Source organism: Miscanthus floridulus, chromosome 7, assembly GCF_019320115.1.
Source record: "Miscanthus floridulus cultivar M001 chromosome 7, ASM1932011v1, whole genome shotgun sequence".
NCBI classification, from domain to species: Eukaryota; Viridiplantae; Streptophyta; class Magnoliopsida; order Poales; family Poaceae; genus Miscanthus; species Miscanthus floridulus.
This window is the reverse complement of record NC_089586.1, coordinates 105036282-105107657: the sequence shown is the minus strand read 5'-3', so window position 1 is coordinate 105107657 and position 71376 is coordinate 105036282. Positions and strand designations below refer to the sequence as shown.

The window sequence follows — 71376 nt, the reverse complement described above, 5'->3', positions numbered from 1 at the left end:
CTACAACAAATAGCAAACAAAAATTGCCAAACTGTTGGAGTTGCTCTAAATGCATGGTTTGGTGTTGGAGTTCTTAGTGATCTTCCATTGGTGGCGGCGATTGTTAAACTGTGATCGCCAGTTTTCAAAATCGGACCACTAGAAAGTTAAGGGAAACACATATAAGAGTTTTTATGATGTTGGTGACTTGGTGAGTGACATGAGCCTTTTCATTGCAAAACACATTGAGCAAACACCCGGAAAATAGAAATAGCAATGCTCAAACCGGACCGCACCAGTTAACTTGTACTCTCATCCTAAAAAGATGCAATTCTAGAATAGTGCTTTGTTTTAGTATGTCATATTTGACTGATTTATATAAAAATATTATTTTTTATAGTCTAAAATAGGTGTTATAAATATTAATATTTTTATCTATATATTTGGTTGAAGTTTAGACACCATAATCGAGAATGCATCTAGAATCACATTCTTTTCACGACGGAGATAGCAGATTGCAAGCGCCTATTTAGGACTGCTCCACAGACTACATCGTCGAGCAATTCCATGAAAATTGAAGTTTCTAAAGCATCCTTTTATGTGCTCTCGTAACTCTAACTTTTTTCTGGAGTGGAGCTGGGTAGTCTCAGACAGCAAAAGAAAAGAAAAAAAAAGAGCAGCCATACGGCGACGGTACTAGCTAGAGCGGGCAATGTTGTTCCTGTCAGGAAGGACTGGCGTGCATGAATATGTGCCGGTGCATGCCACTGCTCTCCATGCCAGCATGTTCGTCATCGTGGCAACAAATGGCTGGTACAGTACAATCATGGAACCTCGAGAGTCGGCTGCTATTGTGCAGCCGAACTGAACGCCATTCCTCGCTGCACCTTTGTGCGGGAAGATCCACTGGCCAATAAATTCTCGAATATACAGAATATTTTAACGAGCTAGCTCGGTCTCGAACCGGTGGTTCACAGTCATGCTGCAAACGGTGTGGCGCGTTTGTGTCTGGTCTGGCTTTGCCAAAAAGAAACATGTTTCGTGCGCAAGTGGTTCACAGTCATGCTGCAAACAGCAAATACACTGGAGCGCACGCTTTGCCAAAAAGAAACATGTTTCATGTGCGCACTGTACACTGTAGTGACGGGTTCAGACCAACTCGGCAGCTGATGGGGAGCATGCCAATTGCCATGTACAGTACTGTGCTAGCAAAAAAAAAACAGGTCGTGGCAACTTTCCCAGTCTCGGTGAAACGCGCGTCTGAGGGGGGGGTGGGGGGTGCAGGTGCAGGGAATCCGCGGGCGATGGCAATGTTTCCACCGTCATCCGCACTCGCAGACAACGCAATCCCGGCGGACCCCGGCCGGCAGCGGAAAAGCCCTTCCATTCACCTAGGTCTGCCGGCCGGGCAATTGTCACGGCTGATCGATGAAGCGAAAACGAATAAAATTTTGCTAGCTAGTGACGGCTGAGAAGCGTGAACCAGCAGCCGCCGCCCGGGGCTCGAAGACGTAGAACGCGCTCACCGGCGTTGCGTAGCACGCGATTCTTTCCGTGATACTGTTTGCTAGCCATGCGATTTCGATCTCCTCTTGGTGGCATGGCCGTCGCTTGGCGGCCCGGTGGCGCCGTGGCGGCCGCCGAAACAGCAGTCCGTACCAGCAGCGGACGACCAAGGTCCACCGACCACCTGTTGCAGGTGTCTGCGTGCGACTTGGATGCTGAGCAGTGGATGTCACTGATACCGCGTGGCGTGCGTCACTCTGCTCGACTTCTCATCTGGATCTGGGAGGAAGCTGCCATCTGAATTTCTGATGGTAATAGCTTACTAAGGGGTGTTTGATCCGGTGATTAAAATTTAGGCGGTGTCACGTGAAGGTGTTGTATGGGGTGTTCGGATACTAATAAAAAAATAAATTACAGAATCCGTCAGTACTCCACGAGATAAATTTATTAAGTCTAATTAATCCGTCATTAGCACATATTTACCGTAGCACTACATTGTCAAGTCATGGCCTAATTAGGCTTACAAGATTTGTCTCGCAAATTAGTCGTAAGCTGTGCAATTAGTTTTGTAATTAGTCTATATTTAATACTCCATGCATATGTGTCTAAATATTTGATAGGACAGTGACTAAAGTTTAGGAGGAGAAACCAAACACCCCCTAATCGGTGACTTGCAGGCAGTTCTAATAATTGGTAAGCTTTACCCCCAGCACAAGAGTTTTACTTTTACCGTGAAGGCGTGAACCTAAGTCCAACCGTCAATATATAGCCGGCGCTGCTGAGTTGCCGCTATTCAACCTTCAGCACGAGTAAAAGTCGATAAGCGCAATTGACAGACAGACTAGCCCCAAAGGGTATTGGATTGTCACCAACAATTCAGCGTTTGGCTGTGGCTTGTCGTAAATCGATCGTAAATTTTTAGCCAGAATAGTATTTTTCTCATCAGTACTTCTTCACGAACCAGCAACAATACAAACCAGCCAACCGAACAGGCGAAGTTGAGCCTCGTGACACACGATTCGGATGTACGATCGGTTCATGCCAAATTGGCAATGTCAGGCAAGCAAACAGTTTTCCTACCAAGAAACGTATATCTGACGGCCTGTGCAAAACTGTTTGTAATAATTTTGCCCCTCTATCCATCATCACCTGCCATACGCACAGCTAGTACTGTATTGCAATCTTGGTACTAGTATTATGGTAGCTGAGAAAACATTGCTCTGCAAGAATGATACTGTACATGTACATATAGCAACTGACAGATGCTCACAACAAACCATATAGTATAGCAACATTAAGAGTGTACAGAGTCCGTGCACATCAGATGTACAGCAGCGACATTTCCAGCCTCTGAGCATCTCTCTATACAACGACCAAGGCCCATCTGCTAACAACTTTTAAACACTGGTACTCTGATGAGCCCAACTAAGCACAGGGGAACATACAGACCGTTCTGAAAAGCATATATATATATATATATATATATATATAGGTAAATGTCTGGTGAAGGATGACGCTGATTAGTTCTCAGCATTTATTCCAAAAATCCGGACCTTGTGCATATTCGGTAGTTTGGCGACCACAAGCACACTAACGGCAAGGGTATTGAGGAAGAGCATAGGTTGTTGGTAGTCTGTGGTGTGCAAAGCTATCAGATACCTGTCAAGGAAATGTGGAGGGAAAGGCAAACTACAGTTAGTAACAAAAATACTGGAGACAAAAAAAAACACGTAGCCGAGAGTGTCTTTCTGTGAATCATGGAAAAAAATAGTGTGATTCTGCATTACATTCGTAACGAATCAGGCATGAAAAGTAGTTAACTTTTTTTTAGGATTAGGTATAGTCTATCATGCTGTTCACTATATGCCATGTGAATCTGATTGAGTGCTTGAAAAGATTAGCGACAGGAGAATGCAGAAGTCACATGAAAGATCAGTCAATATTAATTGCTCTACAGCTCCACAGTTATAACACACTCAGGATAAAGAACAGTAAGCAATGTGTACAAGCTGATAAATATCTGTCAAAACTACTGCAGCATTGCACTACCGTGAACACCATTATGCTATGCAATGCAAATGCAGGCAAGGCATTGAATTGTACACATTATGTCGCAGACAAACTCTAATGTCCATGCTACAACTAGAAAATGTGCTCTACCACCTACATGGCAATATTCAAGGTTTATCCCACATTCCCCCACTAAGCATGCCATAGATAATAGCACTTATTCTAAGACAGCTAACTATAGCTTATTGTTAATGCTACACATGAAGTGGTTTTTCTCAGTGCAGCTTGTTGCTTTCTTGACAGTGAAAGAAAAGTGGGATGTGTTCATGCCTGTAGATCCAGTGAGTGGTCCCAGTATACTAGAAGGTCCCAGAACAACATAAGCAACTTACATAGCCTACTATAGAGTATAGAGACATTACTAGAAGCAAAAGGCAAGTTTCCACAAATTGAACAGAACTCAGAACAGAGAAGATCACAAAGTTGAAGCAGCAAATTTCTCCAGTGAACTGTGGCTATGGACAACCCAGTGAACTCTGGGTATGGGCAACCAAATTCAGAGCAGAGAGAACAACATGAAATTTCAAACAAGGCCTTCAACTTTCAAGTTTCAACATAAAGTGTGGCTGCTACACAAAGTGGACATTTGATTGCTTACACTACCATATTACCATTTAACGTTAACTTCCTAATTAATTTTAAAATGGCCTTTTTCCTCTTAGCAGCAAGCAGGGGCAATATTCATGAAATCTAAGTGCATGGTGTCATTAAATGGCATGAAAATGTCTTCAATGATCAAATACAACACTATTCCAGCTTTGCACATTGTGGAAAGTGTAAATCATGATTCCATCAGATATTCGTATTGAACTACTAAACCATTAAAGGGACAAACTGCACTAAGTTTTTTCTCATGATGACCGATAGTAATGCTAGAACAGAATCAACAAGTTCGCAGCCACCAAGCACAAAAAGGCAAGCTCATATTTTCACAGAAACTGCCCTGACTATCTGCACGAAAGCTATACTAAGAGTATTTTAGTTTCCAAAGGGCAAAGTTATATCTGTTTCTCTGACAAGATCATCAAAGAGGATTAGATTGGCGATCATGCTTTCATTTCATTCCTTGAGAACCATGATAAAAGTCATATGCATAAACAGGCAATACCTTACACTCCGCAATTTTCTCCATGATTTATATCTATGGTAGTGTTCCTAAACAAGTCAAGTAGGCTACCTAAATGAACAGATGGTTTCCTAGTTCCTATATAACCTGCCAACTAGGTCATAGAGTCACTACTATGGGGTGTCTGGCTACCCTTCTTTTGTTTTATTGTCAGGGATAACAAGGCATTCAGGGGCCATTTGGCAGCACTCCTTGGAGCAGCTTCTATGTGAGAATCACTACTCAGCCAACAGCAAAAACCCGCACAGATTCTGATGGGGACTAGACAAGACACACTTCTCCATTTAGACTAGAAGCTGGGAGCTAAAAAAACACGCTCCTCACTGCTCCCTGTTCAATCACCACCGGAATAACTCCAGAATCAATTCTCGCCTGCTCCCCACCCTGTTCCCCCAACAAAATCAACTATAATCACTCCATCAAAGAATCAAGGAGTGGAGCTCTACCAAACAAGCCCTCAACTATTAGGGAACACGGCTCCCTACATAAAGTGTCTCTTAGTATCAGATTTCATTTAATTTAGAGATAACAATATGCAAATAAGAAACTAACGTGTACAAACAAATCGCACACCAATGGAGTCAAAGATTACACAGAAAAGTTTTCATTTCCTACAAAGCAAGGATAGGGGTTATGGACCATACGTCAAACCTCAACAACACAGTTGATGGGGATAAACAGTGAGATCTCACACAATAGTGGACTCATTTGCATTTCTGAAATATAATACATTATTGATAAGTCCAGAGTCATACAGATTATGGTTTCAGTAATTAGTAATGGTCGTTGGCCTAACAGGGTGGTAAACAGTGAGATTTCCCACAACAGTGGTCTCAAATGAACTGAAATATAAGAATCATTAATAAGCCTGGGTTCATAGAGATTACAGTTTCCATTAAAAAATCCGAGCAATCGAATAATTCTAAAAGGATCGAGAAATAGCATATAACTGCAGCAACTGCAGAATACTTTTTTAGGAAAAAGAACATGTACGTAGTGGACTAATATACAGATCAGATACTATGGAGGAATATGGAATATTCCTATTAAGTCAACCATCACAAAAACAACTACATCAGGGATGGTGTACAAACCATTCAATAGTTATTAAAAAGAAAGAAAAAAAACAAACACAGATTAGGCTACGAAAACCAGAATACCTATATGCATGATCTAATACAAGTGAAAGAAACTATATCTGCCATTCAGTATTAACGGAACATAACCATATCCTATATAAATCAACATTTAGCGGTTTCAAATATCTCTCATGATATTGCGTTCTGGGTCGACAAAACATTTTGAGTGTATCTATCACATAATATTTCTCCTAAACATAGCCATAGAGAATGAAAATGGAATTGAACAGAGAAATACGATGGGCAGCACTTACAGGACTACAGGAACAACAATGAGGAACTTCCTATTACGAGTAAGCTGTTTGCCGTTGTCCATTTGTTCCCACCAAGTCAATCCGTTGTACATTCCCTGGTCATCAGCAAAAGGTGTTCCTTTCTTCCAATGGAAAAAGTGGTATGTGATCTGAAAAATAGGATTCACATTCCAGATGGCAAGTGTTATTTGGACAAAGTAGCTTAGAGAAATGTTTAACAGATAGTACAGGAAAATTCAAGAAACCAAACCCTGTATCAACAGTATCTAATATGTTCCCTTTGCTTTACTTTAAATGAAGATAGGGAACATTTAAAAACACCTATAGGCTAACAAAGTGAGAATCCCAATGAGAACAATTTGCAATATTATTATTAATACTAGTGAGGAATTCATCATCTGAGGCAAAAACATACTAAAAGTGATATGCCAGAGTACCATTTGTACATATTTGGAAGTTCCTAAACAAGGCAAACTACTAGGCAAGCTAACAAAATATGTAGCAACATCATCAATGCTGATATTTGTGTTATTTGGCCTTCAGACATTACGAATTTACAAACTATGCTTGCAAAGATATGCTTCAACCAACTTTGATCATGTATGCATGAAGTCCATTTTTACTCGACTGATGTACACAGAAAATATTGGTTATGTTCTTAACTATATGGTCACCACTCTGAACAGAACTAACTAAACTCGAATGCTGAAGTACCCTGAAATTCACATAAGCTAACAGCCAATGGTCACCTTTACGCGCAATTTGGTGAAGCAATTCTGCCAAGTGGACACACCTAAACTAACTCCTATATTGGATGTCCTATCAGTCCAATTGAGGGAGCACGAAGCAAGCTTCGCACGCAGATAGCATCACCGCATTAACGACCGCGTTGGGCGGACCGAAGCATTGCTTACAGCCTCTCGAAGAATTCAGATCCATTAAGTCACCCCGGGTCACAATTTCAGCAGCAAATGGGAACTCTGCACGCACGAGGCGGGAGGGGAGGCTTGAGGTTTGAGAGGAATTGCAAGAGGCGGTTACCGCGAAGTGGAAGAGGTTGACGACGGTCCACGCGGTGCCAGGGGTGCAGCCGAAGACGGAGAGGACGAGGAGCCAGGAGAAGAAGACGATGAGGATGTAGGTCGTCCAGACGCCCGGGTACATGAACCACTCGGTATTCTTGTTCAGATCCGCGGGCGGGAACGCCTGCACGTACAGCTTCGCCATCGCGGGGCTCCCGAGCAATCCCTAATCGCCGGCCGGCCGGCCTCGCGAACCCTTCCGCCCCCGGCGACGGGAGAACGGCAGGACACGGGCAACGGGAGCAGCAGCGAGCTGTGTGGTTTCGTGCCTGCGGTCCGCTGTGGCGGCTGCGACGGCTGCGGTGGCTCGATTTATAGGTGCGGGATCGGAGGGGGCGAGGAGGGAGGGAGCGATGGAGGTTGGAGCCGCGGCGTTCAAAGATGGGGGCGAAAAATTAACGAGGCGGTGAGAGGGACGGGTGAGATGGAGGAAGAGGACGGCGAACAGGAGCGGGCTGCGGGCGCGTGGGATGAGACTGGCGAAGGAAGGAAGAAAACACGACGTCGTCACTGACGACTGGGTCAAAGATGGAGGGAGGCGACTGATTCTGGGCTCTCATGGGCCGGGCTCAGTTTCGGCCTCTTTGAAGCGCGGGGCCGAGGCAGGCGCATTGGTAATAGAATTTTTATATTTGTATTTTAAATTCGTTTTTGAAAAAATAGTTTGTCCCAACAGAAATTACAGAATTAATACTCCCATGCTAATTCATGTGTCCAAGTGAACGGATGGAATTTCCTTGCTGCTGATTTTGACGTACTTTAAAAAAAATCCATACGAGCTTAGATCAAGATTTTAGAGAACGATTCAGTAGGGGTCCTGACGTTCCCTAAAAAAAGATTTTAGAGAACGATAGATCTACAACTTTATATTTTATAAATTCTGGTGTTGAAACCATCTTGATTACCAAAAAAATCATACACAACGTTCTTAGATCTAAACATTATACTCCATCTATTTCAAACTATAAGACATTTTAATTTTTTAAGATATACTCCCTCGGTCTTGTAGGCTCCGTTCGCGTGCCCTTGAACCCGGCTTGATACGTTTATTTTTGAGTAAATTATACCATGGGTACTTAAACTATTGGGGCATTACCATCTAGGTACTCGAACTGAAAAAACTATCACCTGGGTACTTAAACTATGGGGGCATTACCATCTGGGTACTCGAACTAAAAAACCTCCCACTTGGGTACTTAAACTATTGGGCCATATCATCTGGGTACCATCGCCGCCGCTGCAGAGTGAACAGGAGCGTGGAAAAATGAATTTTGAATCTTTTTCTTTTTCTGAAAATATATGAATAGTGCTGAAATTTGTTATTTTTGTAAAAAAATAATTAGAGCTCCAAACATTCTAAAAATTTTTGTGTAGCCTCTATATGATGTACTCTACCTAGGAAAAATATGAAACTTGGAAAATAAATAGTTTTTGTATATTTAAAAATTATCTCTTTTAATTAATAAATGAACTTCCATAAATTTTATAATTAAAATAAATAAATGTCAAAAAGAGGCGGCATAACTGTGTGCGAGCGAGCAGGCGAGCAGGCGAGCACAGGTAGGCCGCCTCTTTTTGGACATTTATTTATTTTAATTATAAAATTTATGGAAGTTCATTTATTAATTAAAAGAGGTAATTTTTAAACATACAAAAACTATTCATTTTTCAAGTTTCATATTTTTCCTACGTAGAGTACATCATATAGAGGCTACACAAAAATTTTTAGAATGTTTGGAGCTCTAATTATTTTTTTTACAAAAATAACAAATTCCAGCACTATTCATCTATTTTCAGAAAAAGAAAAAGATTCAAAATTCATTTTCCCGCGCTCCTGTTCACTTTGCAGCGACGGCGACGGTACCCAGATGATATGGCCCAATAGTTTAAGTACTCAAGTGGGAGGTTTTTTAGTTCGAGTACCCAGATGGTAATGCCCCCATAGTTTAAGTACCCAGGTGATAGTTTTTTCAGTTCGAGTACCTAGATGGTAATGCCCCAATAGTTTAAGTACCCAGGGTGCAATTTACTCTTTATTTTTTCATCCGGAACAATGTTTTCCTCTCACAAATTTCTCCAGAATTCCTCTAAACCATCCAAATTCCTCCAGAACCATACCATCCGAACGAGACCGTAAAGACTGTCGTCGTAAGGTTTGAAAAAAATCTCACAAAGACCGTCGTTTTATAGAATGTATAGGTATCAGCTTTTAGCAGAAGCCGGGACCCACTCAATCGGCGTGTTCGCTGGTTGGTTTCTGGACTGGATTGAGCTGATTTGTTGTGAGAGAAAAACACTGTTGACTAGTTAAATAAGCTTAGCTGAAACGGTGAATAAAAAAATTAAAATGAAGACTCTCCGAGATGGTACGTGCAGCTGTTTTTAGGTAAAAAAAAGGAAAAAAACTGACCGCATGCACAAACAGAGCCACTGATGCCCTCTCCTTCACACGTTTCCTCTGCCGCATCGCATGCGCTGCCAGTTCTCCCACACCTGCTATGTTACGCATAGGAGCAACAGTGATACTTCTAGCCTGCCTCACCCTGTTAGTTGATGTTAAAATTTGACTTATGTTGATACTTATGCTAAAATATTATAAAAGAAAAATAATGTTTTATGATTGAAAAATAGTTCTAAATAACCTCAAAGGAACAGGGTGTGTCCGGTCCTCCAACTATGAGTATTGTTTTTCTAAAGTGTATATATATATAGTGTATATATCTGAATGCATCTCCAAGAGTTTTTCTAAAGTTCACTCTCTAAATTATCATTTGAGAGTCATTTACATAAAAATCACTATTTATATCTTTTGACACTCCAGCAAAATTTCTAAATCTTATGTGCACTCCATCTTGTTTTCAATATTTGGCTAGCGAGAAATTCAGAATAGAAGATGGATATATTTGGATTAATCAATTAAAGAAGTTGTTGGAGTTTTTTTTAATCAAAATCTCTATCCCTATCAATTAGAAAAAATATAGAGAGTCTCATGGAGTTGTTTTAAGTATAGTAAAAGCTACGTGTGTAGAAAAAATAAAATATCTTTATCATTTGAAAAGGAGGGATCATTAGCTATTTCGAGCCGAAGGCCACAGGCACCGGAGAAGGAGATGCTTGTGTAGTTGTGTCGGGTTCATTAACTCGGGGTCTCTCATGGACCGGCTTTCCAGCAAAAAACTCGGCCCAGCAGATGACATTGCGAACGATGTACAAACTCCTGGGCCGACCCAAACAGCGCTCGCTTCTGACTCTGGCCCGCCTCTCCGACCGGAAGGCCTGGCAGGCCTGGCCAAAGAGGAACAACGCTCGCTTCCGACTCCGGCCCGCCTCTTCGACCAGAAGGCCTGACCAAACACCACTTCCAAACTCTGAACTACGTCTCCAACCGGGGACGCACCGAACCTCTGCTTACAGCGCTTCTCCGACTGGCGCAGTCGGAGCCAACTGGGACCAACCGACAGGGGACGTCCGCTCGGTGAGGACCAGGAAACGGACGGAGCAAGTAAGGCAGGGCACTCAAGTCAACCGCAAAACAGAGGACCATACCCTGTACACCTACAGGACAGTACCGACAGGATATGTCAGAAGAGTGTCCTGCAACCTTCCAGCCATGTCAGAACCCAAGCAGTGTTGTGGGCGTCGACATTTGCCCTACAGTGTTGTGGGCGCCCGCAAAATTGTCATACCGGACGAGCACAGAAAAACCCCTAGCATGCCTCTGGGCATCAACAGTATGACAGGCACCGATGTTTGCCATACCAGAAGAAGACGACGCAACCTCACACATGCATCTGACATTAACAGTGTTATGGATGCCTACAATCATCTTGTACCCGACGACATGGACAACAAGACTTAGCATACGTACACACTCTCTCACACACACACTTATAAAGCCATCCCCTTCATTTATAAAAGGGGATGCGCTCTCTCCCAACAGATAGATCCCAGAGTCCACTCACACACAACAAGGGAACCACTAGGTTTAAACCTCGAGCACACGCTCAAACACTTAGAACATAACGGGGCTCCCATCACTCTCGGCCCTTCAGACCAGAGTCTGACCGGACCTCTTGTACCCCCATCTTTCTTCCTTCCGTTTGTAACCCCACAGCAAACTTCGAGCACCTGGTCTCAGGAATAAAGTCACCGACCGACTCAAACTAGACGTAGGGCACGTTGCATGAACCAATATAAACCATGTGTCATTGAGTGCTAGGCCACATCCGATCACAACGTATGGCAAAACTACAAATATTTATATGTTGGTCACTTTCTGCACCGACAGTTGGCGTCGTCCGTGGGGAGGACGCTGTACGTTCACACTTTTGGTCATCGGATGGCCCACTTTTCTGCCACCTTCGCCATGGCAGGCTCAAGCGATACGACTCGCTTCGACTCACTAGATTTTTCCACAATCCCACCTGTTGGGATGTGGGTTTCACGCATCTTCGAGCCGTCCTAGGCCTTCCTCTTCAGAAGCCTGGACTTCGTCTTTCGACCAGCTCGGCGTACTACACCTCCACGAGGAGGCACCCATCCCGGTGCCCGTCGAAGGGGTGCCCTCCATCGGCTCTAGGACACACGATGCCTTCAACGATGAGGCACCTACGCTTCATTCCAAGCAAACACTCTGCTCAGACTCCGCTGTGAGTAATGTACATGTTGTTATTTACTCGCTATTTACTATCTTTGGCCGATTCTCTAGAGGGACCTCGTTGTCCCTGCCACGATCGTCATGCAACCGGTTCCCCTACGGCCTCACGTCCCTCGTGGACACGTGTGCCTGGGGGCTCCGAAGGATGCTGGCACCGTCCCCTCTCACATCTAAATTCGTGGGGATGGCGAGCCACGCTCCCACCTGTTTCCATGACCACATGGATGATGATGTTGAGAGCGACGGCTCTAGCATCGGCGACGTGGCACCTAGCCACCGTTCGTCCTGAGAGTGTGCTATGGCGGACGCTCCGGGACAGCCGCCGGTGCTAGCGGAGTCCCTACAGACTCACACCCCTCTGGAGCCTCGCGCGAATGCCCTCGCATGTGCCTAGGTGCACGGTGAGGAGCTACTACAACCTGGCTCCTACTCCACACCGTCCGCCGATACATGAACAGCTCAGTCCGAACCAAGATGCTCACAGTGTCATCAGCAATCGACATCAGGCTCAGGGTGATGATGACATCCATCGGGCGGCGGTGAGGGCAGGCGACACAGGTCCTGCCCGGACCATCGAGGGGAGCGGTGAAACATGCCCCAGGCATGATCGCCGGCCAGACAACTGGAGTCCCAGCCTGGATGGCCTGGGACCACAGGCCTTTGGTCGACGCATCTAGAGAGCGTCGTTCCCACAGCGCTTCTGACCGCCCACCAACATCACCAAGTACACCAAGGAGATGAACCCCGATATATGGCTCGAAGATCTTTGACTCACCTATTGAGCCGAAGGGCGAGCTGAAAGGGTGGATGATGACCATTTCATCATTCAATATCTCCCCATCTACATGGGAGAACATGTTTGGGCATGGCTTGAATTCCTCCCGCACGACAGCATCCACGACTGGGCAGACCTCAAGAGGATCTTTGTCAAAAATTTCTAGGGGACATATGTCCGCCCTGGTAACTCCTAGGACCTCAAGAGTTGCCAGCAGGAGCCCAGCGAGTCCTTGTGGGATTACATCTGCAGGTTCTCTCAACGATGCAACTCCCTCCTTGATGTCGTCGACGTGGACGTCATCAGCGCATTCCTCTCCGAGACAACCTACAAGTCCCTGATCCACAAGCTTTGCTGCCTAAAGCCTAGTACCACACGTGACCTGCTCGACGTCGCCACGAACCACGCCTCCAGCGAGGAGGCGGTCGGAGCGGTCTTCAACGGAGGCTGGGACAAGGGCAAGGCCAAGCATGAGGACCAAGATGAGGGCCCCTCCATGTAGAGGGTTAAGAAGAACAAAAAGGATCGGCGCCGACTGGCCAACACCATGTTGGTCACCACAGCTGATCGCGCAGGCAAGCAGCCCTAGCAGGGCCTGCCTGACCACTTCAACAAGCTCATGGATAGCCCGTGCACCAACCATGCCTACCCTGTCAAACACCTCTATAAGGACTGCGAGCTCCTCAAACGTTTCCTACAATAGGTCGACGGGCCAAAAGAAGGAGACGACAAAGAGGTGGCAGCCAAGAAAGGAGGCACGACAGGCAAGGACGGGGACAGCTTCCCCGACCTTGAGGAATGCATCATGATCTTTGGGAGATCCGATGCCATCTGCTCCAAGCGCTAGCACAAGGTACGCTACAGAGAGGCATGCGCCGCCGAGACGACCGTCCCCTCCTTCCTTAGTTGGTCGGAATCTCCAATCACCTTCGATCAGAGGGATCATCCCTCCCACATCGCTAGACCAGGACGCTACCCGCTCGTCGTTGACCCCATCGTCCACAAGAAGTGCCTCACCAAGGTGCTGATGGACGGAGGCAGCGGCCTCAACATCCTCTATGTCGACACCCTCGACGCCATGCACATCCCTCGGTCGGAACTCCGCCCAGCGGGCTCTCCCTTCCACGGCGTAATCCCAGGAGCGCAGGCGTACCCGCTCGGGCAGATCGACCTGCCTGTCACGTTTGGTAACCAAGCCAACTTCTGCTCGGAGGTCCTCACCTTAGAAGTGGTGGACTTCCTAGGGTCCTACCATGCCATCTTGGGGTGGCCATGCTACGCAAAATTCATGACGATCCCCAACTACACCTACCTCAAGCTAAAGATGCCGGGTCTGAATGGTGTCATCACCGTGGGTAGCACCTTCTCACATGCCTTCACGTGCGACCATGAGCATTTTGAGCTCGCCACCATGGTCATCAACTCGTCCGAGCTCCCGTGGCTCGGGGAGTCATCAACCCCAGCAGTCCTGGACTGCAACAAACCAACCTCCTCGATGACCTTCCACCCACTCAAGGAAACCAAGGCAGTGGGAATCAACCCCACTAACCCTACCAAGATGGTGCGGATCGGGATCCAGCTCCTGGCCAAATAGGAATGCGAGCTCATCGACTTCCTACGCGCCAATCGCGATGTCTTCGCATGGAAGCCTTCTGACATGCCGGGCATACCGCAGAAGGTCGCCGAGCACGTGCTGTGCCTTATCCCAGGCTCGAACCCCACCAAGCAGCACATGCGTCGCTTTGACGATGAGAGGTGTAGGGCCATATGCGAAGAGATCGCCAAACTCCTGATAGCTAGATTCATCAGAGAGGTATTCCACTCCGACTGGCTTGCCAATCCTGTTCTTATTAAAAAGAAGACCGGAAAATGGAGAGTGTGCGTTGATTATACTGGCCTCAACAAAGCGTGTCCAAAGGATCACTTTCCTTTGCCATGCATAGACCAGATAGTTGACTCCACCTCGAGATGCAAGATCATCTCCTTTCTGGATGCCTACTCAGGCTATCAACAGATTGCGATGAAAGAGTCTGATCAACTCGCAACCTCGTTCATCACCCCGTATGGTTCGTACTGTTACGTAACCATGCCTTTCGGTGTGAAGAACATTGGCGCCACCTACCAAAGGTGCATGCAGCAATGCTTCGCCGACCAAATCGACTCGCTCGATCAGCCTGATCAAGCCGAGCGGCCAAAACCAACAATCGTCGTATATGTTGATGACATAGTGGTCAAAATGGCTCAAGCTTGCGACCTGATCGCAAACTTGGCCGCAACGTTCATGAACCTCCGAAGGTTCAACATCAGATTGAATCCCGAGAAATATGTTTTCGGGGTTTCGAAGGGGAAGTTGTTTGGATACATTATGTCTGAACACGGCATCGAGGCCAACCCCGAAAAAATCACAGCCATCTCCAACATGGGCCCTATACGCAACGTCAAGGGCGTATAAAGGCTCACCGGCTGTCTGGGTGCCCTGAGCTGATTCATCTCCTGGCCTAGCAAACGGGAGATGCCACTCTATAAGCTCCTCAAAAAGATGGACGCCTTCGTCTGGACTGAGGAAGCTTAGTAGGCTCTAGAGAGCCTCAAAGCATCACTGATGTCGGCCCCAATCCTCATCGCTCCCGAATGAGGAGAACCCCACCTCCTCTACGTCGTAGCAAGCAACCATGTGGTGAGTGATGCCCTGATCGTCGAAAGGGAGGAGCCGGGACACCACCTTAAGATCCAGCGACCCGTATACTTCATCGAGGAGGTACTCACCGACCCCAAGGTCTAGTACCCCTGGTGCAAAAGCTCCTATACACTATGCTGATGGTGACCTAGAAGCTCATGCACTACTTCACCGACCACGAAGTCGCGGTCGTCACTTCATACCCACTCGGGGACATCATCCGCAACCGCGACACCACGGGACGGATCTCTAAGTGGGCACTTGAACTCATGGGCCACGACATCAGGTATATCCCCCATACTGCTATTAAATCTTAGGCTCTCATAGATTTTATCGTCGAATGGACGGAGGTCCAGCTACCGACCCCGGACGTCACCCACGAGTACTAGACAATGTACTTCTACAGGTCCGTAATGGCATCCAACTCAGGGGCTAGAGTGGTTCTAATCTCCCTAGATGGGAGCAGGCTCCGCTATGCCATCCGCCACCATTTCTTGGCCTCAAACAACGCCGCTGAGTATGAGGCCCTCATCAATGGGTTGAGCATCGCCATCGAGCTCGGCGCTACATGACTCTACGTCCACGGTGACTTAGAGTTGGTCATTGACCAAGTCATGAAGGAGTCCTCCTGCAAAACCCCCCTCATGGCAACATACTGCTAGGAGGTGTGTAAGCTTGAGGACAAATTCCAGGGGATCAAGCTGCATCATGTCCTCCGAAAGGACAACGATGCCACCGATTTTCTCGTAAAATTGGCCGATAGGAGGGATCCGTCTCTGAGTGGCATCTTTATCAATGATCTCCATGAGCCGTCCGCTCGCATCCTAGAAGGTCCAAGCCAGACACACGCCAACGTCAACCCAGTGCAAGGGGCTCTGACCCTGATGCCAAGTCGGCGCTCAGGGGCTCCGACCCCAATGCCTCCATGACGACGTCGCCTGCCGATGTCGCCGTGTTGGCACTCGATCAAACCGACTGGCGAGTGCCGCTACTCACCTACCTCCTTGAGGAGGTTCTCCCACCCGAAAGGACTGAAGCCCGATGGATCGCTGGACGCGCCAAGACCTTTGTCGCACTTGGTGAAGAACTCTACAAACAGAGTCCATCGGGGGTGCTCATGAAGTGCATCCCTACCAATCAGGGGAAGCAGCTCCTCCTCGAGGTCCATGCCGAGATCTGTGGACATCACGCGGCCCCGAGGTTGCTGGTCGGAAAAGCCTTTCGCCAAGGTTTTCACTGGCCCACCGCACTACAAGATGTAGAGGAGGTCATCCGTAGGTGTGAGGGATGCTAATTTTATGCTCGGCAAACTCATTTACCGGCACAGGAGCTTCAAACCATCCCCATCACCTGGTCATTTGCGGTCTGGGGCCTCGACATGGTAGGACCCCTCAAAAAGGGCTCGAGCGGCTTCACTCACCTGCTCGTAGCAATCGACAAGTTCACCAAATGGATAGAGACCAATCCCATCACCAACATCCGCTCGTAAGAGGCGATTAAATTCTTCCTCGACATCATCTACCGGTTCGGTGTTCCCAACTATATCATCACTGACCACGGAACTAACTTCACCAAGAAGAAGTTCCTGGACTTCAGTGATGGATACGACATCAGGATTGACTAGGCCTCGGTAGGACATCCACGTACTAATGGTCAGGTCGAGCATGCCAATGGCATGGTCCTTCAAGGACTTAAGCCGCGCATCTTCGACCAACTCAACAAGTACGTCGAACGATGGGTTGTAGAGGTCCCAGCGATCCTCTAGAGCCTAAGAATGACCCCGAACCGATCCACAGGGTTCACACCCTTCTTCCTGTCCTACGGAGCTGAAGTAGTGCTGCCCTCTGACCTCGACCATGGCGTCCCAAGAGTGAAGGCTTTCGACCACGACTGAGCCACGGAGGATCGGCAAGATGCAGTCGACCTGCTCAAGGAGGCCTGCGAAATGACCGTCATCCCCTCCGCTCGCTACCAGCAAACTCTCTGTAGGTGCCATGAAAGGAAGATCAAGGGGAGGATCCTCGAAGTCGGTGATCTCGTACTCCGGAGGACCCAATCAACGAAGGAGAAACACAAACTCTCTCCACCATGGGAAGGTCCCTATATGGTGACCGAGGTAATCCGACCGAGCGCCTACTGACTGAAGGACGACAACGGCAACGTTCTCACCAACACTTGGAACATTGAACAACTACGTTGTTTTTTTTCCTAAATTCGGTCTTACCACTTTTATTCAACACTTGCTCCTGTAAAGCACCCCAGCCTGAACACTTTCAGCCCGGGTCACTCGGGGGCTACATGAGGATACAGTACTAAATATTACCTCTCTTTTTTACTATCACATGGTAAAAACTTTACGCCCAAACAAAGGGGCATTGCCCGACATTCCACACCTTTGATTACCCTATGTGACTTTATTTTTTCTCCCGACCGAGCACACCCCGCAATGACCTATGGTTACGAGCAGCCGAGCCTCAAGGGCCATGCCTAGGTTCTTAAAGTTACAGCCTATGGAATGAACGGGTAGGTGCAAAAAAGAAAGGATAAAAACAAAACTATGCTAGGATAAAAAAACAAGGAACGCCGCATGTGGGCCATACCGACTCCGTCACGAACGACGAGCACGGATCCTGGTCGGACATTTCCGATTGAAGCTCCTCCAACCCCGTCAGTCGAGTCATCAAGATAACATTACCAACCCCCACTATTTCTTTATATAATCATTCATTCATCTATACACGCATTCATTCCATACATCCGAAGCATCGTATGTGCAGTTAAATGCATCACAATGCTCCATGTTGCGTCACGAAGCGGCAGTTGCCTCATTCAACATGAGCAACGACCGACCGGGGTTCGAAGGCCGGCCCACGAAGGGCTCGAGGCTGCCTCACGTCAAACAGAGCCAGGGGAGAAAACACAGATGATCCTGAGCGACCCTCGCCCAGTCTGCCCCGAAGCAGACAGGGTCATCTCAACCTTGTCGTTCGATCTTAACCATAGCCAAACCCACAAAATCTCCATTGAGGAGAGGCCAGCGGGCCACCCGGGTTGGTCTCTGGAACGACTCAGGCATCTGTCGGGTTGTAGGTTAAGGAGCAGTGGAATGCCATATGAGGGTTATACCGACCCTGTCCCGAACGACGGACCCAGATTTCACTCGAACGTACCCGTTAGCGAGCTCATCAAGCGCGTCACTTGAGCCATCGAGGCAAGCGACGTTAGCTTAGCCCCTCCGGTTGCGAGAAACCATGGACGGGGTAACGCACAAAACTCAATCGACCCCTACCAAATTCCAACGGGGCTTAGGGGCTCAAGACGCTAAACTGCCTCAGCACCACCGACGCTAGGATCCGCGACTCCGTCTCGCCCGATCCCTAAACTACCTCGGCACGACCGACGCTAGGATCTATGAGTCCACCTTGCCCGATCCCTAAACTGCATTGGCTGCGACCGACGCTAGAATCCGTGACTCTGTCTTGCCCAATCCCTAAACTACCTCAGCACAACCGACGCCAGGATCCGCGACTCCGTCTCGCCCGATCCCTAAACTGCCTTAGCTGTGCCCAACGCTAGGATCCGCGCTCCGTCTTGCCCGATCTAAAACTGCCTCGGCATGACCGACGTCAGGATCCGCGACTCCATCTCACCTGATCCCTAAACTGTCTCGGCTGCGCTCGACGCCAGGATCCGCGAACTCTGTCTCGCTCGATCCCTAAACTGCCTCGGCACATCCGACACCAGGATCTGCGACTCTGTCTTGCCCGATCCCTAAACTGCCTCAGCTGCATCCGACGCCAGGATCCGTGACTCCATCTCGCCCGATCCCTAAAAACTGCCTCGGCTGCGCCCGATGTCAGGATCTGCGACTCCGTCTCGCCCGATCCCTAAACTGTCTCGGCATGACCGACGTCAGGATCTGTGACTCTGTCTCGCCCGATCCCTAAACTGTCTCGGCTGCGCCCGATGCCAGGATCTACAACTCCGTCTCGCCCGATCCCTAAACTGCCTCGGCTGCGCCCAACCCCAGGATCCGCGAACTCCGTCTCGCCCGATCCCTAAAACTGCTTGCTGACAAAACCCCCATGTGATTCTGCATGAATCGCCCGGGGGCTCGGGAGCTACACCCGCGGTTGCGCTCGCGCGCAGCCGCTGACGAAACAAAACTTCCCCTGCTAGCAACACGAAAAAAACCCCAGATGATTCTACCCGAATCGTCCGGGGGCTCGGAGGCTACACCCGCGGGTGCGCTCGCGCGCACCCGTCGTAAAGACAAAAATCCTCTAAATATTTCTACTTGAATCGTCCGAGGGCTCGGGGGCTCCTGTCGGGTTTATAAACCCAGGGTCCCTCATGGACCGGCTTCGCAGCAAAAAGCTCGGCCCAAACAGCGCTCGCTTATGACTCCGGCCTGCCTCTTCGACCGGAAGACCTGGCCAAAGAGGAACAGCGCTTGCTTCCGACTCTGGCCTGTCTCTCCAACCGAAAGGCCTGACCAAACGCCGCTTCAGAACTCCGAACTGCGTCTCCAACCGGGGACGCACCGAACCCCTACTTACAGCTCTTCTCCGACTGGCGCAGTCGGAGCCAATTGGGACTAACTGACCAGGGACGCCCGCTCGATGAGGACCAGAAAACGGACGGAGCAAGTAAGGCAGGGCACTCAAGTCAACCACAAAACCGAGGACCATATCCTGTACACCTACAGGACAGTACCGACACGACATGTCAGAAGAGTGCCCTGCAACCTTCCAGGCATGTCAGAACCCAAGCAGTGTTGTGGGCGTCGACATTTGCCCTACAGTGTTGTGGGCGCCCGCAAAACTGTCATACCGGACGAGCACGGTAAAACCCCTTGCATGCCTCTGGGCATCAACAGTATGGTAGGCACCGACGTCTGCCATACCAGTAGAAGACGACACAATCTCCCACGTGCATCTGATATTAACAGTGTTATGAGCGTCTACAATCATCTTGTACCCGACGACGTAGGCAACAAGACTTAGTATACGTACACTATCTCATACACACTTGTAAGGTCATTCCCTTCATTTATAAAATAGGATGCACTCTCTTCCAACAGATAGATCTCAGAGTTCACTCACACAAAACAGCGGAACCACTAAGTTCAAACCTCGAGCACACGCTCAAACACTTAGCACATAGCGGAGTTTCCGTCACTCTCGGCATTTCAGACCAGAGTCCGACCGGACCTCTTGTACCCCTATCTTTATCTCATCCGTTTGTAACCCCACAGCAAACTTCGAGCACATGGACTCAATAATAAAGTCACTGATCGACTCAAACTGGACGTAGGGCACGTTGCCTGAACCAGTATAAACCATATGTTATTGAGTGCTAGACCACATCCAATTAAAACGTACGACAAAACTATAAATATTTATATGTTAGTCACTTTCTACACCGACGAATTACGTTTAACCGTCACGCCAGTCGGCAGTCGCCGAGGGGCTGCTCCGCGCTCTTCTTCTGCCAGCCAAAGTTGTCAACCGCAGCCGGTTGATAGAGTCAAGAAGGGCCAGCCGCCAGCGACACTAAAAATATGTAGGGCTCGTTCCATAACGGTGGGACGGACTATGGACTATGCAGTGGAGACTAGTCGAGGTCAATTTCTGGACCGGTTCCTGGACTCTGACTGCGACCAGGACTATTCAGGCAAATTTGCACGATCGGAATGGACGGACGTGCTTGAAGACAGTTCCAGAGATGCGACTGTTTACGGCTCATTCTACCGTCTCCTTATTTTCGGCCATTTGGATCGTTTCAAAGTTGAGTCATGAAGCATGCGCAACCTGACGAAGCATCTCAGTTCGTAAAATACAGTACAGTACAGAGACTGTTTGTCTTTTGCTTCCGACTGCTATATTTCAGGCTGCAAATCCAGGCGTTCAGCTTTTACGTTTGCACCAAATAATGTGTTGATATATTTTTTTTTGACACAATGCGTTGATATTTCAGTACAATGCAAATAAAACATTAGTCTAAACCACCGATGCATTCAAGAGTTTTCGTTCAAGTGATACCAACCGTTTAACCATGATAAGGTGTACTGAAATGCTACAATCAACTTTGGCTCCTGTTTTTCACAATCAATAATCTATATATTTATTATATATATTCTATTATTTAAAGGAGAAAATTTCTTCCTCTAAATTTTCATCCCGCCGCCACGCTGTCTCACGTGGATGTGTGACTTCACCTCGCGCGTAGTCACATCGAACACGGGTTCGACCTATCTTAGAGCTTGTTCGCTGGTTGGTTTCTGGGCTGATAAGTCCGGCTGGTGCTGGTTTGTTGTGAAAGGAAAACACTGTTGGCTGACTGATAAGTCCTGGCCGAAACCAACAAGCGAACAGATTGTTATTGTGTTTATTAGATGTATACCTCGTTAACAGAACGACAAGTAAACCTCATGACTAGTCCAACAACAAGTAAACCTCATTCCCACCAATTCTATCCCACAAGTGGAGGTGGGTTTTGAGCCAGATAGCCATCGCTAGTTGTGGTGGTCGCCGCCGCTGGAGCTGACCCCGCCTCGCAAGCATCGAGGATGTTGCTTGTCCGAGTTGCCCTCGCATGCGCACCCGATTCCCGCACCTACACTCCACGTACCGTCTGACCCCACGCGGCGTCTGCAGCCCACCGAACCCCTCGCGCCCCCTCCAGCAACTGCAGCAGATGGGTCACATTGCAACACCCGATCTACTTTTGAAACATCCAGATACAACAATTGCAACATACATCTAAAGACAGATGAAACACTTGAAACATGCATCTGAAACACTTGCAAAAAAACACCTAAAACGCTTGAAAACCATTAGCAAACATACGCAACATTCAGATAAAACACTTGCAACATATGTGTGATGTAACATCTAGATAAACACACTTGAAACATACATCTAAAAACACAAATGAAACATTGGGAACATACGTTTACAACACACGTGTACAACCATTACAACATATATGCAACATCCCGATCTACTTTTACAACATCCAAAACACATGCAACATGCCTCTCAAACGTCTAAAACACTTGAAACATACGCTTGCAACATGCGGTTTCAGCGCAACATCTCCTTTCTGTTTTGGAGAATGAAGGCTTGGCGGCGTGTGCAGTTCACTGGTGTAGACCTTTCCAGTAGCGCAGAGATTGCCACTCTGATGGAGAAGGCTATGATCGGTTCGGTGAAGAAGGCCGCGACGGGTTTCCACACTGTGCGAGTGGAGCGTGAGCTGCGCGCTGGGTGAGCTCCACAACAAGTTGTGCGTAGACGAGTTCCATCCCGGCTGTCACGAGTTGCATGCGGGTGAGTTCCGCCCAGGTGAAAGCTCTAGTTTGGTTTTGGTGAATTGATAAAACCCTAAGTGCTAACCTAGTTTATCAAGTGATCATGAGATAGGTAGCACACTCCAAGTGGTGAAGCAAATGAAGATCATAGCATGACAATGATGATGCCATGATGATGATCAAGTGCTTGGACTTGGAAAAGAAGAAAGAGAAAAACAAAAAGCTCAAGGCAAAGGTATAAACCATATGAGCTATTTTGTTTTGGTGATCAAGACACTTAGAGAGTGTGATCACATTTAGGTTTGATAGCCGTACTATTAAGAGGGGTGAAACTCGTATCGGAATGCGGTTATCAAAGTGCCACTAGATGATCTAACTCATTGCATATGCATTTAGGATCTAGTGGAATGCTAACACCTTTGAAAATGTTTGTGAAAATATGCTAACACATGTGCACAAGGTGATACACTTGGTGGTTGGCACATTTGAACAAGGGTGAAGAAGTTAGAAGTGAAAAGGAGTTAGACTCGCAGATCACAAGGTGACCGGACGCTGGTCCCAGTGGAACCGGTGTGTCCAGTCAGTTGTACCAGCAGAGATGCTGGCGTCGATCAAACGACCGGACACTGGGTCCTGAACGACCGGACGCTGGCGAGGTGTGTCCGGTCCTATTGTCGGGCAGCACACAGAGGCTAGGGTCTCTGACCGGACACTGGCAGGGTCCGGTCGTGCATGACCGGACACGTCCGGTGGGCAAAAGGCATTTCTGGAACCTTACTGGAAATGACCGAACGCTGGCGGCTCAGCGTCCGGTCAGTATTGTGCGCAGTGTCCGGTCAACTCAAGTGACCGTTGTGATTGGGACACGTGGTTGTCGTCGGGCGTCCGGACGCTAAGGTCCAGCATCTGGTCAACATGACCGGAGCGTCCGGCCGGCCCACGTTGTGCCCAGTGAAGGGGTACAACAGCTCTATTTCGTGGGGGCTTCTATTTAAGCCCCATGGCCGGTTGAAGCTCACACCTTTTGGCCATTTTCATTGACATATCAACCTTGTGAGCTTAGCCAAAGCCCTCCCACTCATCTCCATCATTGATTCATCATCTTTGTGAGATTAGGAGAGAATCCAAGTACATTGCTTGAGTGTTTGCATCTAGAGGCACTTGGTGTTCGTGTTTTGCTGTGGATTTCGCTTGTTACTCTTGGTGGTTGCCTCCACCTAGATGGCTTGGAGCAGCGAGGATTGTCGAGCGGAGAGTGGTGATTGTCTCCGGCTCCGATCGTGGTGATTGTGAGGGGTTCTTGACCTTTCCCCGGTGGAGAGCCAAAAGGTACTCTAGTGGATTGTTCGTGGCTTGTGTGATCCTCATCTTGTGTTGGTTGTGTGGCACCCTATTGAGGGTTTGGCGTGTGAAGCCAATTAGCGCGTGAACCTCCAAGTGAGTGAATCGCCACAACGAGGACTAGCTTGCCGGCAAGCAAGTGAACCTCGGTAAAAATCATTGTGTTCATCATTTGATTCCGAGGTGATTGGTCTTCATAGTTATTCATCTTTGTGATTGATTGGTTCCTTCATCTACACGGCGGTATAACCTTCTTGATCACTCTCTTTACATTACCGCAAACTAGTTGTCAAGCACTTTAGTGTAGCTAGTTGTGAGAGCTTGCTTGCTTGGTTGGTGTGGCTCTTTAGTTAGCCTTTGAGAGCACACTAACATAGGATAGTGTCATAGCTATTGTGTGAATAGATAGTATCTAAACTAGAATTGTGGTAGGTTGTTTGCATTTTGAGTAGGTTAGTGCAACACTTGCTTCGCCTCATAATTGTCTAACTATTTTGTTAAGTGTTGTTGTAGAAATTTTTATTAGGCTGTTCACCCCCCTCTAGCCATTAGGACCTTTCACCAGGCCATGGCGAACTGGGCAGGCGGAGCGCGAGATGTGCGTGGGCGAGCTCCGCTCGGGCTGCCATGAGCTGCACGCGGGCGAGCTTCACCCCAAGCCACGGTGAGCTGGGCATGTGGAGCACGAGATGTGCGCGGGCAGCCTTCGCCTCGACTGGCCGCCGCAAGCTGCACAGGGAAACATGAGCTGTGTGCGGTCTGAGCTCCACTGCAGTGATTTTTTTTCTCAAAAACTGCGGTGACTGAAAAGTTAGGCGAGCGGATAGGATGGGGTCATTTGGGCTGGCGTCGCGGCACACAAATGGGAGCATCCGGGTCGACGGACGCCATGTTCCAAGCATTACCTTATATATTAGGGAACCTTGTTAGTGTGTTCAGGGTCCAATTATATAGGCTCGTGAGATAATGATTAAGATGCTCTTTTGTAAATACAAGCCTCACCAGGAAAAATTTATGAAAAGTTTCCCTCCCACCTCCCCTACAAAAAAGGGGAGAGGAGGAGATGGAGAAGGACCTAGCCCTTGATTCATTTGTACTCTCTTAATTGATCTCCGCTCACATATCTCATTTGTTCGGTCCAAGACCAACATTTTGAATTTCTGCTACATTGTAAAACGCTTAAGCAAGCTTAGGAATGCTTAATGGCTTAACCTTTAGGCGGTGGGTCACCGCTATCACTTAATGTTTTTTAAACCTTGGCGTCGCTTCTTTTCTTCAAATTTCTCAGTTGTCAGATTTGTTAGATCAACAATCTAGTTGTTAACAGTAGAGTCTGAAGTAGATTGCTGGAATTTTGTAGCTGTCATATGAAAGGTCCTAATGGCTAAAGGGGGGTGAATAGCCTATAAAAATTTTTACAACAACACTTAGCAAACCGGTTAGACAAATATGAGGTGAAGCGAGTGTTGCGTTAGCCTACTAAAAATGCAAGCCACCTACCACAATTTTAGTTTATATAGTCTCTATCCACACAATGGCTATGTCACTACACTAAGTTAGTGTGATCTCAAAGGCTAACTAAAGAGCCACACTAATCAAACTAACAAGCTCTCACGACTAGCTACACTAAAGAGCTTGACAACTAGTTTGCGGTAATATAAAGAGAGAGAGAGTAAGATGGTTATACCGTCGAGTCGAGGAATGAATCAATCAATCACAAGAATAAAGACCAATCACCTCGGAATCAAATGATGACACAATGATTTTTTACCAAGGTTCACTTGCTTGTCGGCAAGCTAGTTCTCGTTGTGACGATTCACTCACTTAGATGTTCACGCGCTAATTGGCATCACATGTCAAACCCTTAATAGGGTGTCGCACAACCAATACAAGATGCGGATCACACAAGCCACGAGCAATTTACTAGAGTACATTTTGGCTCTCCGCCAGGGAAAGATCAAGAACCCCTCACAATCACCACGATCGGAGCCAGAGACAATCACCAACCTCCGCTCGACGATCCTCACTGCTCCAAGCCATCTAGGTGGCGGCAACTACCAAGAGTAACAAGGGATCCCGCAGCGAAACACGAGCACCAAGTGCCTCTAGATGCAAACACTCAAGCAATGCACTTGGATTTACTCCCAATCTCACAAAGATGATGAATCAATAATGGAGATGAGTAGGAGGGCTTTAGCTAAGCTCACAAGGTTGCTATGTCAATGCAAATGGCCAAGAGGGTGAGCTTGAGCCGACCATGGGGCTTAAATAGAGAGTCCCCACGAATAGAGTTGTTGGCTCCTCTGTTCGCTAAAAAATCGGGGCGACCGAACACACCCTGCACGCGTCCGGTCAATGGATGTCCTCCATGTCATCCCTCGCTTCAAATGCTAAGCGTCCGATCCCAACGGTTAAGTCACGACCGGACGCAGCACAATGCCAAGACCGGACGCACCTCTGCCGAGTCCGGTCGTTTCCAGAGAGCTCCTAGAGCTGCTCAACTGCGATCGGACGTGTCCGGTCGATCACGATCGGACGCAGCATTAGCGTCCGGTCACTTCCAATAAGGTTCCAGTCGGTCACCCCTGACCGGACTCACCCAGCGTCCGGTCAACATAGATTAAACCCCCGAGCACCACCACATCAGCAGGACCGGACGCTGAACAGTGTTCAGCCAGAGTCCGGTCGCCTGCGTCCGGTCTTAGGTCGAGAGTACCACCTTCTTTTATAATTGACCGGACGCTGCTCCCCAGAGTCTGGTCACCACGTGACCAGCGTCCAGTGCACTCTGTGAAACCCTATCTTTTCTGTACAGGGCGCCGGTGGCACCGTCGGACTGTCCGTACTCAGTTTTGAACCCTTGCTCTCAAGTGCTAAACACAATGTGTATCACCTTTGTGCATGTGTGTTAGCATATTTTCACAAACATTTTCAAGGGTGTTAACACTCCACTAGATCCTAAATGCATATGCAATGAGTTAGAGCATCTAGTGGCACTTTGATAACCGTATTTTGATACGAGTTTCACCCCTCTTAATAGTACGGCTATCGAACCTAAATGTGATCACACTTGCTAAGTGTCTTGATCACCGAAACGAAATGTCTCCTACCACTTATACATTTGCCTTGATCATTTTGTTTTTCTCTTTCTTCTTTTCAAGTCAAGCACTTGATCATCACCATGGCATCACTATCATCATGTCATGATCTTCATTTGCTTCACCACTTGGAATGTGCTACCTATCTTATGATCACTTTGATAAACTATGTTAGCACTTAGGGTTTCATTAATTCACCAAAACCAAACTAGAGCTTTCATCACGTCTTCCGTTTCCTCAGTCAGATCTACTGCAGGTTTAGGCTGGAGCGTTGGAACAACAGCGGACTTGTTGTTACTTGACTATGAAGAAGCGGCTGTAGGGTCAGGATAGAGCATTGGAACAACAAAGCTTTTCGCCACCATCTTGTTCTCATGAATATGTAGTAAGAAGGGTTTGTTGTTGATGTTTTTCAAAGACGTTTAAGCTTGCATCATCTGAAAACGCCCTCAGGACCACCTTTGCTGAAGTCCAGCTCATCAACCTGCTTGGTTTGTTAAGCCTAAGGTGCAACCACTGATAGAATGCAGCCTTTCCCTGATAACTGAGTAAGGTGGGGTGGTCAATTCAGGAGGAATTCGGATGAATTTGGAGGAATTTGTGAGAGAAAAACACTGTTCCGGATGAAAAAAAAACGGATCAAGTCAGGTTTAAAGGCACGCAAACAGGCCCTGGTCAGTTGGCTTATCCCATTTATTGAATAGGTCCTTCACAGCTGGAGAAAGGATTTCTACCACGTGGTCTAGTTCTGATTCCTTCAGAAGGTAAAAAAAGGCAGCACTAGCAGCTTTGTAATTCTTATTTTTTGTAATTGCTACTTTCATCAGGATCAACATCAGACGGATCCAAATCCTTCAAACGAAACGCATAAAGCCTAAGAAGGTTATTTAGTGTAAGATATTTCTTGATAGAGTAGTCACGGTTGCTGTTTCCTAGGCAAATCTTGTTAAGAGAGTCGCCTAGATTAGACCCAGCAGTAGTGAAACGATACATGTAACTCCGGGCCACTTAACTGCTGGTTCAACCAGTTAGTATCGGCACAACGCAGAACTGACATGTCCTCCAGAATTTTTTTGCACTCACTCACACCTCTTTTGAAACATCAGCTTCATTGTCGAAGCAGACTTGAGTAACTGGAGGGGGCCGAGGACTGATGTTGCACCGTAGGGGGGACTTGAGGTAGAGAAACCCCTTGCTGTGCTGAATCTCCTTGATATGCTGCACCATGAAGCATCTGGAGATGAGGGCCAAGAACTGCATGAGCTAGAGAATCCCCTTGTTGTGCCACACCATGAAGTAGCTGGAGAGTTGGGCCAAGAACTGTTTCTGGCGAATTCCCTTTGTCACCATGATGCTGGATAGGACCGCAAAATCGTGGCGAAGAGCTGACTGCTGAAGCACGGCGCAGACTGCGCGCAACTGCTGCCATCTCCACCACGGTGAGGTGCATCCACGGTCACGCGGGAGGAGGGTGGTAGGTTAGGGTCTGAGGAGGTAAGGGGAATTAGCGTCTCGACACCGGCAAGTGCTCTTGTACACGTCGCCTGCGATGGAGCGCACGAATATGTAGTTAGGAATGGGGTACGGGCGCTGCGGATGACGTCCGGGATCTATGAAGGTTTGGAAAGAATCCCACTGCCGGAGACCGATCTCGAAGTGAGATCTACGAGGAAATCGGTGAGGAAGTGGCCAGCGACGGAAAGTCTCGGGCGGAGGGCGGCCGCAGCCATAGTGATGGCGGCCGCAGCCGGGAAGAGGACGACAAGTCAGAGTGTTTTCCCCACGAAGGGAAAAGGGTTCTAGGGTTTATTAGGTAGCCTAGAGACAGAGTGGGGTTGCTTTTGTACACCGCCGATCAACTGGGAGAGATACGTCGAGCACATTTAGTGAATTGAGCCATTTTTCTTTTGGAAAAGTCCAATTTACAAAGAAAGAGTGGCGGGGAGTTGGGCTTGGGCTGATGTGATTGGAGGAAGAAGTGGCGGCCCAACCTGGAGGAAGTCTTCTCCCTCTATGCTTCTTGAATTTTGCAAGTTGATTGTAGTTCGTCACCACGTAGAGAAGCATCCTCATCTTTATGTGTATACCTAAGTACAACCAAAGTAGAGCACTTAGGTAGTATAATATTCTCATGTATATTGAAGTTAATTTCAGCTACGAGTGAGTTTACCTCTTTTTAGAGTAGTTTTGCATGGCTAAGCATAATTATCCCTTCATACACTTGCTAATGTGTAATTTAAGTAACCGATGACATGTCCTCATCAGGGAGTGGAAAGGTGACCGGTGAGAAGGTGGTGAAATTAACTCCATGGGCTTCGGTGTTACCTAAGAGCACATAAGTTTAAAGGGGGTGAGGTATACAGGGGGGTTACTTGAACATGGCTAATGCAGCCAACCAAACAAACACGTTTGCGCTCCCCTAACTACGCTAACCAGCTATGCAGGGAACCAATCACGCGCATAGTAGTATACAACTCCAGATCTAGTCGAAACAAACAACAGCAAATTGCATTGTCTAACGCAGGATAATGGTATGCTGCATATTGTCTATATATATGCTCTGCAAAGTCAGTGCGAGCAACCAATCAGGCCCATAAAGAACACAGACATGTGATAATCTTCAAATGTTATTTACTGTATCAACACAGGCGATTTTGCTAGTGACTACACACCAACTAAACAACATAAGCAACCTCACACCAGTGTCCAAATTACAAGCGAGAACATCAATGTTCCTAAACCCGTTACATGAGAATCTGTACATCCTCTAACTGAATTTTCTTCAGACACCGCAATGTGCGTTCGCTACATCCTTAACAGTTGTCACTTCTATCAACACTTGAAGGCCATCACCAAGCACTAGTCAGAGCTCCAAGCTTTATCCATTAACATTTGTTGAAATATGGTCTACAAGAATTGTTTGTGGCAATTGCTATCTTCCAGCAAGGCCAACCGGAATTGATACAGGAGGTTGTTGGTGCTCCGCAAACGATGGAATGCCATTGTTCATGACCTTAGTTAGCTGATCCGAAGATCGATTGAGGCTGTTCTGCTGCAGTAACTGAACAAGCGATAAAAATATATCCATTCTCGTCACGTTCTTGTTTGCCTATAAAACCACCAACACACAAGACTGTCATCCGAGAAGCGCACCATAAAACAAAAAAACATCCTAAAATAAGAGTTTCTTTACCTCAACAAGAAATCGAGCCATTATCTTTCCATCACGAAGTTCCATCAGTCCCTTCAAGATTGTAAGTCCAAATCCACGTATGGTGTCAGCTATCTCTAGAAAAAATCCGCGTTCCTCACAAAGCATCTGCTAAATAGCAAATATATCACTTCAAACTTCTGCAATGTGCGAAAACAGCAGTAGGTAATCACCCATGATTTGGGAACCATACCTCAACAAGCATCTGACCAGGCGGTGCAAGATCCTCGACAATTATTGGACAAACCATAGTCTGCCCTGCAACCTCATAGGCCCATGTTGCACCTCCATTGCATCCACCACTTGGATCATCTTTCAACACAACACCATTTGAGTTATCATTCAAGACAGCACAACTATCCTTGCTTATCATCTATATGAATACAAATGTCAGCACAAGGAATACTAAGGTAGAGTTTCGGTTGTACAAGGTTTGATTATATGCATTTGCCAGCGTGACGTACCTTTGGTTCATCGGCTTGCTTAATCTTTTCTGCATACTTTGTCACACTTTGTAGAAAGAGCATATGCTTGATTGTTCGATCCAACAAAGCATCAATGCTACACTGTTGTGCAGAAGAAAATATAAAAACTCAGCCAGAAACCACCAGCTTAAACACAGAGAAAGATATTGTGGTCAATTCTTACCTTTGCACTATTTGGGACTATCTCACGTAATTCCTTTACGCGCTCTTGTATCTGCTGCCGGTCCTTTGGTCTTGGCCTTGTACTTTCACCTGGCCTAGCTCTTTTCTTAACAACCTTCTCTCCTTCAGGCTTCTTTACCTGGCTGACCTTGGAATTTGCAGTGTTCAAACTGCCACAATCATCCATAGATAAATTCTGTAGTGACATTGGGGTTTCTTTTGATGATCCAATCGGAACATTTTCGGATGTACAGCTACTGGAAGGGAGTATCAATGGTGGTACTTGTGCCTTGCACACTGAAAATGAATCTTGAAGGTTGTACCTTGGCAAATGACAGCCTGAGACAAAACCAGCTAACGGTTCAGTGCTATCCATAACTGGGCCAACATTGCAGTCAAAGCCAAGCAGCTCCTCAAAGAAAGATTCTGAAAACAACCCTCTCTCTTCAACTGATAATGGATCACTACTTGCCTGTCCTGAAACAGAGTTCATGGCAGTAGCACTCAGATGTGAAGTGTTTCCTGCTAGTAGGGCAGTGTCATCCCACCCATTCATGACTGGATCAAATGCTGTACTTTCAAGAAAGCCATTATTTTTATTGACTCCTTTTATGACTGGTTTCATTGCCCCTGTGGTGGTTTCTCCCCATATTTCGTTTGGCAATTCATGGAGCTCACAAGCACGAGTAGATCCAGCAGGACCAACCTCTTGGATCACATCACTCTGAACAAATGGAGCGTCATTGTCAAACAAAGTGGATTTCTGCTCAGCATCTGTAGAAACTATTGATGAGTGCGAATCCAGGAAGCTTGATGATTTTTCACTTTGAAGGCAATATCGTAGCTTGTTAGGTGTGCATGACAGCCCGTGCTCTATTCTTTGAAGATTGGTAAAATTTGAAAAACTTGTAGCTCCACTTGCCCAACTAGAACCAGGCTGTTTAGCAGATTTGAATTGTTGAGCACTTCCTGGAATATTATTGTGCCGCAAATTGCTGTCACTTTGAAATACTTTAAGAGTACTTATTGACTTGGAGTTCACTGGCATGGCCACTATGTGAGGATTCAGACCACTGAAACTTTTATTGGATGTGTAACCATTAAAGCAATGCAGAGAGTGATTAGTTGAAGTAATTGCAAAGTTCTTCAGAGAATCTACGGATATTGTGTTCTCCAGCCTTGAGTTTTCTGGTCCAGCCTTAATACGTACAAGACCCTCTGTAGTGCTTGGAGAATCGAGTTGAAATTGTGGATTGTACATGAAAGCATCTTTCTGAGCATCTTTGGATGAAGGAGGCCATGAAAGACTTTCCATCAGAAATGTTGCACCTTTAACTTGATCCAGAAACTCTAAGCTTTCAGAAACCTGTAAATGTGAAATTTTGAGTAATTATGAGAATGTATGCACATTATGATTCCCTAGTAAAAAAAAAAATTTGTTCAGACTGCAGATATGATCGCACATTATAATTTTTTTTGAGTAATCATGAGAATGTATGCACATTATGATCGCACAGTTTCTTTATTTCCTAGTGCAGACTGCAGGCAAGACAACATTTTCTCATCATGTGCATTTTCAGAAATTTTGATTATTCATTGTGAAATCATGATTCAAAGTGCAATTTCTCGAGATCTGCTATGAATCTAAAGATAGCATCTTAAGGGAAACTAGTACAAAATTGTTCTTGTAACAACCAAAATGAAGACACCATGATCATGGGTAGTCTTTTCTGCTAGAATCATGTGAAAGTTGCTTTCAAAAACTAGAATGCTAACCTTTTGCATGGAACCGAACTGTGCCACACCAAACGCAGGCATAGGTACTACTGCAATAGTCTGTAGAAGATGTGTACTTTTCAGTAATTGGTCAATAGTTTTGTAATATTTTTAAGTAATGAACTGGTTTCTGCTGTTTATGTTTACAAGGTAAAAGAAATAGAGCAAAAACCTTTATTCCGCTTAGGAACTGATGTTGCCACCAAGTATAACCCTACAAGAAGGTAACCGTCCTCTGTTAAAACAAGGAAACTTCTTACTTTCTGCAACAAATTAGCCAAACAAAATGTAGACAAACTTGATGCATGGCGGTTTATTTTAACAACCTAAGTGTTCATTTGCTCAACAACCATGTTTGTGGTGTCAAGGCGTTTTCAACATACAAAATCTTCAAGGAAAATGGTTATCTTTTCTGCTTATCCGTAATATTTCCTTTTGTTTTTCCACATGCTTTTTAGAGTTCCCGCATGTGGGGGTATTAGTTATAATAATATAAACTAGTAAAAACTGCAGTCTGGAGAGGACCTAACCAAGGTAGAACATGAAAGGAAATATGCACCTGACATAAACCTAGGTTATCTGCATCGCTTATCTGAGACAAACTGAAGGGGATGTCACCAGAAATCCATTGGTACTCCCCACTTATTAGAGCCCTTCCTATGAGGCTGCAATAAAAAGGTGTGACATTATCAATATGCAGTTGGAACTTTGGAAGTACATCCTCAATAGAGCAGAGAACATTGAAATATCATTCAAAAAAAAATCTAGACAAAATAATTGCCCTGAATGATGCAACAGGAAAAAAAAATGTCCAAATAAAACTGGGCTTGTACTATTCAAATTATGCTTAAAAAAGCATATAAACTTGGAGGCACCAAGATATATCAACCAAGAAGACTCGCAAAAGATCAATCGAATCAAGCATGAAAAAATAATTGCCATACCCTTCTCCGACGACATGGACCTGATTGACCATCTTCTCAACCACTTTTCTTGCTTCATCTTCACAGTGGCATTCTCCTACAGTAAGCAACCTAATATGCCAAACCAAGCATCAGTAAACAACTAGTACTGCGCAGATAAACATGACAATAAACGAGAGAAAAAAAAAGGAAGAAAGTGATTGACCATGGACAACTTTTACCGATGTGCCAAAAAAGAAACAGATATACTCCGTATATACAAAAGAGGAGACAATCTTTCTGTCATTATTTTTAATGGAGTTCAGTGTCCTTGTGTAGGAAATGGGGGAAAGGAAAAGAGAAACCGTTTACAGCCCAGAGGACTTGTATTCAGCGCGCATAGCTGTAAGCGCTTCAACAAGGAGGTAGGTTTGAGGATGACAGGTAGACGTATCGATAAGGGAGGAAGATACGCGTATGCTCTCTGCTAACCAAAGCAAGAACGAGCACAGAAGCAGTGGAGTTCAGATAGCTTTCCCTTGTTCCATCCCTTGAAGGAAACTGAAAAACGGATCCGTTCTACAAAACGAAACTGCAGTGTGCAGGCTTGAGATCCCAATGCGCACTTCGCAGGCTGTGTCGTTAGTCACAAGTTTGGGCACTCGTTATTTGGACAAACATAGAGAAAAACAGAAAAAACATTAGTAGCATTATTACAACACAAAAGTATCACCAAACAACTTGTGGAACCAAAGAGCTAGCAACACACACAAATGCTGCAACAGTTCCAAACAAAACGAAACTGGCCACAGAGTATCCTTCTGTCTCCCTCGCCCCTTCTCCGTAACAACCAGTAATCCACCGACAAAAGAGGTCTAAAAGACTAAAACACAGCCGCCCCCCCCCCCCCCCCCCCCCCCCCCCTAAAAAAAAAACTGACGAAGCACTCTAGATTGCGGTACCGTGAATGTTCTGTATTCGTAGCCATGCGCTTAACAGAAGTGCAGTGCAGATCTACTGTTACTCACCGTGGGTCGCGACGGTCGGGGCGCCAGATCGCGCCGTAGGACCAGCCCCCGGCGCGGCACAGCGCTCCCAGCGCTCCCGCCATCGAGGTAAGCAGCAAGCTACACCGCCGGTCGTCTCGAAGCAAGCGGCTAGTATAGTAATCTGCGGGGAGTGCAAGGGTTTAAGCGCGGAGCGCGCGGCGCGATAAATAAGCGGGAGCGATGGGCTGGACGAGCCGAGGCGAGGTGGGACGTGGGAGACCGGTAGGGCAGGAGGCGCTCCGCATCTGGCAGCTAGTGGAGGCGTGGGGCAGAGTCACACACAGGATCCCGCGGGGCTCGGGCGCTCGATCGGAGGACTGAGGATAGGGAGCGGGCGGGTAGGTCTGGTCGTTTTCCCGTGTTTTTGGGGGAAATCGCCAGCCAGCGAATGGAGCAGGACGGTGCCACTGCCGCCGTGCCGGCCAGGGCGTTTCGGTTCGGCCGGCCACGACTGATCGAGATCGTGAGACTGCTCCTGGACTCCTGGCAAAACTGTGGTTACAAAGGAAATCGCTAGTGTTTTCCAGGCACGTGAGCAAAATACTACTAGTACAACGGACGGAGCTTAATTGGACGATGCATAACGTAGCCATGATGATTAAAATGGGGAAGTGTTTTTTTTCTCTCTCTCTGAAAAGAACAGGTCACTGATGTACTATAGGGTTATTAGTAGTAGTATGTGCTTATTTACACCCTACTGCCGGTAGTCGGCTACTTTTCCAAAAGAACATTGAGTTGATTTCGACAGTCCACCTTGTGTCTCTCTGAACTTTTTCTGCCAAGATCCAGATCGATAGTCCTATATCCATCTTTTAAATTGTATGCGGTTTATAATTCCAAATTTTCAATGGTATTTGGTTATTTAATTTACCTGTGTCTAAGCACGTAGCTGCAATTAGTCGTGACCACCGGCCGGCGTCATTTTCGTCGCCCACACTCAAAGAGATCTGCTGTGGATTATGCAAGGTATAATACGGATTAAGTTGGCATCAACCAGTGGTTAGTGCTAGCCATAGAGACCAAAATTAATGTCCAGTACTGCACCATGACGCGTACCTGAGATCAACATGTGGGAAGCAGGTTTGTATCGGCTCCATAATAATTAAGTAATGTGGTAAAGCCTGCAAAATATGAACTGACAGACAGTTAATTAGACACTAGTCAAGCTCAACAGCAAGCGAATATACAAGCATAATGTCTTGTCTCATCTATACAATGGAATGACGGATTAGATAAAAGTAACTGAAACAAGAACATGTTCTATTTTGCATGAGTGATTATTTCGCCATTTAATTTTGTCCCTCCTAGAATTTTCAGACATATATGGAGATTTACATGCTCTTGATTGTCATCGTCATGACTCATGTACCATTGTTTCAGTTTTTGATGACTAAACATGAAAGGATATAAATCACTCTATCTTAAAATAAGTGTTGCTACAGTATTCGTGTCAATCAAACTTTCTTAAGTTTGAATAAATTTATAAAAAAAATATTAGCAATATTTATATCTAGAAATAAACTTATTATGAAAATATATTCAATGATCTATCTAATAATACTAATTATATACTGTAAATATTAATATTTTCTTGTATATATTTGGTCAAAATTAAAAGTGATGGACTCCTCTAAAAACGAGAACGACACTTATTTTAAGATGGATGGAGTATATATATGCGGTTAAATAGATACTCCATCCGTCTCACAAAGTATATCGTGTCTAGCTAGGACAAGTACATGGCACTCACAATAGCATCATTTCCTACACAAAATGGCTGCATGTTGTCTATAGGACAAGACTACAAGTCTACAAGAGCACATTGCATCCACTACCTCAAAAAAATTCCCATTGTGGCAATGCAAACCCCACGTATTTGTAGGAATCTTGACTAAGATGACGACGGCTTTAGAAGAAGCTCGTAGTGAATGCGCATTCCTACAAATCGATATAGTAGGTACTGATTAACCGCTTAAACGAAGTGCGTGGTAACTGCCCTCGATCCTACAAAACATATACCCATACGCATATGTTCTTCCTTTTGTTTAAGATGAAAAGAGGGTTTTCTCCAGTTCCAAAGTGGAATTAAGCGAGTTTAAACACAGATTTAAGCTTAGTACTGTACTACATGTTAGCATCGGTTAGCAGTTAGCAACCATCGTGTTTTGCTATATACTACTGTAGTATGACCCATAACCCATCCAGCATGTCAGCAAAAACTAGACCAAGGCCTTGTTTAGATTGCAAGTTTTTTCACTCTCTCTCCATCACATCAAATCTTTGGACACATGCATGGAGTATTAAATGTAGATAAAAAAATAACTAATTACACAGTTTGATTGTAAATTACGAGACGAATCTTTTGAGCCTAGTTAGGCCATGAGTGGACAATAATTGTCAAATACAAACGAATGTGCTACAGTGCCAAATACGGATTCCTAACCCTAATCTAAACAAGGCCCAACCGAAAACCTACTACAGTACATATTACACGTGGCGATATGATTCATAAAGTTTGCCAGAAGAATAAGCGCCATGTTCGTTTGAGCTTATTTGGCTGATAAACCATGGTTGAAAGTACTGTTAGCTAATTTAATATGAGAGAAAAATATTATTCATTGACTGAAAAAATATGACTTATAAGTCAAACAAGCTCACGCGAACAGGGCCAATAATTATTGTTCTTCATCTCTCTATTCCCCGGTCTACATGAGAGCTGGACCACCAAAGTTTCTTGCTCCAAATCCGTCCAAGGATATGTTTGGCCACCTACGAGGCTACGACCGAGAGGCTACCAAGAGAATATTTCTAGGGTTCCCTTCCTTCCCCGCTGCTTTTGAGGTGATATATGCCTGCGACTTCATGATTGTCCTCCGCATACCCTAACCATTCCACCATCATCTTGCTAGTTGGTTGGTAAGGCAAGAGGGAAAGGATCAGACAGAGGACGATGCAAATCTTCTTTTCCAGCAAGCGTGCACTAGCTAGCTATAGTTGCAACAGGAACAATGGGTGGGATCTTTCTGGTGACATTAACTGATGTACTCCTTCAACTAACCTAGCGCTCCGGTACGTCTTAGAAACTTATATTTTAGATATTCAGGCGTTCGGCTGGTCATGTCCTGGCTTGTTCCTGCTTGTTTTAGCTTATTCCCTCTCACAGAATACTATTCAATCATCCAAAACCATCCAAAATCAGCCCAAAGGCTACCAGTTTCAATGTTGTAGATAAATTTAATACTTACAACTAATAAAAATTGATTATCTTTGCCCCACTTAGATATCTTTTAGGCCATGTTCACTTTGCTGAAAAGTCATGGCTGAAAGTACTGTTCGCTGATTTGTTGTGAGAGAAAATACTGTTCATTCGCTGAAATAGTACGGCTTATAAGACAAACGAACATGGTCATAGTCTTTATTTGGTTATGATAAATTTACCGTATACTTTATATGTATTTTCATCCATTGTATCGTACCCCTGTCTGTTTTAATATATATTTATTACTTGAAGTCTTAGTTTAAGTTATATTAGTTCTTGTTGCATCTATTTCGTGACATCATGGATCTACATATTAGTATTCAACTTTTAATCTTATTAGCTGTGGCAATATTTTTATCCAAGTGTTAAGTTCAGACTCTATTGCTCATATATATTTTATCTTTTATTCAAAATCCCTTTTACATTTTTATTAAAAATAAACTATAGGTTCTAGATCCCTTTTACATGTCTTCCTTGTGAAGATTAACATGGACGCACAGTTAGGGACACCTAATTAGTAATGGTAATATGATGATTATACTCTATCGAATTGATGGCCGGATACTTTTCTATTTTTGAGAATTTCTAGGATTAATCTTTTTTCTCTAGCACAAATCGTGAGGTCTAACGCCTAGTAATAGTACTGTTACTAATTAGCAAAGGTATTTTTTGCAAATATGAATTGGTGATAGAGATTTGAAGCACTAAGTAAACTGGGCTAGCTGATTAAAGCTCTAGAGGGAGGCCAATGCCTATAGCAAGACTACATACTGAAGTGTCATAATATTGCCCCCCCCCATCCCTAGCTCTCCAGGATATACTCTGCCTAGGTCAATGACACTACATACTGAAGTGTCACTTTTGTAAATCAACTCCCACATTTCTCAAGCCAAACCACTTTGTGAAAAGAAGTGAAGAAGACCTGGTAAAAAAATTGGCATGTACTACTTCCGTCCTGAAAAGGATGCAATTTTAATTCTGTTCTTAGTTAAAAGATCTAAAGTTTGATTAATTTTATAAAAGAGTATACTAATACTAATATTTGTGTCCCCTTTTTAATGAAGAATCTAATGATATTTTTAGTATCATAATTAATACTTTTTATATATAAATGTGGTCAAATTCATAATGTTTTTACTTTGTACTATGCAAGAATTGCATTCTTTTTTTGGAAGGAGGGTGTAGGTTTTAATTTTGTCCATATAATGATAAGCTACTCACTGGATTTTATATGCATATAAGTACTAGTATAAAGCAATATTGCATACATTGAGTCAAAATCATAATTAGACACAATATAACTCAATAAATCCAATCGTAGAATGGATTTAAGATCTCTAGCCGTCGTCGGCATCGTCGTTGCTATGTTTCCTTTTAACTCCATGGATGCTCAGAGTACGTTGCATAAAACTAACAGTAGAGGACTGATAGCAGAGGCTACACCTGTCTAGACTCAAATTAAAACCGGATCCAGATCACATTAGGGAAGAGGTTTTATGCCTTTAGTTCACTATTATTGAAAGTAAATAGTGCCATGTATTGTGCCATGGATTTGTATGGTCCACTCGGATACACAATCCATTTGCCTAAGCATGTAATCATTAACTAGTGCCCTATATTCTAGATATAATGTTGTTCTTTTCAAAAGAAAAAGGCGCATGGTGTTGCACTTGCCCCGTATTGGCAGTAGCCATCAAATCAAATAGTATACTGCAGATAGGATCATATAAAGAGTAATGTGAACTCGTCTTCAATGTATTTGAATATATATACTCTTTACTTAAAAATGATGCAACTTTAGATGTATTCGTAGTCAAAATAATTTTAAGTGCATCCTAAGTTATTAAGAAAATCAATATTTGTTACTCCAATAGTTACTCCCATTCCAAATTATAAGATGTTTTGGCATTTCTAGATACATTGTTTTATTATGTATCTAAATATAGTGTATATCTAAGTGTATAACAAAAACTATGTATCTAAAAAAACCAAAACGTCTTATAATCTAGAATGGAGGGAGTAGATTATAAAAATATAGATCATGTTGAACCTAATGATACATATATTTGATACTATAAATATTTGTACTTGTTTGTATAAACTTGGGTAAATCTAGGATACTTTGCCACTAGAGTTATATCATTTCGAGATAGAGGTAGTAGCATACATGATCGACGATTAACCCGTCAAAATTGAAGTCTTGCTGACGGTCTAAAACACTATATAGGCTTGTGCAGTGTAGTTTTTGCTTGTGTTTGATCGCCTACATAGGCTCGTATATAGGCTTGCACAATGCTCAAAGCGGGCCTAATGTTGCATTAGCTAGTACGTTAGATTTGATTATATTAGACTGTGCAAACTTGCACAAGTCGATTAGCACACAAGAATGAAATATTCTCACTCTTCATACCTCTACTAGAAACATAAGATCTCAACTAGAACATAGAGATGACTACATGCAACAAAATGTAAACAACCAAACACAATTTTAACAAATACAGTTTGTGCGGAGACCAAACATCGAGATATTACATACATTTATGTTGGCTTAGATTATGCTGCATAAAATCTAATGCAGGCTAAGACTAATAATATAAGTAACCAATTAGACCTATACAAATGGCCAACTCCTTCCCAAGATAAGGAATTATTTGGATCGTCAAAACTAATTGTTAGTCCAACTAAAATTAGATAATTAAAGTTTAGTCCCGTACTTTTATATGTTTTGGATTAGGGATTACAACTTATTGTGGACTGAACTGAAAGTTAGTTCAGCTTTTATTTTACACTTTACAGTTTAGATGGTGCAGGACTAAACTCAGTGATCCAATCACACTAGTAGAGAAACAACCTTTGATCCAGCTCGAAATTTGGCTTTAGTCCCGATATATTTCGCGCCCGGGACTAGAGAGACCTTTAGTCCCGGTTTGTAGGTCCAACCGGGACTAAAGGTCCCTGCCCAACGGCTACTGCGGCAGACTTTTGCTGCAGGGGACCTTTAGTCCCGGTTGGAGCTACCAACCGGGAGCAACCGGGACTAAATGTTAACTTTTACTCCCGGTTGGTCCCTCCAACCGGGAGTAAAAGTCTACTCCCGGCTGGAGGCTCCGTCTGGGACTAGAAAGAGACCTTTAGTCCCGGTTGCTGTCTACAACCAGGACTAAAGCTTGAAACTGTAACAGGCAGTCTTTTGAGCTGACACTGACAGGGTGTTGTCCCCTGCTTGCATTTGTTGCCGTGCTTTACTTGTACTAGGAAGTAGCAAGAAGAAACGAAGAGTGACGACGCATGCATGATGGCGATCGAGACGTACTTGTGTGCTTGGCCGTCGAGGGAGGAAACTTCAGAGATACCTACATACAAATATACATTATCTGTGGATTTGAATGATTAGAAAGGCACCATTAGTCCCCAACCGGGACTAAAGCTTGAAACTATAACAGGCAGTCTTTTGAGCTGACACTGACAGGGTGCACGTTAGCATGGTAGCCTAGCCTAGTTATTGTGGCTGTTGTTTGTGTTTGTGACCACAAGTCTGTTCGTTCGGCTGCTGTGCCGGTGGGGGCTCAGCTATAGCCTCAGACTGTCGTCAGACGCATTCACGGCTGCTCTATCTGCAGACACATGCAACATGCATGGGTCCGATGCAACTGAACACGACCAAATCAATTAGTCCCAGCTGGTATTACGAACCGGGACTAAAGGTATACCTTTAGTCCCGGCTGGTATTATCAGCCGGGACTAAAGGTCTTTTAGTCCCAGGCGTTTACAGGAGCCTCAATGGGCCGGCTCGACCTGAAGCCCACACATAGGAGAGAGCATATACCAGAATGGAGCGGCCTAGTACGCAATATGCTGGAATTGCTGGCCAGTCCCACCTATTAGCACCACCTCGCTTGCTCAGAAGAGTGAAAGCTAACTTAAAAGCTCAGCTCTGGAGCCATGCACCACGATCTTACTTGAACAGGATCTCTTCTATAAGATCGTACCGCTACATCCTTGACTAAACATTATAAACGTGTAGAATACGTATATTCTAGCAGCGTAGAATGCATATTCGAAAGCCAAAACGAATCATCAATTGAAAATAGAAACAAAAAAAAGAAAAAAAATTGAAAGTCCCGCTAGCAGCGTAGAATGCGAACGAATCATCAATTGAAAATAGAAAAAAAAGAAACAAAAATAGAAACAAAAGAAAAGAAAAAAAGAAAATCTTTAGTCCCGGTTGATAATACCAACCGGGGCTTAGTCCCGGACGAGAAACCGAGACTAAAGGAGGGTCCTTTAATCCCGGATTCGTGCTCCCGGTTGGAAAATCAGGACTGAAGGGGGTTGAGAACCGGAAGTAGTGCTCGTTTCTCTACCGGTGTCAGGGCCTGAGTAACGTAGCGCAAAATCAGATTTGCGCGTAGCAAAGTTTCTGACTTATGTAACCCTGTCCTGGCATAGCCAGACAAGATAAAATTGGCGCAGTACGTGATGCTACATCGAGGCATCGTTCGAGCTGGACATTCACTACAGTACCTCAGGCACGCATGATCATGCGAACCAGGCATTGAGCATCATAATATCCTGACTTCTGACTTCTGACAGGGACAAAACGAAGGAAACCATTGCACCCACTGCACTCTGTGGACACATCATACCACTAAAACTCTAGATGTTTAGTAGGTTTTTTAGAGTTAACTAGGTAGCATTACTATTTTCTTATTAGCCGTCATAAATTAAATCAATTTCTAGAGTTTTAAACTACTTTAAGTTTGATCGAACTTATATAAAAAAGAGCACCATTGTTTATAACACCAAATTAGTATCACTAGATATATATCATGAAACATGTTTTTATAAAATACTTATTTGGTGCCATAGATATTGTTCTCTTTTCTTATAAAGTTAGTCAAACTTAAGATAGTTTAATTTAGAATAATTCTAGGAATTAATTTATTTTGGAACGAAGGGAGTATACTCGTTCTTCTACAAAAAAATAGAAACATTATTTTTCTTAAGTTTAACCCAATCTATATGAAATAGTATTAATATTTATGAAGCGTAATAAATATGATTAGATTAATCATGAAATATAATTTTATAACAAGCCAGTTAAAAGATACAAACATTGATACTATTCTTCTACGGATTTATTATTTGACTCCTTGTAAAGTGAGATTTCTACTACTTTCATTCTAAGTTACAAGTCGTTTAGCATTTTCTAGGTACGTTGCTTTTTGCTATATGGCCCTGTTCGGCTTACTCTATATTCGGCTTATTCGACTTCTTTTTCAGCCGGAACGATGTTTTCAGTCAATTTCAGCCAAATTTCAGACCAACGAACGGGGCCATTATGTCTAGACATGGTAAAAACTATGTATATCTAGAAAAACCAGAACGACTTATAATTATAACTGAGGGAGTTACTTTTTTTTTAACTATAAGAGCGCAGAACGAAGTAGTACATACGGCGTATGATACTTAACACTCGACATGCGCTGAGATAACGGCATCTTCGTGTCGCCCGCGCAGCAGTACATGAACTGTCATGATATAGAAAGGTTCGAACATTCTATGACTATATTAGGGTAGGGCCATATACCAGAGCACATGATCTTCTAGGATTCCATATCATACGCTCGACAACGACCGAACTGACCCATTAAGCATACATACGCGTACAGCAAGGTGACAAAACGCGCCGCAATCTCCTCCAACCGTAACCGGCGCGTCGCCGTCAATCACAAGCAACCCACAGTAACCCACACGGCAAATTGAGCGATGTGTGTATGCTATGGGTGGCGGGTATGAGTCGCACAGCTCGGGGCTGGGCTCGCTAGGCTAGCTTAGGTATGCTCAAGCATGTCGGCTGTCGATTGCATCCAAAGACCAGCGGCCGCGAGAAGGACGGGCGGCCCGCGGCCGCGCTGACGCTGATCCGGGCCGGCGGACCGCTGGCGCTGGACAATAGCGTGTGGACTGCACTACAGTCTACAGAGAGAGAGGAGGTTCGATCGATGGCTACTTCCAGTACGCGCTCGGGCGACGACGCGGACCTGCAGGCGGAGTCAGCTCGGGCGCGCGTACATCTCGCTCGCTCGTCGTGCCCTTTGGATTGGGCTGCCGCTTCATACAGTACATGGCGTCGATCATGGTCAACGATGGCGAGAATGAGATTAACTGAAAGCGATGTTCAAGTGGTCACTAATAGATAAATGATTTTTCATTCGCTTTGATTTTGGACTTTAATCTTGGTATTTTTTGCGTCCGGGAATAAATAAAGAATTAGTCCCGGTTGGAGCTATCAACAAGGATTAAATGCCCCTGTTCTGGCACGCTTTCGCAGCAGGCCATCTTTAGTCCCGGTTGGTGTTACCAACCCGGACTAAAGGTCCTTCAACCTTTAGTCCCGGCTGGTAATACAAACCGGGACTAAAGGGTAACCTTTTAGTCTCGGTTGGTGTCACCAACCCGGATTAAAGATCTCCCACCCGGGACTAAAGGTATCCCACAGGTCAATTCAAAAGGAGAGTGTCCAAGACCCTGTCACATGTGGTGTACAGCTGAATTGGTAAGGAGTTTATGCGCGAGAAAAGAGGTCCTGGATTCGAATCTCACACATCGCAAGAGAGGTCTCCCTACATTTTCGTTTATTTTTCTCCTGATGATGGACCTTTAGTCCCGGTTATGTGACCCGGGACTAAAGGCCAGGACCTTTAGTCCCGGATTCGTAGTCCCGGTTGGAAAACTAGGACTAAAACCAGTTCCCAACCGGGACTACAACCCATTTCTCTATAAGTGGACGTGGAACAGTAGAAGTAGAACCAGTAGTGGAACAGTACAAGTGATAACTGATGATGTTGTTTCTGTCTTTGGTTAACGGACGGCTGGGGCATAGGATAGCAGAGACATCCGGTTGAAAACTAGGACTAAAGTCAGTTCTCAATCAGGACTACAACCCATTTCTCTATAAGTGGGCGTGGAACAGTAGGACTAGAACCAGTAGTGGAACAGTACAAGTGATAACTGATGATGTTGTTTCTGTCTTTGGCTGACGGCTGGGGCATAGGATAGCAGAGACATTACTGGAACAGTAAAGTGATAACTGATGATGTTGTTTCTGTCTTTGGCTGACGGCTGGGGCATAGGATAGCAGAGACATTACATGCCACGGCAAGATAGCACTTGTCAGCCCGGAGCAGCCTCGGACGTACAGTGGGCACTGGGCAGGCTAGCGAATTTTCACAGTTTGTCTGGCCGTGGGGCGTGGCACGGAATAATCCTGGACTGGTGGCGATGGGTTTGGGGCCTGTCTCTGCCAGTTGGGTTGGGGGGGCTGCTCTCGGTCTTCGAGCGCCAGTGCTAGCTGCGCAGTGGGTCCACGGCCGGACCACGGGCCACCAACGAACGCGGCCCGAGGGCGAAAAGAAAAGGCAGCAAGCAACAGGGACGTGGCGAGGCCTTTTTGGACGGGCTGGCTGCCCAGGCACTGACCTGACTGGACCACCCCCACCAAAATTGGGGGATGTTATTGGTGTCCTGATGAATAATATTCCTGGGAGTCGGAGGATGTTTGGTAGTAATAGTACATGCCTACATGCATCAAAGACGCGTGCTGTGTTGCTGCTGGGGTTATGGCCTTATGGGTATCGTTTTCACGTTAGTACAGAAGATCGCTTCCAAATGTTTTCATCCGAGCTCAAGCTGCTTGTTAAGTGCTCCATTCTATGTTCGGCTGATACATAAGTCAGCTGAAGCTGTTTTGTTGTGAGAAAAAAATACTGTAGATTCTAACTTATAAGCTGGCTGATAAGTTCAAGCGAAAATGGCCTAAGGCTACGTACGTACGTACGAGTACTCAGCGTGGCCCGCTGGCCCTCCTTCCCCCTGCCAGCGCGGCCAACCGTCGCACCATATCCGCGACCAACCGTCACCTCGATTGCCACGCCACAGACACCTCACATGGCAGCAGCCCATCACCGGCCGTCCGTCGTCGCCGCACCAGTTTGCCTCCATTGCCCGGCTGCCCCCGCTGCACCTCGTTCGCCGCGCCCGGCGCCTGTCAGCCACCAGCCACCCACGCAGGGCGCACGCTGGCCCATCCGCGCGGTGGCATGCACGGCCGGCCAACACGTACCCGCGCCCATCATGCTGCATTCCTGCTCTCGATCGGTCCTCCCCAGCCCCAGCCCGACCAACCCACTCGTGTGCGTGAACCAGCCGTAGCCGAAGAACGACGGACGATCTGTGCATTGCGTGCGGTGCAGATGCCGGGACCGGGAGCACCCAGCCCGCCCGCTCTTTTACCGGCTGTTGGTGGTGCGTTCCGACACGGTGGGTTGGCCGGCGGCTGTTCACTTCCCTCTCCCCTCGTCCACTGTCCGCCTCCTTTTTACGTACAGGTACGTGTTAGTTTGGCTGGACCGCTGGTGCGTGAGCGAGCCGGCATCATTGCAGTGCAGCGCACTCACCATGCTTTCTCGGTGATAAAACTTAAGATCGACTAGCAGTAGATCTAGTGGGTATAAACTTGTATTTAGGATATAGTAAACCCTAGAACATGAACTAGTACGAGGAAAGAGAGAGAGAGGGATGTGGTGTTAGCAAACCATCGGCCGCCTTGGAGGTAGACGAGCTGGCCATGGCGTTGATGTCGGTGACGCGGTGAAGGCGTAGAGCAGCAGTGGAGTCCGACGACGGTGTGGGCATCGTAGTGGAGGCGTGGTCACAGAGGCGACGATGAAGACGCGGCGGTGGCTGTTTCTCGTCGCTAGTAGCACCCCCTCTCTAGATCGGCTTACGGTTAGGATGTAGATGGGGTTTGTGACGGCTTAGGTTAATCTCGTGCCTTGTGCCCCGGCTCCCATCTCCTTTTTATGGCGCTGTGCGACGGGGGCCCACCAACCATAGATAGGGTTGGGCACCCCCGATCGGGACGCGGATCAAGGGCCCAATTGACCGTTGGGCCAAGTTGATAGAGATCAACCTAACATTCTCCCCCTTGATCTGACCTTATGACTTAAACTTAACTTACTTTATCTTTTTCCTGTTCCATCACAGATCAGGGCATAGAGCGTGCCTCATCGTCACGGTCAGTTGCCATTAGATTAACAGCTACAATACACCTTTTTGTTTTGAAACATATTCTTATCTAGGTCCTTATTATCTAGGAATCATAGGCTTTCCCTTAAACCCATGTCGGCTAAGTGTTCTCTGAACACGTTGGGTGGCAAGCCTTTTGTAAGCGGATCCGCGAGCATCTTTTCTGTACTTATATGTTCAAGACTAATTATATGGTCTTGAACTTTATCTTTCACAACATAATACTTTATGTCAATGTGTTTGGCAGCACCACTTGACTTATTGTTGTGAGCATAACATACTGCTGGATTATTATCATAGTATAACTTGAGTGGCTTATGTATGTCGTCTATCACTTTCAACCCGAGCATGAACTTCTTCAACCAATTCACCTGCCCTATGGCCTCATAACACGCTATAAACTCGGCATACATCGTAGACGATGTAGTGACGATTTGTTTTGAGCTTTTCCATGATATAGCTCCTCCTGCGAGAGTGAATATATATCCTGACGTGGATTTTTTATCATCTCCCGCATAATCTGAATCTGTATACCCCTCTATGTGTAGGGAATCAGATCTTCTGTACGTTAGCATAAGACATTTTGTGCCTTGCAAGTAACACAAAACTTTCTTTACTAGTCTCCAGTGTTCTATTCCTAGATTACTCTGATATCTGCCAAGTAACCCGGTAACAAATGCTAAGTCAGGACGTGTACACACTTGAGCATACTATAAACTTTCGACAACTGAAGCATATGTAACCGTTTTCATTTGATCGATCTCATATTGGTTCCTAGGACATTGAAATTCTCTAAATCTATTGCCCTTGACTATGAGAGCAGGTGAAGGCTTACAATTTTGCATACTGTATTTCCTTAAAACCTTTTCTAAGTATGTCTTTTGTGATAGTCCTAAAACTTCCTTTTCTCTATCTCGGTGAATCTCTATTCCTAAAACGAACAAAGCTTCACCAAGATCCTTCGTATCAAACTTCGAGGACTAGAACTTCTTCGTTTCTAGTAGTAGATTAACATCACTACTAGCAAGTAAGATGCCATCCACGTACAAGATTAAGAAAATATATTTTCTATTATTGAACTTTGCATGAGCGTAATTGTCCTCTATATTTTTCTAAAACCCAAACTTTCTTATTGTACTATAAACTTTAAATACCACTGTCTTGATGCTTGTTTTAATCTGTAAATAGATTTCTTCAGGCGGCATCCTATACGTTCTTTTTCTTCTACAACAAAACATTTTGGTTGTGCCATGTAAATATTTTTCTCCAAATCCCTATTTAGGAACGTCGTCTTTACGTGAAGCATTCTCTTTGTGTGAAGCCTTTCACCACAAGTCACGCTTTAAATCTTTCTATGTTCCCTTTGGAGTCATGTTTAGTTTTGTAGACTCATTTACAGCTAACTGTCTTGGCTCCTTTAGGAATTGTTTCTTAGTCCTAAACATCGTTGGCACTCATTGATCTTATTTCATCTTGTATGGCTTCAAGCCACTTAGACGAGTAATCGCTTCTCATGGCTTCTTCAAATGAGGTGGGATCACCCTCCATTTAAAATTTTTCACATTCATAGACTTTGTAGTCATCAGGAATGACTGATCTCCTGATTCTTTGAGACCTTCTAGGGGCCTCGTTAGTTGGCGCTTGTTCTATATGAGGCTGTTGTTGCTCTTCCTCATGTGTGACAACGGGTTCTATGGGATCCTGAACGACAGGTTCCTCATGTTCATTCATTGTTGCCACAGGAGAACTAACAATAGGTGCTGTTACTACAGTGTCATGCACTGTTGGTATAGCAACAACAGGGAGCGTGAAGAATGGTTCCTAAACCATTGAAGTGGGTACGTATACCTGCTTCTCTTCAAAATTAATTTCTCACGCTACCATGCTCCACTTGACCATACCATCCTCCAAGAACACAGCGTGTCTTATTTCTATAAACTTTGTATGTCTGTCAGGACAATAGAAGCGATAACCTTTTGACTTTTCTGGATAGCCAATGAAATGGCAACTGATTGTCTTGGAGTCTAGCTTCCCTATGTTTGGATTAAAGACTTTAGCCTCAGTTGAACAACCCCACACACGTAAATAGTTAAGTGAGGGTTCCTTTCCTGTCCACAGCTCATTTGGTGTTTTGGGCATCGACTTGCTTGGCACTCGATTAAGAATATGAATGGCGGTTTTTAACGCCTCTATCCATAAACTTATCGATTAAGGTACGGTTGCGTCTTTCAGCTACTCCATTCTATTGAGGCTCGCCCGGTGTAGAGTACTGGGCAACTATGCCATTTTCCTGTAAGAACCTTACAAAAGGTCAATGAACTTAGCCATATGGGGTGTCTCGATCGTAGTACTCTCCCCAACGGTCGGATCTTACTACTTTAATCTTTAAGTTGTGCTGATTTTCTACTTTAGGCTTAAATATCTTAATTTTATCTAATACTTCTGATCTTTCTTTAATTGGATAAATATAGCCAAAACGAGAATAATCATCTATGAATGTTATAAATGAATCATAACCATCCACACTCTTCACAGGAAAAGGACCACAGATGTCTGTGTGAACTATTTCTTAAATTCATACGTTTCGTTTGGTATCTTTCTTTATTTTCTTAACATACTTTTCTTTTATGCAATCAATGCATTGTTCTAAATCTGAAAATTCTAAAGGCAGAAGAATTGATTTCTTAATCAATCGCTCTATTTTCCTCCTCGAAATATGGCCTAAATGATAGTGTCATAATTTCAATGATACATCATGAATTCTCTTTCACTTATTTGTTGCATTCATAGATGAGGAAGCATTCTCATTCTCAGTGCTCACAGCATTCACATTCTCAGAAAGTGATAACACAGAAAGCGTGTCTTGTCGGAAGGTAAGACCAACACACTTATTATTAAACACAATCTGACATTTGCCATTACCAAAATGGCAATCATATCCATCATCATCTAGTCGTGAAACACTTATCAAGTTTCTACGTAAAGAAGGTACATAAAGAACATCTGAAAGCTGAAGTATAAAACCATCATCTAATTCTAGAGAGAGATCTCCAATGGCTTCAACTTCAGCTTCAACTCCATTTGCAACTTTAATTCTTCTTTCTCCTCTTTGCAGGGTCCTCCTCGTATGGAATCCCTATAATGAATTTGTAACATAAATAGTTGCACCTGAATCTATCCATCAAGTAGATTTTACATAACTTAAATATAAGGACTCATCTATGAATGTAATGAAGTCATCACCTCTCTTCAAAAGGCTCTTCAGAAAACAGTCCCTCTGGTAATATCCATGCTTCTTGCACCATTTGCATTGATCTGTTTTAACTTGGGCATTGTTGTTCTTCTGATGGTGGTCATTCTGAGGTGCTTTTCCTTGAGGTTTGGCATTCTTGTTAAAGTTTTTCTTGTTGTCCTTCACAAGGTTAGCAGAGTCACCCTATGAGCTTTTTAGCCTCTCCTCTTCTTGCACACACGTTGCAATGAGCTTCTCAATATCTAATATCCATGCTTCTTGCACCATTTGCATTGATCCTTTTCAACTTGGGCATTGTTGTTCTTCTGATGGTGGTCATTCTAAGGGGCTTTCCCTTGAGGTTTGGTATTCTTGTTAAAGTTCTTCTTGTTGTCCTTCACAAGGTTAGCAGAGTCACCCTGTGAGCTTTTCACCCTCTCCTCTTCTTGCACACACATTGCAATGAGCTTCTCAGTATCCCATTTATCGGGCTGCATGTTGCAATTTATAATAAAAGTTTTATATTCTTTAGGCAAGGAAGCAAAAACCAAATGAATCAGGAACTCATCCTTAGCCCCAAATCCATTGGCTTTAGCTTGGAAGCCGTGTTGCTCATCTTTAGTATGTGTTCTCTTATCCCTCCACCAGAGTATTTCTCATTGAATAATTTATTTATCAGGGTACTGGCATAAACCTTTGAGGAGTCAATAAACTGACTCCACTTTCTTGAGATATTCTGTGGCAGTGTCACAATCTGGGATAGACCCCTTTATTGCATCTGAAATAGTAAACTTAGCCACCATCAAGCACTTATGGTTCGAAATGTCCCATTTCTTACGTTCGAGATCATATTTCATTCTTACTTCTACATAAGATCAGCATCAATTTCATTTTCTTCCCTCACCGGGTCCACTGGCTCAGTAGGACATGGAGAGGTAAACACTAGGTCATTTTCGGACAGCGCAAGTGCTAATTCATACTTCTCTCGTCATACACGATAGTTGCCCCTTTCAAGAGACGGTATGTGCGAGATAAATGCCATATGGTTGAGTCCTGAAAAACACTGCTAGAGATAGTGAAAAAATATGACATAATAATTGCATGCCTTAATTCAACGTTGGTCAAAATTAAAACATGCAACATTATTCTACATTAATTCTACATCACCGTTGGGCAGAAATAGAATTAATGAATGAAAAAACTCATGAATATAAAATTATAATATTGCTATTGTCAATGTTGGTCAGAAAAATAACAATATCATAATTTACTGAATAAAATTAATTGCTCTTCAAATTAAATTCTTCCGTTGGTTTAAATTTAATTAGAAGATAATAAACATCTACTTTGCAGCGGAAACATGAAAACAATAATTTATCTACTTTTCAAAAGTATTTTAGTATACTCATCTCCTCTCTGAAAAAAGATTAGGCTTAGCCATGCGTGCCCATGCTCCATCGCTGGTGTTTACACCTTTGGAGATAGTGTGTAGTTCTGGGTTGATCAACGTCTCGACGATCTTCAAAGGCCCGACGAAGTAGTGACGAATGAATTGCTCTCCCGCTGTTCCCTCGTACCATTCGTTCCTAGGAACAAGCCGCTGCTAGAGGCCCAGGAATACTCGTGCACGCATAGTACGACCCATGTGAACCCAGCCATAAGCCCAATGTGGCAATGTGGCCATTGATTTTTTTCGTGAGCTTTTTGCAGATGTAAAGCGCACGGGAGTTCCCCACTTTAGTATTTCTCGATCCCCTCAAAAAAAAAAACTATGAGGAAATAAAAGGTGAATAACACCTTCACTTTTTTCAAAAGGCCAAAAGAAAACAACCACCATGCAAAAAGCATTACTAAACAATAAGTGAGTCGACCAAGTCTCTCCAATTCTATGGCATAATAAAGAAGTAACAGAATTCATAGAACTCGGGGAGGCCATTTAGAACACAAATCGGGATAGCACAATGCAGGACCGATTGCCTGCCTGCGTAAATCACATTCGACCACCTGCCACAAATGCAGGCTGTAGTAGTGTTTGGATCAAAACCTTTGAGTCTTAACTATTTTTGTAAGAAATTCTAGTTTGCTTTATCATAAGATTTTTAAAGTTGGTCTTAAAAATAATACCATTTTGTTTCTTTGTGTGTAACTCATCTAACGTTTCATGAAGGATAATTGCACCCTCCATAATATTTCTCCCTGGTAGGAATGTTGTCTGGGCTAGTTTAATTATTTGTTGAGCAACATTTGCAATCCTATTAGTGGCTACCTTTAACCTTTGTAAAAAACTTCTTCTTTTTTATGAAACAGGAAGGGTGTGAGCCCCTACTGAAATTTTATTAAAAATGCAAGTCTCGCAAAACAAAGTCCAAGAAACATAAAAGGTACAGAAGAAAGTGAAAAAAATTACACAAATACTTCGAGCCATTGATCAACAAGTGGATGAAACTTTGCTTTTCCTCTTAGAATAACTAGAGCAAACTCCTTCCGGAAGACCATCTTGCAGCGCTGGAGCGACGGGGCCAAGTTGTTGAAGATTGCATCGTTACGCATAGACCAGATTGACCAACACATAGTTACTATTACTTCCACGAAGAAAGGAACCCGAAGTTGGCTCTTGAAACTCTGTAGCAAGAACTCAAGATCCAAAGAATTCGGCACCAAGACATTGAGACTGTACCAGTAGCTGACAGCAAAAGGACAGTGGAAGAAAAGATGGAAAAGATCCTCCTCATGATCCAAATTGCAGAACACACAATTATAATCCTCCAGATACATATTCTTACACTTCAAAAGAGCCCTGGTACTCAATCTGTTGAGCCAAAAAAAAGCATTCAACAAACTGATAGGTCTATATTGTTGTATTTGTTTAGTTTTTTGGATTTTGGTACAAAAATAATCGTTCCAAAATTTAGGCTATGCAAAGGTAGCTCCCCCTTATGGAAATCTGAAAAACAACGCCATCAGATCATCCTTGGTAAAACTACGGTGGAAAGCCATCATGGCCAGGAGCTGTATTATGGTTCATCTGAAAGATTGCATCTCTTAACTTCCAACTCCGCAAACTCAGCTACCAGAAGTTTATTTTATTGAGATCTAACTTGAGGAATGTCATCCCGATACGACTCATCCATTACTTAAAAGGTTGCGATTAGATGGACTGAAAAGCTTTTTATAATAAGTAGTGATGTATTTTTTAAGTTTAGTGTCACCTTGAATTAGCCATTCCAACCTAAACATTCTGGTTTTCCTGTGTTTACCATTTGCTACTAGATGAAAGTATTTTGTATTTGGTCCCTTTCTAATAAATTCTTTACTTTGGCTTGCAGGTACCATTTTATTTATTCCTCTCTTAAAAGTTTTTTTTGAAAGTAATCCTCTCTTAAAAGTTCTGCCAACCTCTCATTTAAGACATGTTTAATGGTTCACTTCAGTTTGATCTAACAAGACTGTTTCTGCCTTCAGATCTGGTTCACCCAATTTATCTAGCAACATTATATTTTGGGAAAATAGTGTTCTTGCCCCTTACACAGATGTGCAATTGTGATTTTGCCCTCGTTTTTCTAACTTTGTGATTTTGCCCTTAACTGTTCACAAGTCAACGCGATTTTGCCCCTGGTCAACGCGAATTTGCCCCTGTTTTTACCGTTGACTAGGGGCAAAATCGCATTGACTCGTGAACAGTTAAGGACAAAATCACAAAGTTAGAAAAACGAAGGCAAAATCATAATTTCACAACAAAGTAGAAGCAAGAACACAAGAGCCCCTTATATTTTTCTTTCTTGTAAGCCCCACTTGTATAGAAACTAATAGTGTCAGTATATCACTCGATGCTTCTTTGATATAACATTCTTTGCACAGCTGGAGCCGTCCTAGCGGACAGACCAAATAAGACATGGGAAATTTTCATTCAACAAATTATCAACGACTTGTCGTAAGTAGCATACAGCCATACATATCAAATTAATTAGCAGGTTAGATGCGAAAAATGCCAGCGTGCTCGGCTAGGATCCAAACAATTGTAGTGAGCTCACAGCCACGGCCGAGCTGCTTGGCATGGGAATCTCTGCCGCACCGGGTTGATATATAGATCAGCATACGGACCCATGACTTGAATATGAGTTTCAACAGTGTCTCCATTTTCAAAACACCACCATTTTTCAACTCCGGGATCAAGAACAGAATTATTTTTTTCTGAATCCTTTTTAATCCAAAATGTGTCGACAATTCTGTCCCGACGCGGAATACTCAATCGTGTTCGTAGCACCTCCGCGAACTTAGTTCCATCCGACAGAAGAAGGCTTGAGCTGTAAAGATCACTTGTATAATGTTCGCTCCAGTTGCCGCCGGGCGGCTTCTCCTTGCCTCGCAGGATGCCGGCAAGCTCCTCCTCTCTACTATTACTACCGCTGGGACTCGTTCTCGAGCTTCTGGTAGATTCATCTGTCCATATCTTCTGCAGAACTTGACGGGTTACGTCACACAGGCTGCGGAGTTTTTAAGACCTGGTATCATGTCCGGGCGAACAGTGACTAGAAATACCATGTAATTCGACAGCGTGTTAATCGCCTTCACAGTTTCATCTTCCTTACCGATGAGTTGTTGATCGCTCCCGAGCCGCAGCTTGAGCCTGGGTGGGGGCCAACGTTCCAGCAAGCGCCACCTGTCCTTGTGGGAGAGATTATCTTCCCGGCCCAACCGGGTATCGGTCTGTCGTCGTCTAGGCCAAGCAAGCAGTGCCTACTGCTGAAGGGTGCGTAACGTCACCAACCCTCGTCACGTCCGGTGTCTGTCTTCCTCCTACCCGTCGCCTGGGTCCTCCAAAGGTTTGAATTTAAAATTTTGTCGTGGCCTCAACCACCGCCCCATGCATAGATCCGATGCTTTGTGTCTCCGACTTGGAGGCCACTGTTCACGACCACCCAAAGACCGTGGCCTTGGAGCAACTGCTACTAGTCTTGGAGCTGGACACTACTGAAACTGGATCTTTAGCGAGTACAAACTGCTTTGCCGAGTGTAAAAAATCGGGCACTCGGCAAAGACCTTCTTTGCCGAGTGCCGCACTCGGCAAAAAATTGCACTTGGCAAATAGTTCTTTACCGAGTGCCGAGCACTCGGCAAAGGACTTTTTTTTGTCGAGTGCCAGGCTCTCGGCAAAAGCGCGGCACTCGGCATAGGCTGCCCCGCGTAACGGTGTTCGGCCATGTCCTTCTTTACCGAGTGCCTGCTATTAGGCACTCGGCAAAGATTTTTTTTTTAAATTTCTTTGCCGAGTGTCCCAGATCTGGCACTCGGCAAAGATTTTTTTTTAAAAAAAACACTTTGCCGAGTGTCCCTCACACGACGCTCGGTAAAGATTTTTTTTTTCAAAATGTCTTTGTCGAGTGCCCCTGTTAAGGCACTCGGCAAAGAGGATATTTAAAAAAAAATTGAAAACCCTCTCTGTCGAGTGCCATGCCCCGGCACTTGGCAAAGTTTTTTTTTTGTTTTTGGCCTCCAAATTTTTTGTGCAGCCCTTTTAAAGTACCAGGAACTCCTAGTTAGAATTTGAGGATTTTTTATGGCTTTTTTATATATTTAGTTACTTTATTTCATTTACTTGAATTTTTTTCGAAAAATATAAATTTGAACTGCACGTGGTACGAATAATGGAATTTAATGATTCAAAAAATGATAGTCATGTTACTGAGTGTAGTGTGAGGTCGTATCAAGGAACGGACCCAAAATTTCGGACATCTTGTTCACGAAACATGACCGCGAACTTGTGTGCGAAGTGTTTTTAAATTCTATAAAAAGCAAACGAAGTCCGAAAATCATGAAACTTGTTGAGATGTCGTGATATCGTATGTGGAGGCTATGATAAAAATTTGAGAAGGTTTGGTGCACGTTGTCACGTACGATGCTTACAAACCAGAACATCTCCACATGTGATATCTGATAAAAAAATGAGAAGGTTTGGTGCTTGTCCGAAGGGGTGCGTGCTATTTAGAAAAGAACACGAGCATGCAAAGTTCTGTCCAAAGTGTAAATCCTTCAGGTACCTGGAGGTAGACTCTGATGATGGCCAGAAGAGGCAACTTATGATCCCCGTGAAAATCCTACGGTACCTTTCGTTGCTACCGAGGATCCAACGGCTATATATGATCGAGGAATCCGCGAAACAGATGACATGGCATAAAAATAGCAAACGGTACAATCCTGACAAGCCGGTACATCTATCCGATGGTGAAGCTTGGATCCGCTTTAATGACAAACATCGTGACAAAGCAGATGAGGCTCGTAATGTAAGTGTCGCGCTGGCAACAGATGGGTTCAATCCTTATGGAATGATGGCTGCCCCATACACATGTTGGTCCGTCTTCGTTATCCCCCTTAATCTTCCCCCCGGTGTCTCCTTTCAACAATGATGTTGGAGAGGTAGTTCACGGAGGAGTACCTCAAGATGCACAGGGATGCCCGAGACCGTCATTTGCAGATGCAAGGTCCAGCACACCATCAAGGCAGCCGCAGCCTCGCCGGATACAAACAAGCATGGGTACGCGAATTCATTTATCTATTGTGACGCTCAGTTTTGCCTGATTTCTAATCATCGTGCTGTCTTTCTCGCAGTCGGCGTCACATAGTGGCCAGGCTTGCTCGAACTTCCAGGCATGGTGTATGGCCCACAAGGGCAAGGCGACGTCCAACGTCTCCTTCAACCTAGAGGACCCGCCCGAGGCAAACACGAACCCGAGCGTCCACTCCCACATCAGTGAGTACACTGAGGTGGCGATGTCGCTCTATGGGTCAGACCACGATCCGAGCACCCAGGACTTTGATGGAGAGGCCGTCATGAGGGCGGGGCAAGGCAAGAAGCATGGACGGTTCTGGCTTGGCGACGGCATCATCGACACGGCCTCTACTCCCTCTCTCTCCCAGATCCGAGCACGGAGCACGAGCGAGAGCCATTCGCACACAGTCGACCGCTGCACAGCACCGGATCGACGCACTCGAGGTTATTCCTGTTTTACTCGTCATACATTGATCTTTACACACCTTAATTAGCTTTGCATTACTGAAACATTAGAGTGAAATATTGCAGGCCCGGCTGGAATAAGAAATGAGGTAACGTCAGGAGCTGGAGGCCGGGCACCAGAGGATGGTGGCCCAGCTGGAGGCCGAGCGGGCTGAACGGGAGGCCGAGCGGCAGGTCCAGGTGCAGAGGCTGACGGACATTACGGAGTTCCTACAAGGGCTTGGGCAATGTGTGGGCTTCTCTCTGCCAGCTGGACTGTTGGTTCCACCTCCGCCTCCACGTCCTGTAGCTGCAGCTACTCCTATGAGTATGAAAGTTTTTTACTTTCGTTTGTGCTTTGTTTGTATGGCCTCTACCTTCCTAGATTAGCTATCCAAATAATCTTATCTTACATGCAATCTTTTCTCCTTTGTGTAGTTTCCATCTGATGATGGTTCGAATAATCTACCTTATGCACCTCCGAATGATGGACCTTCACCACAGTCGCAGTGGTCGAGATGAGTGCACGTTGTATTTTTTTTTATTTGTTGTTCACTTGATGATGGACTTGTTTGATGATGGACTTGTGATATACTTGTGATGCACTCGTGGACTTTGATGGACTTATGAATTTATTTAGATGGACTTGAGCACTTATTATTATATATGTGATATATATTGTGATGGATGTGATATGTGCGGATGGATGTGTGGATGGATGAGATATATATATGTGATAGATGAGATATATATGTGATAAATGAGATATATATGTGATATATGTTTGTATGAATTTATTTGTCATGATGGAATTTAAAAAAATAATAAAATTGCCGTTTTGGGTCACTTTGCCGAGTGTTGCACTCGGCAAAGGACCCCGTTGCCGAGTGCTATGGTCACAGCACTCGGCAAAGCTGGAAAAATGGGCGCTTGTAAAATCATTTTTCCAGCTTTGCCGAGTGCCATGACCATGGCACTTGGCAAAGAATTTTTTTTTAAAAAAAATTCAAACTTTGCCGAGTGAGGGCACTCGGCAAAAGATTTTTTTTAAAAAAAAATTCAAACTTTGTCGAGTGCCGGCTAGAGGGCACTCGGCAAAGAATTTTAAAAAAAAATCAAACTTTGCCCAGCGCCGGCCAGAGGGCACTCGGCAAAGAATTTTTTTTTAAAAAAAAATTCAAACTTTGCCGAGTGCCGGCCAGAGGGCACTCGGCAAAGAAATTTTTTTTAAAAAAAAAATCAAACTTTGCCGAGTGCCGGCAAAGAATTTTTTTTAAAAAAAAATTCAAACCTTGCCGAGCGCCGGCCAGGGGGCACTCGGCAAAGATTTTTTTTTAAAAAATAAAAAAAATCTTTGTCGAGTGCCTGCAGGGTCGGCACTCGGCAAAGCCACCGTGAACGGGGCCGGCGCCGTGACGGTCGCTTTTCTTTGCCGAGTGCCCCCGGGGCTCTCGGCAAGGCCTTTGCCGAGTGCCTGATAAAAGACACTTGGCAAAGAGGTCTTTGCCGATCAATTTTTTGCCGTGTGTTCTTTGCCGAGTGCCGTACTCGACAAAGGCTTTGTCGAGTGCAATTTGGCCTTTGCCGAGTGCCTCAGGCACTCGGCAAAGAACCTGAATCTAGTTGTGGGATATGGCACTGCAAAGTAGCCCTCCGCAGGTGTGCTGGGCATCGGGGCTGGTGGCCGCCAGACCACCATGAGCTCATGGTATGGCCAACAGTCATGGCCGCGAATCGAGGGGATATTTCGATGTGTGCCCATTTGCCACCTCAACAGCTTTTTGTCGGGGCTATCACCCAAGCCCACGAAGCGCAACCTCAGCAGCTCTCCGTCGGGGCCTACGACGACGGCCACAATGGGCAGCCCGCTCAGCCCACCGACGATGGCCCATCTATGCCGGTACACGGGACAGACCCTCCTCTTTCTGTTGCCGCCTCGCCTACAGTCCAACCAACCTCTGTCGAGGACTTCATCGTCGGTCTAAAGCTGCCACTCGAGAAGCTGTTGATCCAGTCGCCGCCGCGCCTTCGTGTCTCGCGCGTGCGGGTTGAGAACCTGGTGCCGCACCGCAGTGATAGACTTGCTGTCAAGTCCATCTACCACGACCCGAACTCGGAGAAGCGGGCCAAGCGGGTCATGCTCAGCAAATGGCAGCCATCAGCGAGCGCCCCATGGTCTGCGCCGGCAACGCCTGACGCGACCATCGCCGCTCGGTTCCACGAGATGTTCCAAGAGCCGTTGTGTCGTCCAAGCGCGAGGCAATGCGGGAGCTCTTCCCCATGGCTGGTGCTCGCGGGAGGTGGGCGGCGGCGTAGGCGATTGGAGCACAGGTTCGTTCAACATCGCAAGCTCGTCGGTCACACATTTAGTTTCTTAGTTAGTTACAACAGAGTGTGTTCCACCGTCTTGCGGTGCCTTGTGTTTGTGTTCAACCCCATCGCTCATGGTACCTCGCCGTGATGTGATGTTGAGCGTGTAAATCTTTTAACTTCTTCTTAATGAAACACGTTCTAAGCACGTTCTCGAAAAAAAAGTTTTGATCGTTGCACAAGAGGAAAACGTTCGTGGTGATGTGCCATGTAAGGATGAACTCTTGGAACTCAGGGACGAAAAACCCAGAGCTTCGTCTGAAGGCCGACGCTTTCTAACTACATCAGATATCCACTCTTCATTTTTTTTCTCCTCCTCCTTTTTCTTGTCGTCCTCCTCCTTTTTAGCGGAGTAAGCCGTGCCTTGGCTATCTCTTGGAACAAGAAGTTCTTGACATGTCCGGACATATCAAGCTGGAGACCCCTGCAGTGTTGATACTGGTACTCCATCCAAATTTCCTCCGAGACAACCTTGTTTACCAGCCTGCTCAATACACTTGCAGTTGCAGTGTGATGAGTGCACTCGTGCAACAAGTTGTATTGCCCAATGGTGCCCGACCACAATCTGTAGCTGCCAATTGGCTCCCTGATCACAATCAGCCGTCGTGGATCCAGAGACATGACTGCGTGACGGAGACGGTGCCACCTTCCAGTGCACAAAAGGTGATGGTGGAGCCAACACCCTGGCCTAGCTTTGAAGAATGCATATGTCCAGGTCGAGACGGTTGCTTTGATCAGCCATGCCACATCTAGGAGGACCGTAGCACCCAGTAAGATGTAGGTGACAAGGACATCTTCTCTCTTGTGGTTGTGGCCATCTCTTTCATAGAACAAAAACAGCAGGGTCACCGTGGTGGAGGCGGTCAGCGAGGCGACACGGATGGAATAGCCAACCCAGGTGTGGATCACGGTGGTCTTAGTGTAGAGGACGTCGTACATGAGGGAAAGCTCCATCTCTACCACCTTGCACATATTCTCCAACCCGTAGGAGAACGGTGTTTTTGCATTGGTACGACGCTTTAGTGGGTCCTCATCAACTGAATAATCGGCGAAGGCTCCTTTGCAGATATGGAGCAGGTCATGAGCAAGAAGCAGTGCTTGCTCATCATTAAGCTTCGAGCGTCCATGCCATTGGCGTTGGATTCTCAAGCTTATTTGCTTCTTCTTGTTTGAGTTACGAATGTTGCCAAGGTCTCCTTTCCGGAACGCCCAGGCCCTCTCGAAAAACTTGGCAACGCCCACGGTGATCATGACGACGGGTGCCCAGAGCAATGCAGCGTTGCCACCGACGTACAGTCGCTTGTATATCACAAGCGAAGTTCCCAAGACCTGCAGGACGGTGTTAACCGCTTGGCGCAGCGAGAGCTTGTTGTCTTCGAGGGAGTAGGCGGTGATGTTGTCCGGTCCGCCGAGATGCATCACCATCAGGAGGAACGGCACCCAGAACGCGACGAGCTGCTGGTCCCTCGACTAGGTTCCGCCCAGGGACATGTTGCTCAGGGCGTACGTCGCGGGCCAGCCGGCCACCTGGTACGCCAGCCACAGGACGAGCATGCGCCAACCCGATGACTCGCTCAGCCGAATCCCCGCCAAGACGACTAGTGCGACATGCGCGCCCAAGCTCAGAAGGACAACGGCACGGATCGTCCATTCCTTCATTGGTTTCAAAAGACCAGCCATTAGCCCAGTGCTCCTGCACATGCGCCAATCAAAATGATCATTATGTGATGATGATGAAGGGGGCTCTCCGTCGAATGCATTATTCATACTTTTCCGGACGACATATATATGCTATATACAATTTATGAAGGATATATATATATGGATGACACTTTCATATATAGCTATAGGGCCGGAAATTAAGTGAAATCTGAACGACGGCTGAGAAAATGAGACATACCGCAGCGAAGGCCGGCCAGTTAATCGATGAACCAGAATTTCCCAACAAGATATGGATCAATCCTATGTTGTATAAAACAGGAGTACGTACAACTGAGATCAGCTGCATGCTTTGGTATCGCAAGGTAGTATGGAGAGTAGGAAACTGCGCGCGCAGTATTAATCTATCCGCGCGCTTCATCAGGTGCCTGTAAGGATGTGCATGCATGTGCTCGTTTCATATTTATTAGCATGTTTTGGTAAACGGATCTCAGAGGCAGCAAGCCTATGTTATTACCTAGTGTCCATGTGAGCTTGATCTGCAAACTCTAGAGTACTTATATGGGGTTGACCTAACTCATCCGTCAGTAGTTTTCTCCACAATTTAACTATGCGCGAGTGTCACGACCGGTGAAGATCCTATTGGTCTTAGCATGTACCCTAGGAATACGTGCTAAAAATATTAGGAAAGTCTCATTAAAGGGTTTCATGTTCCAGTTTTCAGGATTCTCATGTGTTAGAAACACGGTAGATATTCATCTCGTAACTCATTTCCTCCGTTGACAATTTTACAACTCTCTCTTCATCTATACTATAGAGTTTGTCTACCTGAGGTTCGAGTGTTTTGGTCTTTGGAGGAGGAACATTCAATTTTTTGCACTGTTCATCTTCTTCCTCGCTCCCACCTCCGCCCAAGCTCAGCCACGGCTGCACTAGGGTTTCGCCCTAGCTCCGCGGCCACATAGCTCCGGCGAAACCCTAGTGTGGCTGTGACGGCCTCCTTCCTTTCCCCGATCTCTAGCTTCCGCGGCCGCCTCCACCACTGCTAGGGCTGCTAACCACCTGGTCTTCCGGCCTGCCCTGGAGCCCCCCTTCTAAGGCTGCCAGATTTGGAGAAGATGAACAGTGAGAGGCGATCTGCAGGCGTCGGTGGTGGATCTGACGGCCAGAAAGAACAAGCGCGGGCAGCTCGAGAAACACCATATAGCTTTACCGATACTATATTGTTGGAACTAGTGGTTCCGGACAGAGTGAGGGAGACAGGGGCCTCCGCCCGCCAGGTGTTGCCCTCGGGCAGAGGCTCGGGATAGGCACGACAGGTGAACTTGTGGGAAGCTGGCACGAAAAGCTAGGGTTTCATTAATCCATTCACCATCCATCCGCACGGTTACAAGTGTTCCCTATTTATAGGGCTCAACTACTCCCTGACAGAATTTATTACAATGCCCCTCAACTGCTACAGTACATTCCTGGAATATTCCGCCACTGGTCTCTTGTTTGCGGGGCAATCCTGCCACACCGTCTCCAAGTAACGGGCCTCCATAAGCGGCTGGCCCACCGTGCCTCGATCTTCGGCCCAAAGGCCTGGGTTCCCGATGCTGGCCTCTGTCTTCGGGGGCGCGCCGTCGCCTTGGCGGGTCTCTGCCGGTCCGGTCGAAGACATCGTCCGTATGCCTCCGCCCGGCTGCGTGGGGGCCGTGGTTCCCGACGCTAGCCTACGTCATCGGGGGCGCGCCGTCGCCTTGGCGGGTCTTCGCCGGTCCGGTCGGAGACATCGTCCGTATGCCTCCGCCCGGCCGCGCGGGGGCCGTGGTTCCCGACGCTGGCCTACGTCATCGGGGGCGCGCCGTCGCCTTGGCGGGTCTCCACCGGTCCGGTCGGAGACGTCAACCGTGGGTCTCCGCCCGGCCGCGCGGGGGCCATGCTGGCACGCTCGCGCGGACCACGGGCACCTGCGCTTGAGTACCTGCACACACTTAGGCAAGATTATTTGTTTAATTAGTTCAGAGGTAAGGCGGCCTCCGCCCTCATCGCCGGAGACGCCCGTGAGCCGAAGCGGGGCGGTGTCCGCCTGAGCATAGGTCGGAGGTGTCTGCGCCTGGCCTGGGCGGAATTCGCGACAAGCCCGTCGAGCCTCGTGTAGTGCCCTACGAGCATAGCCAGGAAAGTTCCTTTAGTCAGCGTCAGGTCTCCGCCCTAAGATGGTCGAAGACGCCTTGGCGACACCTTGCTGTCGGAGGCCTTCATCACCCGCCGAAGCCGTGTTACAACAGTTCCCCCCTTTTGAGACCATGGTTCGCCGGAGCGTGCCGTGAGCTCAAAACGCCTTGGCCAAAGGCGTCCGTGGGGGCGGAGGCCTTATTCATCGGCGTCTTCGAGCGAGGCCCCGCTACTTCCCCCCTAGTCCGCTCTGGCGTGGCCGCTGGTCTCGTTGAGAGTGGCCGTTGGGCAGCAAATCTAGCCGTTGTCCTACGGCGCGACCATTTATGCCGTGTCAGTTTCCGTTGCATACCTTGCGACTTTTTCGGAGATGACCATTGTGCGGCAGGCGAATTTTCTGGAGGTGACCGTTGTATGGCGGGAGCCGGACCACCTGCCCGCTGCCTATATAAGGGTGTTGTTGGTGGCGGGGTCCCCCCCGCATTGCTCATTCGCTTTCATTGCATTTGAGAAATCGATCTCTGCTCTCTTCGCTTTCGCCTTTCGCTGCCCTCGCGCGTTCTGTCTTTCTGCTTACGTCTCGCGCTTAGGCTGCTGTCGCGGTGGCTTTCCTTTCCGCCTCCGCCCAAACTCGCCGGCCCACCTTTTTCGGACCCTACCACCACCTTCTCGGCGTTAGGGCCGTCGGCTGGGGTGCGCGCTTTGAGGAGTGCATGCTTGCCTCTGCCTCCGCGTTGGAGTTTGAAAAGCTGGTGGAGGAGGATTTGGGGAGTGTCTCTGTGTCTGTCGGAGACCTGATCGCTGCGGATTCCAGAGATATGGCGATAAAGTCTTGGGATTTCGGCCCCTCCTCTATTACTGAAGAGGCAATCACGGAGATGTTGAAGGAGTCATGTTTTCCTTCTTCCAGGGTAAAAATCCCTCCACCGGGCCAGACTGTTCTGGAACCGCAGAAGGGATATGCGGTGGTCTTTCGGGACTTCTTCACCTACGGCCTCCGCCTTCCTTACATCCCCTTCCTTCGCCGGGTGTTGGAGACCTTCAATGTCCAGCTCCATCATCTGACTCCTACTGCCTTCCTCACGCTTAGCAAATTTTGCTGGGCGTGCGTTTCTTATGGTGCCGAGCCAGATGTGGACACCTTCTGCGCGTACTACGAGCTACAGAAGCAGCCGAAGAAGAAGAAGGAGGTGCGAGAGGGCAAGGAGGTGGAGGTGACCTACCAGTATGGTAGTTGCACCTTTATGTCTAAGAGGAACCAAGGTGCGGACCGCCTGGAGATCTCTTTCTGCCAGAAGGGCAAGTGGGACCGCGGCTGGCTTGAGTAATGGTTCTACGTGAAGACCTACGGGGTCCATAGCACTATCAAGGATGGTGCGGAGTTCTCGGAGTATCCATTGACTTCAAGGATAGAGGAGATGGCACCGCTCACGTGCGTGGATCTGCCGGGGGAGGTGTCTCCAACGAGGGAGGCTTGTGATCAGGCTTTTGCGGCAGCGTGCCGCTACTCCGGTGGCCATGACCTGGTGGAGGAGATTATGGCCTCCAACTATTGGCCCCTAGGCAAAAACAACCCAGCCTTTCGGCTGGAACATGTGTAGGTTCCCGTTTTTGGGCTGGAGGCCAGGATTCCGTTCCCCCGCTTCGGTCAGTCTTTGGGGGAGGGGGTGACGGAGGACAGTTTCGTCTCCGAGGTTGAGGAAGCCGCTGTAGGGTTGGTTGGCAAGATTTCCGAGCGTGAGTGCATGTCTCGGATGGCCGTGGCAGGCACCATGCCGCGGCTCAATCGAGTTTTTGAGGAGGTCGGGATCGTCTACCGGGAGCGCGAGGTTCCCGCTGAGGTCCTAGCTTCGATTGAGAAGAAGAAGTAGAGGGCCTTCGCGAAGAATGTTACGGCGGAGGCCAAGTCTAAGAAGAGGAAGGGCGCCGTTGTTGCTCAGGCGCCTGTGAAAAAGAAGAAGAGCGGTGCTCCATAGATCGCGCCGGCCATGTCTTCTGCCGGTAGTGCGGGCGTTGCCTCCGCCGGCAGTGAAGACATTGAGAGCTCTTCCGTCCCGTCAGCAGACGCGCGGGTTGCGAGTAGAGGGGACCGCGGCTCTCTCGTAGCTCTGGTGTGCCCTATGAGCGGAGCTGTGAGTGGTGCTGGTCGTCTGGAAGCCAGCGCTGCCCTGGCGCGCTCCTCGCATGGTGCTATGAGCGTTGGCGAACAGCCAGAAGGTAGCGTCGTCGAGCCTATGCCCGACGTTCTTGGCGGGTTGTGCTCAAGCTCTGAAGAGGACACGGAGGCCGTCCTATGGCACGCTCCTTCGTCCCCTACCGTTGTTGCGCCTTCGCCCGTGCCGGCGGCTGACGTCGGGCAGCTAGAGGCCGTGCTTGCTGAGCAGGCCCCGGTGGCTCGGCCTTCTTCGAGTCCTCCGCCCGCCAGGCCGCTGGCTGAGGAGATCCGGCCCTTTGGGCCTTCGCCGCACGATATGGCGGAGACTTCTGCCCAGGGGGCGCGGCAAGCTACCCAGCCTAGGCTTTTTATGAGTAAGTCTGTTTGGCGCACTTTTTGTGTTTACTGTCTTCGCCCGGTTCATTTCTTTACGTATTGCGCCAAGTGCTAATACTGTGTATCAGTTGCTTTGCAGGTGATGTCATGGCTGGACTCCTCACCCCGGAGGAGCGAGCAGCCGCTGCCGGCGCTAGGTTTGGTCCGGGGTAGCCGGGGCTGACGGCGTCGGGTCCGAGTGAGTATAGAATGTTTTTATTTTGATCATCATTTGGCCTGTTGTTATTGCCTATTTCTGATCTACCCCCTGACCTGAGCTATTGTTGTTGTTGTTTTTTTTTACGTAGGCTCCTCCGACACCTCTATCTTAGGTTGGGAGCAGTGTTATCTTGCTGTTCTTGGAGATGTCGGAGGTGGTCTTTGGCTGTTGGTGTGTTTAACGTGAGATTTGCTTTTCTCACCTTATCGTTTTGTGTTTGTTTGTTCTTCTTTGAGCAGATCGCTTCAAACAGCGTCTGAGGGACATGGATTTCTTCCAACTTCTCCATGTTCATCTAGAACACCAGAGCCTGGTGCGTCTTCGGCGGTTTGCCCCTTTCCTTTTTCTTTGTGTATGCTCGCTTCTAGACTTGTTTTTGATTCCGTTGCTGATCGCTTTGGCTTTTCTCTCTCTGGTCGCAGGGGTATCACACGGGCGTTGTTATGGAAGAGCGCTGTACTCACGAGGTCTCCGACTGAGACGCTGTGATTGAAGCGCTCAAGGCAGAAATCGAGCGCCTGGAAGGTGAAAAAGGGGGTCTGTCCGACTCCCTTGCAGCTCTCCGCCTGTCTCTGGCGGAGAAGGAGTGAGAAAAGGATGGTTTGAGGGCCGATCTCGCCAAGGCCTGGGATGCAGAGGCTTTGTCCGTTGAGCAGGCCCATGGGGCGAACGAGCTGGCCGAGGGTCTCCGGCGAGAGCTTGCCTCTGAGAAGGAATCCGCAGCAGCGGTGAGGGAGCAGCTATCTTTGACAACGAGGCGTTTGGACTCGGTCAAGGGAGTCCTTGCTGCAACCATTGGCCACTACCGGGCCACCGTCGCCGAGCTCGAAGGCGAAACCTCCGCTCCTCCGGAGGAAGATAGCGTGTACGCCCTCACCTCCTGGCTAAAGCATCACCTTGTGAAGCTCCCCGGTCTGATCAACGGCTGCACGGACTACGGGGCGCTAGCAGGAGTAGCGAATTATGCCAAACTTTTGGCACGCGGCGGGTGTACGCATACCGAAAGTATTCCGGAAGGAGCGCTGCCTGGCTCGGAGGAGCTCGGTGAGACTTCTCTTGGTTTGCGAAAAAACTTGAGAAATTTCATTGGGCACTTTTGGGCTCCATTTGGGAGATCTGCTGCCCGGAAACTGGCGGAGGACAAGAGGGCGAAGGTATTTGTAGTCTTTGTAGCCGCCCCCTTTTCTTTTTGTTTTTTGCGAGGCTGTGAAGGCTTTCGTTGCTTTTGCCCCTGACACTCTAGCCTATGCTGCAGGATGCGCAGAAGAGTCTTGCGGGCAGGCCTCCGTCAGTTCCGCGCTCGGCGACTGCGGTCAGTGCCTCCGCTGCTAGTGGCGCTCCTGGGGGATCTACGATTGGCGGTGGTGGTGGTCGGAGGCTGCAGGCGCCATGCCCGCCCACAGTTGATGCGGGCTCCGTTCCAGGGACTTCTGCTGCGGCCGACGCGACGGAGGTCTAGGCTCTTTGTAGCACTTAGTTGTTTTGGCGTGTATTTTGAAGTCCAGTAGGACTTTTGTGAATAAAGTTTATTTTGTTCTGAATGGTTTTGTGGGAAATTTTAACCATGCGCAGGTTCCGAATCGGGAGCCTGCGCAAGATGTTGCGCCTTTGACTCTCTACAACGACGGTATTTACGTGAGCGGAGAGCTTTGGTAGTATTGGCGTTTGGCCTTTCCCCGCAGCGTTGCGCGCGACGTGTTCGAGTCAGTTAGTTTGACATAGACGACGAGCGCGCTGGGTTTACTCGCGCGCTCGCTTGGCGCGGACCTCCGCCATAATAGTTAGGATTTTATTGCAAGTTGGTGTCCTGTAAGAATGCTTCTTGATGTTTTATGGAATACAAGATATGTTCACTTTCTTGATTGTTTGTGCGGTGGCTTGAGCCTGTCGTGCTAGTTTACATATCTCGTCTAGTCCTGAGCTTGCACACCGTTGTCCTTTGCTTGGGCGAACGTGAGCGATACAGAGGTGGTGGCCAGGACCTTCGCCCCATTTTTTCTCCTTCTCTGTGCTCGCTTGATAGCCGGGGTAGAAGTCTCTATAGTTTTTCGACCGGCGGAGGCATACTTGAAGTCCGCCTGGCGAGGCTTGCCGAATCGGTGTTTGATCCGACTGGAGGTTTGGCGCAGCTTGTGCAGACGGCGAAGACTTTTGATATTTCTTTAGCTGGGTGTTTTAGCTGTCTAGAGGTATGGTCTCCGACGCTGCACGCCCGTGGGACATGGTTGATCTTTGGAGGTAGCAGGTTAGGTCTCCGGCATTAGGGGGATGTTATGAGATTTTGTGCGATATCCCCCTTCTTCCGTAGGCCTTTGCTGTTCATCACCGTGCCGTAGGTCCTATCTCTTTTCCCACTGCCTCCGACTGTCTACCGTTGCCTCTGATTTTACGAGTTTTCATACAATATCTATGGCCGAGTTGGATATCTAAGGAGACCCCTGCCTCCATGGCTGTCGCTGTGGCTTTTGCCTATGCTATGCCTTGCTCCCCCCTTGCGCCCTTGCGCCCTATGCTGACTGAGTTTTTAAGGGCATGGGGGGAATCCATTTTTATAGTGGGGTGGTGGCTTTCGGGTGTTAACATTTTTGTACGTTGTTAGTTGGAACGTATCTTGGCTTTAATAGCCTGTATCTTGCTTGAATTATTCGTTCCCCTTGAGATCTTTTGAAGTAAAGAGGCCTGGCGCCGCAGTGGTGGCAGTGTTTTGTCAGACACTTTCTGTTTTTCTTGTTTTCGATGGCGGAGACCTTCTTCCTGGTTCTAGCGCCATAAATTTGTTGCCCCTGATGCTAGGGGTGTTTTTTGTTAAGGTCGGAGACCTGTTTTGCCGAGGTTGTTTTTTCTTTGGCGCCTAAATTTGTTCTTCGAGGGTCGGAGGCCTTTTTGGCTCCCCTTTTTTTTGAACTTGCTGCCTAACTTTGTTCAGGTGTTCATCAAGGGTCGGAGGCCTGTTTGACCAAAAATTTTTTTTGACCTTGCTGCCTGACTTTGTTCAGGTCTTCATCAAGGGTCAGGGGCCTGTTTGGCCAATTTTTTTTTGACCTTGCTGCCTGAATTTGTTCAGGTCTTCGTCAAGGGTCGAAGGCCTGTTTGGCCAATTTTTTTGACCTTGCTGCCTGAATTTGTTCAGGTCTTCGTCAAGGGTCAGAGGCCTGTTTGGCCAAAATTTTTTTGCCTTGATGCCTGACTTTGGACAGGTCTTTGTCAAGGTCGAAGGCCTGTTTTGGCTGTTTTTTGCTGCCTTGATGCCTGACTTTGGACAGGTCTTTGTCAAGGTCGAAGGCCTGTTTTGGCTGTTTTTTGCTGCCTTGATGCTTGACTTTGGACAGGTCTTTGTCAAGGTTGAAGGCCTGTTTGGCCATAGAGGTCGTTTCAAATTGCCCGTGCCTATGGCTGGCGCTTTGAAAGGACCTGTACTTTTTGTTTACCGAATATTGCGGCGCCAGAGCTGGCCGCTTTCGGTTTTGGGTTTTTAGAGCATTCTTTTGGGGAATTACCTCTTTATACTTGTAGAGGATTTTTACATTGAGCCTGCCTCGTGAAAAACCTCACCTCCGCTTGGAGTTCCCCTGTGAGGAAAAGAGTGCAGGCTCTTTTACATTTTGTTTTGATTGAAGTAAAAAAACTTAAAGGTAAATAGATTGAGGGGCTTCCTCTTATATTTTGTGGAGGTTGCCCTTTGGTACATTGCCTAGATGTAGTATCTGCGAAGGCTGTCAATATTCCATGTGTGGGTTGTCGTGACACCTTCGCTGTCGGTCAAGTGGAAAGAGCCAGGTCGGCCTGCTGCCGTTGCTGTGTATGGGCCTTTCCATTTCGGTTGCAACTTGCCGACAAGTTGTGCGTTGGGTTTTCTTCTGAGTACGAGGTCTCTGTGTTTTATGTCTTTCCTTACCACCTGGGAGTCTCTCCACTTTTTCGTTTGGGACTGATATTTTGCAATGTTTTCGACTGCTTCCAGTCTTATTGCTTCTATTGTTTCTTTTGCATATTCTTCATCTTGCAACATCAACTGACTAGTTGTGCGGAGGCTTTCATGCTTTATTTCTTCTGGCATCATGGCCTCTTCTCCATAAAGCAGTTTGAATGGTGTAAATCCTGTTGTTCTTGAGACGGATATATTGTGTGACCAAATAACTCTAGGTAATTCATCTACCCATTTTCCTTTGCGTAGGCCCAGCAATGTTTTTGATATTGCTGAAAACACTATTCTATTTGCTCTTTCCACAGCACCATTGGACTCTGGGTGGTATACTGAGGCGAAGGCTAGTTTTGTCCCTATGCTTTTGCAGAATTCTTTGAAGTTTTCTGAATCGAATTGTTTTCCATTGTCTACTGTCAAAATCCTCGGTACACCAAATCTGCAAATGATGTTTTGCTAGAAGAATTTTCTGATAGTTTTTGAGGTTATCTTCGCCAGCGGCTTTGCCTCTATCCATCTTGTGAAATATTCCACTGCTACTACTGCGAATCTGTTTCCTCCTTGGGATGGCGGTAATGGGCCGGCCAGGTCCATACCCCATCTTTGCAGCGGCCATGTCGGAGGTATAAGCTGGGTCTCTGATGATGGTTTTGACTGCCCTGGAGAGAATGTTTGGCATGCTTTGCATGTTCTGACTGTCTGCTCTGCGTCTTGTATGTGTGTTGGCCAATAAAAGCCTTGCCTTATTGCCTTTGCTGATAATGCTCTTGAGCCAATGTGTGACCCGCAAATTCCTGAGTGTATTTCTTGAAGCAACTCTATGCCTTCACTCTGCGATATGCATTTGAGGAGAGGCTGGACTACTCCTTTCTTGTATAGTACACCATCTAAGATTGTGTAATTCCTTTCTCTGGCCTATACTCTTGCCGCTTTTGCTTCATCTTCTTCGCTAGTTTTGCCTTCTAGGAATTCTGTTATCGCCTTTCTCCAATCTTCATTTTGCAGGTGTAGTATTGCCTTTGGCGCCTTAGGTGTCTCCGCAGTTGCCGGAGACTTCAAGATCTGGTAAAAAGTGTTTGGTGGCAGTGGTAGGTTGTTTGCCGTAGCCTTTGCCAATTCATCTGCCTCTGCATTTTCTGCTCTTGGTATGTGCTTCGGGGTGAAGCCCTCGAATCTTCGCTCCAAATTTCTGACAATGGATAGGTATTTGATGAGTTCCGACTCTCTTGCTGTGTATTCTTTCTCTACTTGGCCAGTGACCACTTGAGAATCTGTTTTGACTGTCAATGTTTTTGCCCCTAGGGCCTTTGCTTTGCTTAGCGCTGGGATTAGGCCTTCG

The 71376-nt window shown here is 46.4% G+C and overlaps 3 protein-coding genes and 1 pseudogene across 8 annotated transcripts; 1 reads left to right on the top strand and 3 right to left on the bottom strand.

The window, feature by feature from the left end:
• Positions 1-2746: 2746 nt before the first annotated feature.
• LOC136467470 (uncharacterized) lies at positions 2747-7626 on the bottom strand. Its single transcript, XM_066466188.1, has 3 exons — positions 7116-7626; positions 6075-6223; positions 2747-3144 (listed from the first exon to the last, which is right to left on the bottom strand). The coding sequence occupies exons 1-3, from the start codon at positions 7299-7301 to the stop codon at positions 3006-3008; spliced, it is 474 nt and encodes a 157-aa protein (XP_066322285.1). The 5' UTR covers positions 7302-7626; the 3' UTR covers positions 2747-3005.
• Positions 7627-29545: 21919 nt separating this feature from the next.
• LOC136464102 (transcription factor bHLH157-like) lies at positions 29546-35057 on the bottom strand. Of its 6 annotated transcripts, none has more exons than XM_066463059.1 (10): positions 34584-35057; positions 33598-33687; positions 33213-33318; positions 32826-32867; positions 32654-32713; positions 30879-32243; positions 30695-30796; positions 30424-30603; positions 30213-30341; positions 29546-30128 (listed from the first exon to the last, which is right to left on the bottom strand). In XM_066463059.1, the coding sequence occupies exons 1-10, from the start codon at positions 34664-34666 to the stop codon at positions 29952-29954; spliced, it is 2334 nt and encodes a 777-aa protein (XP_066319156.1). In that variant the 5' UTR covers positions 34667-35057; the 3' UTR covers positions 29546-29951. The 6 variants fall into 6 exon arrangements, with proteins under 6 accessions (XP_066319156.1, XP_066319159.1, XP_066319157.1 ...); XM_066463062.1 differs by lacking the exon at positions 34584-35057 and adding an exon at positions 34011-34433 and having other exon boundaries at positions 33598-33688; XM_066463060.1 differs by having other exon boundaries at positions 29547-30128; positions 30213-30338.
• A 19155-nt stretch (positions 35058-54212) lies between these two features.
• LOC136466001 (uncharacterized) lies at positions 54213-61226 on the bottom strand (annotated as a pseudogene).
• Positions 61227-65353: 4127 nt separating this feature from the next.
• On the top strand, positions 65354-66069 carry LOC136466000 (uncharacterized). The gene is made up of 2 exons (XM_066464521.1): positions 65354-65894; positions 65996-66069. Exons 1-2 carry the CDS (start codon positions 65354-65356, stop codon positions 66067-66069), a joined length of 615 nt encoding a protein of 204 aa, XP_066320618.1.
• The last annotated feature ends 5307 nt before the right edge of the window (positions 66070-71376 follow it).

Coding starts and splice junctions, on each gene's coding strand:
- LOC136466000 (XM_066464521.1), top strand. CDS start 65,354: ATGTCTTCTGCCGGTAGTGCGGGCGTTGCCTCCGCCGGCAGTGAAGAC. Junction 65,895..65,995: donor CCAGCCTAGGCTTTTTATGA/GTAAGTCTGTTT, acceptor GTTGCTTTGCAG/GTGATGTCATGGCTGGACTC.
- LOC136464102 (XM_066463059.1), bottom strand. CDS start 34,666: ATGGCGGGAGCGCTGGGAGCGCTGTGCCGCGCCGGGGGCTGGTCCTAC. Junction 33,688..34,583: donor CCCGACCGTCGCGACCCACG/GTGAGTAACAGT, acceptor TTGGCATATTAG/GTTGCTTACTGTAGGAGAAT. Junction 32,244..32,653: donor AGTTCGGTTCCATGCAAAAG/GTTAGCATTCTA, acceptor TCACATTTACAG/GTTTCTGAAAGCTTAGAGTT.
- LOC136467470 (XM_066466188.1), bottom strand. CDS start 7,301: ATGGCGAAGCTGTACGTGCAGGCGTTCCCGCCCGCGGATCTGAACAAG. Junction 6,224..7,115: donor TCAACCTCTTCCACTTCGCG/GTAACCGCCTCT, acceptor CCTATTTTTCAG/ATCACATACCACTTTTTCCA. Junction 3,145..6,074: donor ATTGTTGTTCCTGTAGTCCT/GTAAGTGCTGCC, acceptor TTTCCTTGACAG/GTATCTGATAGCTTTGCACA.